The sequence below is a fragment of the Mustela erminea genome, chromosome 8, assembly GCF_009829155.1.
Source record: "Mustela erminea isolate mMusErm1 chromosome 8, mMusErm1.Pri, whole genome shotgun sequence".
Lineage (NCBI taxonomy): Eukaryota > Metazoa > Chordata > Mammalia > Carnivora > Mustelidae > Mustela > Mustela erminea.
Window position 1 is genome coordinate 50,637,570 of NC_045621.1, and position 72,089 is coordinate 50,709,658.

Sequence of the window (72,089 nt, forward strand, 5' to 3'; positions counted from 1 at the left end):
TTTCTTACTTCTGCAGCTAGAGATGGAGAGCCGGAGAGGTGGGGAATGAGAAGCATGAAGGAAAGACAATGACTCTATCCTGCCATTGCTTTATTAGGAGTGTTACTTCATTGGGGATTTTATTTGACAGTTCTAAGGTCTGAGACTTGAATGACTTCATTTGTTAGCACTGAAGTATCCTAGCTAAGTGAAGCCTGACTCATTGGTGGATAAATCCCATTGACATGTTTTCAAGAATTGAAGTGCCTAGTCCCAGAAAGACAGAGCACTCACAGGGGACAAATTGGGACTTGACCACTAGCACAGTACAAGTGCTTTGTTCATCTGTCATATCTTGTATGACATGTGGATTTTTGTGATACGCCATTAAACAATTTGAATGAAATAAGAGCAAAGTATTTTAGCAAGCATTTTCTAAAGGTCTTTGAAGATAAGGGTCAAAAAAGGAATTGTAATGATTTCCTGTACCCTCAGTCTTGAGCTCTGTCCATATGCAAACACACTGTAAAGGTATCAGGCTTTTAGAACAAAGAGAAAGATATAGAGAGGAGGATAACATTATAGGGTACTTTGTACTCATAGTAAAAAAACTGCTAGGGTGTAATGTGAAGAGCATTTAATTAGGGTGAAAACATCAGGATTTAAGTCCTATTTTTGCCCTGTTCTACCCTTTTGATTTTCGTTATATTTTAACTTCCTCACCTTCGGTTTCCCCAACGATATAGCAGATTAATGAAGATCTTTTTAAAATGGTTGCCCATAATAGCGTTGTGAGTGTTACAATGACAGGAAAAGATAAGACGAAGCAATTGATTTACTATTCAGAAGAAATGAGTACAATTTTCTCAATATTTCCAGTGTTCTTGTCAATGACTTGGAATAAAGACTTACTTTTTCTCCCCTACAAGGACATTTCTAATAAAATACATTTTAGGAGGGTAGGTGACTATCTCTTTGTCATTGGTTATTTAGTAGCGACAGTGGGACTTAGAGCTGACTGTTTTCAAAAGGTATTCCTTTATATTGTGGAGTACTTTAAGCCTGCATTATGCCAAATAACTATCACTATCTCTTGCAGAAATAGCAGTGCCGTGTGTAGTCGCCGTTTGAAATATCAGTGGCTATCAGTTAAAACACCTGGGATGTCTTGAGACATATTGCTGTGTGGGGGCAAAAACCCATTTTGATCAGGAAATTACACCTTGAGGAACTATTCGTTATTATAGATATTTCTTAAAGCCAAATTACACTTTGTGGTTGCACACAGGTCAAAAAAATTCCACTATCAATGCGATTCTAATATGTGATGCTCTAGGGTTTATTTTTCCTGAATTTTCAAAATTGTATTTCTATGCTTAGCATCCATTTCTTTGCTCTGTGCTCTGGGGCATCATATTATGTCTCTCTGTCTCACAGATCATTTTTGTGGAAGTGCAGTGATTAATGAGAACAATAATCAATTAAGGACTCATTTATTACACTCTATTAAGCCAGTGATCTATTGACACTCACAAGATATGAACATAAAGTACAATTTAGTGTTTAAAATAGTACAGTGAATTGAATTTATCGTGGAATGTTAGCTTATTGGAAGGGTTGACAAAGAGGATTATTTTTTGTGCAACATAAGAAGAGTGTCTTATATGAACTTTGGCTAGGAGAAATATGCATTGAAGAAAGTGGAATGCCAACAACTTAATATAAGAAACTACATTATAGGGGCATCTGGGTGGCTCCGTGGGTTAAGCCTCTGCCTTTGGCTCAGGTCATGATCTTAGGGTCCTGAGATCAGCCCTGCATTGCGCTCTCTGCTCAGCAGGAGCTTACTTCCCCCTCTCTCTCTGCCTGCCTCTCTGCCTACTTGTGATCTCTGTCTGTGAAATAAATAAATAAAATCTTAAAAAAAAAAGAAACTACACTATAGAACTATTATTCTGCTTCACAAAACTGGAAAACAGGAGAGAAGGAAAACTTATTACATGTGTATTGGTGGAAGACAGTAAATCATTCATTCAGTTGGTATTTGTGACATACCTGTTATGTGCCCTGTACTGAGTGCTAAAGATCCAAAAAGATCAAAACACTCTTTTCATTCCTGATGGGTACTCTGCTTCGCTTTTACAAGTGTATTTGTATAGCTAAATCAGACCCAGTGCTATTGCACAAGCATTATCATCCCTCCTCCTTTAAAAAAAAAAAAAAAAAAAGCTACTCTGTGTGAGTGTTTTCATACTTATACTTTCTCTTAGTGACGAATGTCGCAGATGTCTCCGAATACTTGCTATCAGAAGTCAAGCTGTGATGAACATTTTGTCTGAGTTTCTCTGAGGTTTGTATTCAGGATTGGTCATACGACACAATTTTATGCTTTTTGGAATGTCTGCTCCAGTTTCCATTTCCATGAGCAACGGATGTTAACATTTTTTATAGCCTTGCTAGCACTTGCCATTATTCATGTTCCAATTTTTCCTTTCTGATGACTGTATAATAGTATTTTACGTTAGTTTTTATTTGCTCTCTCTGATCCTTAGAGAGGTTGAACATCTCTTCACATTCTAATTAATCATTTAGGCTTCCCCATTAGTGAATTTCCTTTGACAACTCTTAGACCATTTTTCTATTGTGTCTAATATTTTTTGTTTTTTAAAATAATTTATAATACTTTATTGTGTACTATAGCAATTAATCCTCTGTCCAACCTAGGTATTTCAACTATTTTCTTCTAGTCTGGAATCATTCTGCCACTTGTTCAAATGAAGTCTTTAACTTTTATGTAGAATATATATCCATTAATTTTTCTTATGATTTGTGCAGTGGAGGCCTTCTTTATATATATAAAACAATCCATCCTTAAATCTTCTACATGGGTCTTTTTAAAAAGGTTTTATTTATTTGTTTGTCAGAGAGAGTGCACAAGAGCACAAGCAGGGGGAGCAGCAGAGGGAGAGGGAGACGGAGACTCCCCACTGAGCAAGGAGCCTGATACGGGACTACAGCCCAGGACCCTGGGATCATGACCTGAGTTGAAGGCAGACACTCAACCGACTCAGCCAACCAGGTATTCCTTTACATGGCTTTTTATATTTATTTTATTTTTTAGGTTTTTTATCAATTTAGAGTTCATCTACATACATGGTTTAGGAAGCATCCAAACATATTTTTCTCCATGTAATAAGCCAGTGTTCTCAGTACTATTTACTAAATTATTAGCCCATTTCCTATTGATTAGTGATCCCATTACATTCCTATGCTAACTTTGCATTTATGTTGGGTGGTTCTAGACTTGCATTTCATTAGTCTCCTCATCTGTTCCTGTATCAATATCACCCTGGTTTCATGGTTTTAAAGTGTGTCTTAACATTTTGGACATCATTTGAGAATAGGTATAGAATGAATATGAGACAAGGTTATTATACCCAGGTTATATTTCTTGGCTACAAAATGGGCCAAATTTCTTGATTTTGGTGATTATGTAAAGTGAATGTCCATGACATGGCACCAACTTATTTTTATATGGTGCAGCAGCGGGTGGGAGAGGGAGGATTTGTGAAATGCCTATGTGGAAAGAGCAAATTAGAATAACTGGGACAGAATATTAACAGTTGGTGAATTGAGATAAAGAGAGCATATGGCTTCTTTATTCTATCATTCTCTCTATTGGAAGCATGAAACTTGTCAAAATAAAAATTTTTAGTAACAAAAAAAATAAAGTATGTCTTAAAATCTGGAAAGGTAAATACTCCAAATTTGTTCTTTTAAAAAATTTCATAGCTAGTCACAGATCTTTATTGTTCTATGTAAATTTTCAGTTCGCCATGTCATATTCCAAAATTATTCTTTCTAGGATATTGATATGAGTTTTATTGAATATATACATAAATTTGGGAGAAAACTGACATCTTTAAAATGGTTCGTCATCCTAGAAGGAGCTAGAGGGTATTGTGCTAAGTGAAATAAGTCAGTCAGAGAAAGACAAATACTGTATGATTTGACCTCTATGTAGAATTTAAGAAACAAAACAAATGAGCAAAGGGGAAAACGTGATCTTGGATTTTAAATACAGTAAATTCACTTTACTTGTTAATTTTAACAGTTTAAGAGTTTGTTGATTTTGTTGATTTTCTTTTACTTAGTTGTTATCTGCTAAGACAAATACATTTCCCTTTAAATTCTTTCATGTGGAGTGCCTGGGTGGCTCAGTGGGTTAAAGCCTCTGCCTTCAGCTCAGGTCATGGTCTCAGGCTCCTGGTACTGAACCCCACATCAGGCTCTCTGCTCAGCTTCTCCGCGCCCCCACCCCCCTGCCTGCCTTTCTGCCTCCTTGTGATCTCTCTCTGTCAAATAAAGTCTTTAAAAAAATAAATTCTTTCATGTATTTTATTTTAATAAAGTAATTAATTTATTTACCAAGATGTCTTATACCATATTGAATAATAAATAGCAATAATAGTGGGTATCTTTGCCTTTTTCCTGAATTTGAAGTGTGATAATTAGAAATTATCTCTAATTTTGATGTGGACTTGTTTTATCATATTTAAGAAGTTTTATTTTATTCCCAATACTTAGTAGTATGTTTTAAAATAATACATTTCTATTGAAGCTTATCAAGTAATTTTGGGGACTATAGTGTGAACACTCTGGAGCAACTCGTTAAGAATTTGGGGTATAAATCATGCTGGGTTCTGCAGCCAGACAGCAATCATTAAGAGTCTGGCCACTTAATTAAGGTTAATAGAGATTGTAGATCTAATCTCTTACCCACTTTTGTTCTCAAGAATGCTTGTTTAAAGACCCTAATTTTTGACATGGTGGTATAGTGGGTCATTATGGATCAACAAGGCATGAAAATTTAATACTAAATGTTAATTCTTCTTGGGACAAAGCTATTCATAATTGGGACTGACATAAAATAATTTTAATACTTCTGTCAATATCTTTTGTATATTTTGGCAGAAAAGGTAACCCTTTTAAGTGGAGTTTTGATTGCTCTGGGTTTATACTTAATAAAGTAAAACCAAGTGTGAGGAATATAAACTGTACAGAAGTTTGTGTGACAGAAAAACAAGCTCATTTTAAAATTATGTTATCCTGTTGCTGTTTTAGTTTGATTAACTACGATTTTACAATTACAAATGGTTTATGAGTTGTGATCATTGCTCAGGAGAATGTTGTGAGATTATGAAGAATTCTTCAAGTTTTTTATTTGAAAAAGAGGGAAAGAAACATAGGAATTCTGTGGAAAATTTCATTTGTAATCTAGAATCAATTAGTAATTTTGGTGATGGCCATAAAGACTGCAAGACCATAAGAGGAAGGATTTAAAGTTTAAAACATGCTAGGTACTATGCTCGCTTTGGCAGCACATATACTAAAACATGCTAGGTACTAGCATCTTAGAAATAATGATGTGTATCTCAGAAAGAGAGAATCTTTTTTTTTTTTTTTCACTCAAGGTCATTGACTCTCTGATATCTGAAGCACGAAAAACAGAGGTTCTTTCTGAAAACTCTGATGGCACTTTTTTTAAATCATAAAAATCGAATTTGTGATTCTGGAACCAACTATAAATAACTTCTTTTGGGAATTCAGGATCACTTGTGGGAAATATTTTGTTCAATGGCCTTCTCCTTATTTTTTTTCTCTAAGTGAAGCTACACTTAAAAAAAATTCCAAGTTTTTCTTTTCTTTTCTATTTGACATTGTTCTGTTAAACTCAGGAGCAGTTCAAGTGTGAGAAATAGAAAATACTGGAGTTAAAAAATATGACCTGGTTCTTCTCTTTTTTTTCTTTTGAATAATTGGCATGGCTCAACTGGGACTCAACAAAATTAAGGGGTTTGTACCTTACTCTCCATTTTATGCTTTTCCTTGTAATAGTCTGCCAGGATAAAAGTACAAGTCATGTATGAATGATAAGGTAGGGATAAGAATATCATAAATATTGTACTAACTGCTTAAATTTCTTGCTTACTTTTGTATTTCCCATTTGGTTTGAGGTGGTTATTTAGCCAGAAGAAGTAGTGGTAAATATAAAAATTAATCAGAAAATAACATAGGAAATCCTATAAACAAAATACGAGTGTCAGGAGACTGAACTGTGGGACTGTAATACAATTTTATCAACTTTGTAGTAGTTTTCATATTTTAAAATGTAGTAGAAATGACGATTATTTCCATTCCCAAATCACCAGTGTAGTTCAAGTAAGAGGGTGTTACTTTAAGGATATCTGTAAGAGGAATGGAGACTCAGTCTAAGATGGGCAGTTTGGTAAGGGAAGGCTTTCTCAGCAAGTGTGATTGTGGAGCTTTGCTCCAAGGTGCTCTCCCCATCGGCCAGTGGCGCTCAGCCTTTCCATGCTCTGGCTGCTCAGCTCTTTCAACTAAACCTGCTCCCTGTATTATGGTTCTCCTAAGCATCCTCCACGCACTCCTGTCTCCTTCTTCCTGCCTTAGTCTGGCTTCCTGTCCTCCCCTTTGCCCCATTGCTTCTACGTGAGCATTCTTGTACTTTCTGACCATGTTTCCTTTTTCCAGAGTAAGAGTTTAATGGACTCCATTAAGCGTTTTACAACAAGCCAACTTATGGGTCACTGAACAGCTAACAGATGGTGTCACCTTGGGTCAGATACCACCGGTTTTCCCATTAGGTGCGGTGCAAGGGAGATAGAGGAGGTGGGTTATGTGGTGTAGAATATGGCGTCCATTGAGGAAGGAAAAGCACTAGCATACTGCATCAGCAGGATTTCCTATAAGGGTTGATAGGCCTGATGATTGATGAGTGTAGTGTGGCAGCAAACCACGGACTCTCATGATTTGTAAGGAGGAGCAAAGCCATTATTCTGAACATTATGGGAGGCGATATTCTCAAAAGACTCCCACATAGCAATATAAACATCCTGAGAGCTTTGCTGCTGGAATATGATCCCTAAAGAAAGCAAACCCTTTCATGCAACCTACAGCTGTTAACAGTTGGTGGAAAAGTTCTCTTACAGTGATCTACACTGAGGGGGTGGTTTTATTGTATTTTGAGTTTATCTGTTTTGGGAGACTGTAAAACTAATATTGATTAGTTTTACTACATAAGCAAAGAAAGAGATAGATGCCTTGCAACTTTTCCTGTGCTCCTCAGTTATCATATGTTGTGTGATTTTCTTTCTCATCAGTAGGCATTTGCAGACTGATCTATGATAATTAAATGTAGATTAAAATGTGACAGGATTTAATATAGACGTCGGCACTTCCAAGGAAACTACAATTAGTGAAGCTTACATTCCAGACTCTAAAAAATGTAGCAGAATGCCATTTTCTCATCAATTAGCTCTGAGCTTTGGATTTACTCATGGTTATAGAAGTAAAGAGAATTTTTCTCAGTCCACTGGAAATGTTAACATGGAGTTAAACAAAATATAGAAATCATTAGATGAGTCAGCAGCCTTACTTCAGTTTAAGACGTTATAAATATCTGGAAGATTTTCAAAATTATTTAGGATGGGGCAGTTGGGTGGCTCAGTTGGTTGAGCATCTGATTGCTGGTTTTGGCTCAGGTCGTGATCTCATGGGTCATGGCACTGAGCGAGGCCTCAGGCTCTTCATTCTGCTGGGCTTGAGGATTCTTGTCCTCTGTCCCTCCCTCGAGTCATGATTTTGTTTTCTCTCTCTTTCTCTCTTTAAAAAATTATTTGGGACAAGTTGGGTGATACTCTACCAAATTTTTGGTTTACTAAACTTTAGTCATTTTAAAAATAATGTGCTTTTCAATGATTCATTTGTTTAATATGTAAGAATTTAATATGAAATCTTCTAAAGTATTTCTTTTTTTAAAATAAACTTTCTGTACTATCCATGAAATAGAAATAAAATGAAAATCAGCAATAAATCAGTAATAAATCCAAAACCCTCTTTACTAGCCATTTGCCAAAAATAAATCAGTAATAAGATGGGAAGCTAGTTTTCAGTCTGTTGACCAAATTCATCATAAGTTTACATAAACATTATGCCAATTAATGTTTAAAGTTTTGAAACTTTACCTAGACAGTGTTGTTGTAATATATTTAATACTCTCTAACTTGCTTCTTTCACTGAACATTAGTTTTTTGAGATGTATTTACACAATTTAGTTATAGATAGCTATAATTCATTCATTTTTACTGTTATATAGTATAATATACAATTCCACAATTTATCTGATTTGAAATTGCTTTCAGTTCTTTGCTACAATAAACATTTTTGTGTTTTCCTGTGCATATATGAAAGAGTTTCTCTAGGAATTCCCTTAGAATTCTCTAGTTTCTTGTATATTCTTGGGAGGAGGAATTGCTGGATGGTAAGCTAAGCATATTTTAGTCACCTAGATATTGGGAAATTTCACTGATTTATACTCCCACAGGTACTATAATAAGAATTCACGTTTTCTCACATTTATTAAAACTTGAATAAGTTTTACTGATGTGACTGATATGAAAGGTCAATTTCTTTTCATTTTTTGAAAAAGATCTTATTTATCTATTTGAGAGCAAGACAGTGAGGGAGAGCATGAGATGGGAGAAGGTCAGAGGGAGAAGCAGACTCGCCATGGAGCTGGGAACCTGATATAGGACTTGATCCCAGCTCTACGAGATCATGACCTGAGCCGAAGGCAGTTGCTTAACCAGCTGAGCCACTTAGTGCCCAGTTCCTTTTCATTTTTATTTCTCTAATTGCTAGTCAGAACAGGGAACATTTCTTATGCTTGTTAACCATGTGGATATCTTAGTTTGTAGTTCTATATATCCTTTACCATTTTAATATTGTGATTGTGTTAGTTTAAATTGATCTATAGGAGTTCTTTCTGGATTCTGAATAGTCATCCCATGTCATATATAATATGTATCATAATAATTATAATTTAATATCTATATATTATGTAATATATAATATGTATATTATATAATTTTATGTATTTGCATATGTAATATCTTCTCCCAGACTATCTTCTCCCAAACTCAAAAGAGAAGTCTTATTTGGGAGAGTATTTAATTTTAAATTTGTGAAGTGTTTCCAATTTTATCACAGTTTTTGTTTAATGCATCTTGTTTAGGAACTTATCTCTAACAATGAATTCATTAAAAATATCAACTATGTTTATTTCCAAAAGTATAAAATTTACTTTTCACAATTAGTTCTTTAGCCCACTTGGAAAATTTTTTTCATGTGATCTAAGGAAGGATCTAATTTTATTTTTATTCATATGGAGAGCGTATTTCCCCAGTGTCATTTGCTGAATATTCTATCATTTATCTAGTGTCTTGAAATGCTTCCTCTGTCAGACACCAGGTACCTCAAAGTAGAAGGGGGGCAGTTTCTAAGTTCTCTTTTCTGTCCATTGGTCTTTTTGCTTTCTCTACATGAACACCACACTGTTTCAGTTATACTAGCTTTATAATGTGGGAGTGGGCACTCGGCTCGATCTTCAAAAATATTTTGGCTATTCTTGGTCCTGTGTTTTTCCATTTAACTTTTAGAGCCCACTCATCAAGGTCCATGAAAACCATTGCCGTTATTGGATATGATGTATCTGCCCATTTATTTAGGTCGGTTGTATTTCTCTCACAAAGTTTTAAAATATATCTTCAGAGAAGCTTGGGAATGACCGGAGAAGAAAGGCATGAGGTGTGAAATGGAGGTGCTGAGTGAAAACAGATCCCAAGAAGAACTTGCTGTGGTGGTGACCGGATTGAAGAGACAGGTGGAACCAGGAGGATGGGTAGGAATGCATACGAACAAATAAAAGCAGAAACAAAAACAAAAGCCCTAGTTTTTATGAAGTGAGAAAATTTCCTTAATAACATATTATCATCAATTAAAGACCAAATGTAACTACTTTTTTACTTTGGATACTTCAGACAAGATTCTGAATGGAAAATATATACATAATGGATTATTTTGCTTTGGGAAACTTAACAAAGACCACTTACTTGAAAGCATTTGATAGAATGAGAGCACGGCTCTCTTGCAAGCACAGCTCACCAGGTAAACATATCATGTGTTTGGAGAACCTAATCCTTTTTTTCCAGAGTCCGATTAGAGAAGACAGAGTTGAAGGAATTTAGTGACTGGATTTTTTTTTTTTCTTTTTTTGAGAGAGAGAGAACTGGTACACAGTAGAGAGGGGTAAAGGGAGAGGGGGAGAGAGAATTTTTTTTTTTTTAAGATTTACTTATTTATTTATTTGACACACAGAGAGAGATCACAAGTATGCAGAGAGGCAGGCAGAGAGAGAGGGGGAAGCAGGCTCCCTGCTGAGCAGAGAGCCTGATGTTGGGCTCTATCCCAGAACTCTGAGACCATGACCTAAGGCAGAGGGTTAATCCACTGAGACACCCAGGCACCCTGGGAGAGAGAATTGTAAGCAGGTTCCATGCCCAGCGCAGAGCTGAGTGGGGGCTCGATCTCACAACCCTAAGAGCATGACCTGAGCTGAAATCAAGAGTCAGTCACTTAACTGACAGAGCCATCCAGGTGTTTCTAAATATGTCATTTCTGATTGAATACAAATGCATACCAATAGCGCCTTCAAGTTATAGATTTGTGAATGTCACTGGCTTATCAAGTATCAACAAATTAAATGTTCAGGGGCTGCAAATGAAGTAAGTATTTAAGGATTCTTGAGCCAAGCATTGTAAGTTCCCATCAATCTTTATACTATGATTTGGGGATAGAGATGGCAGATATTGAAACAGCAAAGAATAATGCAGGCAAACAGTTAAAATTCGTAGTTTTGCATAGTGTTTACCTCACTGAAATAAATCTGACATTTGATATATGTATCTGAGATGCCTTTATGGTTAATGAAATTTCCCAGTTTTTGTTCGGAGGTTTTGGCAGTAATACATCTTGTACATAGTGTTGGAGGAAGTTATTGAGAGGGTGTGATTGCTGGTTGACCAGTGAGCTGGACCTGGGCAATCAGAGCCTCCTGACCCCTTCCCCCATGCTTAGAATATACGCTCTCTCCATTATTGCCATGGTGAGGACCATTTTCAAGGACACAGCCTTCAGAGAGCAATGTGTGGCTCAGACCATCTGGATCGTGTATGTGACTAAACCCCATAGACATCTATATAAACCTTTAAGATTCTGGAGGGCGGGTGCCAAGGTCTACACATCTTGCAGCTTCCCAAGACAAGCCTCATAAGTTCCCTTACTTATTAAATCTGCCGCCTACCAGTCTGGAATGGTCTGCCTCTTTTTTTCTGTCTTTTCTGCCCTCCGTGTAAGAGAGCCGGTTTGCAAACCCACACATAGTGGGGCCTTAATGAGTGTTTTTGGATTAAATAAAAGAAGGAATGAAATAGATTCCACCTGTTTATTGATCAGGTAAATGAGGGATGTATAAATGTCTTCCTCCGCAGGCATTAAAACTGAGGTAAATTATTTAGTAATCTTAGGTGATTTAGTGGTAGGACCCAACTCAAGCAGGAAAATGACCAGATGAATGTCTGTGGTCCCTTCTGTTCCCATGCTTCTGAATAGCATCTACTAAACTGTAATATTCAATTATAGCTCAGAACTAAGTTTCACTTGAATATTTTCCCTAAGGAAATCTAACACTTTATTCTACTGTCTTCCCTAAATTTAATAAATGTGTGATGTGATTGCTTTTTCTTTTAAAAAAAAATCTTTTTATACTAGTGGGTTGTTCAACCTGCTCCCACAATGACATTTCTGGGATATTTTCCAATCTTTTCTTCCTCTTAAAATAGACTGAGACCTTATGTTCCATCTTGGAAAGCATTACATTTATCTGCTATTTGGTATCTGAACTATGCATTTTCAATGCTGCCGAAAGGCAATTCTCTGAAAGACATATAGTTGTTTTCCAAGTTTTATCTGGCTTGAATTCTACATAAGCTTGCAAGTTTGTGTTTCTAATGTTTTCTGTTCCGGTGTGTAAAGAAATATGACTTCTTGCAGGAGTAATGGATAGGAATAGATAAGATATAGCTAGTAAATATTGTTGGGGAAAATTCCCAAGGAAATCTCAGGAAATCCTTTCTTTTTCACATAAAGATCCTAAAAATAGGAAAGGTTTGATAATTCCTGAGGCTTCAGAGTCAGTATCTTCATAGACAAAGGAAAAGGTGAAAACATTGCTATTGTAATATCCAGTGATTTTTTTAAATAGCTGCCAGAGCCTCTAATGAAACAAATACATGAATCATATGGGCCCATCATGAAAAATATTGTCAAACTCTGTAAAATATAGGTATTCATAAGGTGTGGTCAAAAACTCAAATTAAGGGAGGATTACTCTTTCCAGAAGTAAATCAATTATGGTATATATGTGAAAATAAATTTGAGTTTCTTTAGATTCTTCACATGATAAAAACAGATAATTTTCCCAAAGTGAATGTACATTTTTGTCTTGACTACAAGTATTCCTCAAAATGAGCATTAAAGAGTACCTGTATTAATGATATCTGGAATGTGGGTGAAAAATGCACACTATTTGGTTTCATAAAGTAAAAGAACCTGTGCATCATGGTGGAATTTCAAGTAACCTGGAAAACAAATAAATACAGAACCCCACTGAAAATCCAAAAAACCATTTTTTTGGTTCTGTTTTAAATGAAAGCAGTTTTATCAAATTGCGTTCTCATAGTTAGTTTACAAATTACATATTAAAATCCTCATGTTATTAATAAATGGCATTTTTTTTTCATTGTGGAAAGACTGTCTTCTAGGGAAAAATAAATCTCAATGAAATTGGTCTGATACTTTATATTTTTATAGGTTTGATTTGAAAAAATATATAATCTGACTCAGTAATATAGACCCTGAACAATTTTCAATGCTCAAAATGCCAAAAAGGATTTAGGAATTATTGTTCCTAATGCTAAAACTCTTCTTCTTTCAGTTTATTGAGATATAATTGACATACAACACTGTATGTTTAAGGTGTATAGCATAATGACTTGACTTACACATATGATTACCACAATAAGCTTAGTTAGTATCCATTAGTTAGTAACTATATTTAACACCTGTCATGTCCTATGAATACAGAAAGAAAAAAATGTTTTATACCTTGTGATGAGAACTTTTATGATTTATTCTCTTAGCAGCTTTCTTTTTTCTTTATTTTTAAAGACATTTACTTATTTGAGAGAGAGAGCAAGCACAAATGAGAAGGGCACAGAGAGAGAGAGAGAAAAAAATCTTAAGCAGACTGTGCTGAATGTGGAGTCTGCTCTGGGGCTCCATCTCATGACCCTGTGATTGTGAACTGAGCTGAAACCAAGAGTCGGATGCTTAAACGGCTTTGCCACTTAGGCACCCCTCTTAGCAACTTTTTTCTTTCCTTTTAAAAAGATTTTATTTATTTATTTATTGAGAGAGAGAGATTGGGAGAGCACAAGCCAGGGGAGGGGCAGAGGGAGAAGCAGACTCCCCACTAAGCAGGGAGCCCTGTGAGGGGCTTGATCCCAGGATCCTGGGATCATTACCTGAGCCAAAGGCAGACACTTAACTGAATGAGCCACCCAGGCATCCCTCACAACTTTCAGACATAACCATACAGCAGTGTTAACTCTCGTCATCATGTTGTACATTACCTCCCTAGTAATTACTTATCCTTTTTTCTTCCAAATTTTAATTTACATTCTAGTTAGTTAACATAGAGTGTAATATTCGTTTCGGGAATAGAATTTAGTAATTCATCACTTACTTGTAACACTCAGTGCTCATCACAGAAAGTGCCCTCCTTAATGCCCATCACCCATTTAGCCCAACTCCCACCCACATCCTTCCACAGAGAACCCTCTGTTCTCTATCCTTAAGAGTCTCTTATGGTTTGCCTCCCCCTCTCCTTCTCTCTTTTTTCATACACACACACACACACACACACACACACACACACACCCCTCATCTTCTTTATCCGTTCATCAGTCTATGGACACTTGGGCTCTTCCCATAGTTTCTATTATTGATAATGCTGCTATAAACATTGGGGTACATGTACCCCTACAAATCTGTACTTTTGTATCATTTGGGTAAATACCTAGTAGTGCAATTTCTGGGTTCTAAGGAAGTTCTTTTTTTAACTTTTTGAGTTACCTCCATACTGTTCACCAGAGTGGCTGAACCAATTTTCATTCCCACCAACAGTGTAAGAGAGTTCCCCTTTCTCTGCATCCTAATCAACATCTGTTGTGACCAGTGTTGTTAAATGTAGCCATTGTGAAAGGTGTGTGGAGGTATCTCATTGTGGTTTTGATTTGTATTTCTGATGATGAATGATGTGGAAAATCTTTATTTAAATAGATTTTATTTATTTATTGAGAGAGAGAGCATGAGAGAAAGAGAGTGAGAGAGAGCACAAGCAGTGAGGAGGGGTACAGAGAGAAGCAGGCTCCCCTCCAAATAGGGAACCCGATGTGGGACTCAATCCCAGGGTCATGGGATCATGACCCAAACTGAAGGCAGATGCTTAACTGACTGAGCCACCCAGGTACCACAAGAATCGTTTCCTGTGCCTATTAGCCATCTGGATTAATTCTTCGGAAAAATACCCATTCATGTCTTCTGCCCATTCGTTAATTGGATTCTTTGTTTTTTTGTGTGTTAAGTTTGGTAAATTCTTTATAGATTTTGGATACTAGCCCTTTATCAGATACGTCATTGGTAATATCTTCTTTCATTCCACAGGCAGCCTTTAGTTTTGTTGATTGTTTCCTTTGCTGTGGAGCTTTTTATCTTCTTGAAGTCCAATAGTTCGTTTAGCTTTCATTTCCCTTGCCTCTGCAGGTGTTTCTAGTAAGAAGTTGCTGTGGCTGAGATCAGACAGGTTGCTGCCTGTGTTCTCCTCTAGGATTTTGATGGTTTCCTGTCTCACATTTAGGTTTTTCATCCATTTTAAATTTATTTTTGTGTATGGTGTGAGAAAGTGGTCCTGTTTCATTTTTCTGCACGTTGCTTTCCAGTTTTTCCAATACAATTTGCTGAAGAGGCTGTCATTTTCCAATGGATATTCTTCCCTGCTTTGTTGCAGATTAGTTGACCATACAGTTGAAGATCAATTTCCGGGTTTTCTCTTCTGTTCCATTGATCTATATTTCTCTTTTTGTGCTGATACCATAATGTATTGATGACTACATCTTTGTACTATAGCTTGAAGTCCATAATTGTGATATCTCCAGCTTTGCTTTGCTTTTTCAAGACTGCTTTTGCTATTCAGGATCTTTTGTAGTTTTGTACAATTTTAGGAATGTTTGTTTAAGCTCTCTGAATGCTGATGGTATTTTGATGGGGATGCATTAAATGTGTAGATTGCTTTAAGTACTATGACATTTGAACAGCATTTGTTCTTCTGATCCACACGCATGGAATGTTTGTCCATTTCTTTGTGTCTTCCTCAATTTTTTTTTCATAAATGTTCTATAGTTTTCAGAGTACAGATTGTTTATCTCTTGGGTTAGATTTATTCCTGTGGTTTTTGGTGTGATGTAAATGCGATTGATTCCTTGATTTCTCTTTCTGTTTCTTCATTATATATATATCATATATATATATATCAGTATAGAAATATATATATGATATATATAATATATATCAGTATAGAAATGCAACAGATTTCTTTCTTTTTCCTTTTTTTTTTTTTAAAGATTTTATTTATTTACTTGACAGACAGACATCACAAATAAGCAGAGAAGCAGGCGGGTGGTGGGGAAGCAGGCTCCCTGCTGAGCAGAGAGCCTGATGCAGGGTTCAGTCCCAGGACCCTGGGATCATGACCTGAGCCGAAGGCAGAGGCTTTAACCCACTGAGCCACCCAGGCACTCCTTCTTTTTCTTTTTTAAAAGATTTTATTTATTATTTGTCAGAGAGCAAGAGAGAGAGAACATGCACACAAGCAGGGGAAGAGCAGGCAGAGGGAGAAGCAGGAGCCCCACTGAGAAAGGAGCCCCATGTAGTTGGAGCAAGGAGTTCCAAGGAGCCTGGGACTCTATCCCAAGACCCTGGGATCATGACCTGAGCTGAAGGCGATGCTTAACTGACTGAACCACCCAGGTGTCCCAAAATGCAACAGATTTCTGTACATTGATTTTATATCCTATGACTTTGCTGAATTCATGTATTAATTCTAGGAGTTTTTTGGTGGAGCCTTTCAGGTTTTCTATGTACAGTATCATGTTGTCTGCAAATAGTGGAAGTTAGACTTCTTTCTTGACAATATGGATGCCTTTTAGTTGTTTTTGTTGTCCAATTGCTGAGATTAAAACTTCCAGTACTATGTTAAATAGTAATGGTGAGAGTGGACATCCCTGTCTTGTTCCTAACCGTAGAGGAAAAGATCTCAGTTTTTCCCCATTGAGGATGATATTAGCTGTAGGTCTTTCATGTATAGTTTTTATGATGTTGAAGTATGTTCCCTCTAACCCTATTTTGCTGAGGGCTTTTATCAAGAATTAATGCTGTATTTGTCAAATGCTTTTCTTGCATCTATGGAAGGGATCATATGGTTCTTACCCTTTCTTTTATTAATGTGGCATATCATGTTGATTGATTTGCAAATATTGAACCTCACCTGCAGCCCAGGAATAAATCTGACTAGGTCATAGTGAGTAATTCTTTTAATGTACTGTTGGATTTGATTTGCTAGTATTTGTTCAGAACTTTTGCATCCATATTCATCAGGGATGAATATGTAATTCTCCTTTTTAGTGGGGTCTTCATCTGATTTTGGAATCAAGGTAATGCTGACCTTGTGAATGAGTTTGGAAAATTTCCTTTCATTTCTGTTTTTTGGAATAGTTTGAGAAGAATAGGTATTAACTTTTCTTTAAATGTTTGGTAGAATTCCCCTAGGAAGCCATCTGGCTGTGGACTTTTGTTTTTTGAGAGATTTTTGATTACTGATTCAGTTTCTTTGCTCCTTATGGGTATGTTCAAATTTTCTTCTTCCTGTTTCAGTTCTGGTGGTTGGTATGTTTCAAGGAATTTGTGCATTTATTTCAGATTGCCCAATTTTTCAGCATATATATTTTTCGTAATAATTCTCTTCTAATTGTCTGTTTTTATGTGGTGTTGTTTGTGATCTCTCCTCCTTCATTCATGATTTTATTTACTTGGGTTCTTTCTTTTTCGATATTGATAAGTCTGACCAGGGGTTTATCAATTTTATTAATTATTTAAAAGAACAAACTCTTAGTTTCATTGATTGGTTCTACTGTTTTTTGTTTATTTATTTCTATATCATTTATTTTCATTCTTATCTTTATTATTTCCCTTCTTCTGCTGACTTTAGACTTTATTTGTTATTCCTTTTCTAGCTCCTTAAGGTTAGGTTGTGTATTTGAGACTTTTCTCTGTATTGCTATATACTTTCCTCTTAGAACTGCCTTTGCTGCATCCCAAATATTCTAGACCTTGTGCTTTCATTTTCATTTGCTTCCATGTATTTTTTTAAATTTCTTCTTTAATTTCTTCTTTAATCCATCCATTTTTTAGTAGGATCTTCTTTGACCTTGATGTGTTTGTGGTCTTCCCAAATTATTTTCTTGTGGTTGGCTTCAAGTTTCATAGTGTGGTCTTAAAATACGCATGGTATAAATTCATCATTCTGTACTTGTAGAGAGCTGAATTTGACCCAGTATTTGATCTATTCTGGAGAATATTCTATGTGCACCAGAAAAGAATATGTATTCTATTGCTTTAGGATGAAATGATCTGAATATATCTGTTAAGTCCATTTGGTCCAGTGTGTCATTCAAAGCCACTGTTTCCTCATTGATTTTCTGCTTAGATGATCTGTCCATTGCTTGGTATAGGGTGTGAAGGTCCTCTACTATTATGGTATTGTTATCAATGAGTTTCTTTGTGTTTGTTATTAAGTATTTTATATATTTGTGTGCTCCCAAGTTGGGGGCATAAATATGTACAATAGTTAGAATTTCTTGATGGATAGACCCCTTAAATTGTGATAAATTTCCCTTCTTCGTCCCTTTTTACAGTCTTTGTTTTAAATTGTAGTTTGTGTGATACATGTATGGTACTCTGGGTTTCTTTTGAAGTCCATTAGCATGATAGATGGTTCTCTATGCCCTAATTTCCATCTGAAGGTTTCTTTAGGTCCAAAATGAGTCTCTGGTAGGCAGTATGTAGATGGGTTTTGTTTTTATTACCCATGCAGATATCCTGTGTCTTTTGTTGCAATATTTAGTCTATTTACATTCAGAGTGATTATTGAAAATATGAATTTAGTGCCATCATATTACCTGTAAAGTTGGTGTTTCTGGTGATCTTCTTTTTTCCTTTTTAGTCTTAGTTGCTTTTGGTTTTTTTTTTTCCCCCACTTAAGGTGTCCCCCTTAATATTTCTTGCAGGGCTGGTTTAGTGATTTAGTCATGAACTCCTTTAGTTTTTGTTTGTCTGGGAAACTTTTTACCTCTCCTTCTGTTCTGAATGACAACCTTGCTAAAGTATTCTTGGCTACATATTTTTCCCATTAAGCATGTTGAATATACCATGCTACCTTTCTGTGGCCTGCTAAATTTCTGTGGATGGATTTGCTGCAAACCCTGATCTGTCTTCACTTGTAGGTTAAGAATTTCTTTTCCATTGCTGCTTTCAGGATTCTTTCCATGTGTATTTTGTGAATTTGACTATGATATGTATTGATGATGACCGGCTTTGGCTGAATTTAATTTTCTCTGTACTTCTTGAATTTCGATGTTTGTTTCCATCCTCAGATTAGGGAAGTTTTAGTTATAATTTGCTCAAGTAAAAATTCTGCTCCTTTTTCTTTCTTTTCTTCTTCTGAGATTCCTATGATACAAATGTTATTACACTTTAAGTTGTTGCTGAGATCCCTAAGTCTATGTTGGTGACCCAATACCTTTCTTTCCCTCTTTTTTTCAACTTTTTTATTTTCCATAATTTTATCCTCTGTATTATTGATTTATTCCTCTGCTTTGTCTGTCCTCACTGTCATTGCATCCATTTGGTTTTTCATCTCAGTTATAGCATTTTTTATTTTGTTCTGACTAGTTCTTAGTTCTTTTATCTTTGCAGTATGGGATTCTCTAGTATCTTCAATGCTTTTCTCAAGCCCAGCTAGTATCCTTATGATTATGCTTTTAAATTCTAGTTCAGACATCTTATTTGCATCTGTTTTGATTAAATACCTAGACATGAATTCTTCTTGTTCTTTCTTTTAGGGTGAATTCCTCCATCTTGTTATTATTTTTGGCTCATTGTATATGTGTATGTATGTGTGTATATTTGATTGTTAGGAAAGCTTATATTCCTACTCCTGAAAGGAATGGCTACATTAAGAAGAAGTCCAAAAAAACCAAACCAAAGCAAACCAAAACCAAACCTAAAAAATATAAATAAATAAATAAATAAATAAATAAATAAATGAATAAATAAATGGAAGCTAGATCCTAGTGTCTTTGGTCTGCTTGTTAAAGGAAGCTAGATCCAACTATATATATTTATAATAAAAAGAAGCAAGCCCTATTTCCCCAGAGCTGAAGTTTTGTAGTGCTCTATGATCAATAGACTTGGTGCATATGAGGGGTTTGTGATGGTCCTCTGGGGGAGGAGCCTGTAGCTCCAGTTTTCAGGCAGACTTACCCTGGTGGAGAGGCACCTGCAGGCACAGGGTGGTAGGGCTTGGTATAAGTGGCTCCAACCTCTGTTTTGCTCACTAAAATCAGTCTGCACTGATGGGTGGGGGTAAAAGTGGCATTGCTCAGCTCTCCTGTCTATGGGGCAAGGAAGTCTTTTTTGCTACTCTTTAGGAAACTCTCACAGAAGAGCAAACAATCATCTCTGTTTTGTCCCTGGCTTCTGCCAGATCCCTGCCTTCACCCTGCCTGAGCTGTCCAGTTGCCAGATGACATAGCACTCCTGTGTTTTATCTCGGGCATGGGGCTGGGTTTCTAAACTACAAATTTTAGAGATACACTGACACAGCCCCTCAGGGATCTTCTGGGAGGGTTTTGCTGTGCTCTGCCCCATGCCAGTGGTTGAGTTTATGATAAAGCCCTGCTAAAAGCTGGGAACAAAGCTTGCTGCCCTCTGGTGGTAGTCCTGTGCTAGGGAACTGGACAGCACAATGATGCCACCATTAGTTTTTGTCTCCAAACTGCCACTCCCCAGTGCTCTCCAAGCTAAGGAACTGCTCCCCCTGTGGGACCCAGGGGATCCCCAGACCAGGTTCTCCCCTCTTGGGTCTCAGCCTTCCTTCCGCACAGGAGTACTGCTAAGCCTCTCAAGCACAATAGTGGAAATGGTATGGACTTCAGAACTTCAGACTCTGTTCCACTATTTATAAAAACTTGTGGTCTTCAGCCCCTCTCCCTTTCCCTGTCATGGTTTTGGGGAATGAGATTTTTTTGTGCAATTCCTTGTGTATGCTTTTGTGAGCTCTCTCTCTCTCTCTCTCCTCTCCTCATGATCAGGGCTCCATCCCCTTCTTAGTACCCACAGCTCTTGTCTCTCTCAAATGAACTCTCAACTCTCTGTAGCTCCTTCCTTCTACCATGTGGTTTTTTTCAGTCTCTAGTTGTACAGTTTTACTCTGTCAGTCCTCAGATCAATTTCTTGGGTATTCAAAATAATTTGATATTTATCTAGCTGTTTTTGAGGGGTGAGGCAAGCCTAGGGTCTCCTTCCTCCTCTACCATCTTAACTCCTCCCTCAGTATTTGCTTATCTTATAAGTAAAGGTTTGCATCTTTTGACCACTTTCATCCAGTTCCTCATCCCCTGTTCTCTGCCTTGGATAACCACAAATCTGATCTCTTTTCCTGAGTTTTTCTTTCTCCTTCTCCTTCTCCTTCTTCTTCTTCTTCTTCCTCTTCTTCTCCTTCTTCTTCCTCTTCCTCTTCTTCTTCTTTTTCTTCTTCTTCTTCTTCTTCTTTTTCTTCTTCTTCTTCTTCTTCTTCTTCTTCTTCTTCTTCTTCTTCTTCTTCTTCTTCTTCTTCTTCTTCTCCTCCTCCTCCTCCTCCTCCTCCTCCTCCTCCTCCTCCTCCTCTTCCTTCTTCTTCTTCTTCTTCTTCTTCTTCTTCTTCTTCTTCTTCTTCTTCTTCTTCTTCTTCTTTTCAAGATTCATCATATAAGCGACATTGAACAGTATTTATCTTTCTGTGACTTATTTCACTTGGCATTATACCTTCAAGGTCCATCTATGTTGTCTCAAATGTCAGGATTTACTTTTTTTTATGGCTCATTCATCTGCTGATGGACACTTAGGTTGTTTCTATTTCTTGGTATTGTAGACAATGCTGCTTTGAACATCAGGATGCAGCTATCTCAACATAGTTATTTTGTTTCCTTTGGGTATACAGCCAGAAGTAGATTTATCAGATCACATGATAGGTCTATTTTTAATTTTTTAAGGAAACTTCATAGTGTTTTCCATAGTGGCTGTACCATTTATAATCCTACCACAAGTACACAAGTGCTCTCTTTTTTCCACATCCTTTCCAGTCTTTGTTCTCTCTCTCTTTTAGATGCTAGCCATTCTTTTTTTTTTTTTTTTTAAAGATTTTATTTATTGATTTGACAGATAGAGAGAACACAAGCAGGGGCAGTGGGAGAGGGAGAAGCAGGCTTCCTGTTGAGCAGGGAGCCTGAGGCAGGGCTCAGTCCCAGGACCCAATGATCATGACCCCAGCTGAAGGCAGATGCTTAACAATTGAGCTACCCAGGTGTCCCAGATGACAGTCATTCTAATAGATGTGAGGAGATATCTCATTTTGGTTTTGACTTGCATTTCCCTGAAAATCACTGATCTTGAGCATATGGGCCTGTAGGCCATTTGTATATCTTCTTTGGAAAAATATCTGGTCAGGTAATTTGCACATTTTTAAATTGGATCATTTGCGTTTTTTTCCCCTAGCAGGTTGTATGTTTTTTTCATATATTTTGGCTATTAACACCTTATCAGATTTGTAACTATTTTCTCCTCTTCAATAAGTTGCCTTTGCATTTTGTTGATCATTTGCTTTGGTGTGCAGAAGCTTTGTAGTTTGATGTACTCTTACTTGTTTATTTTTGATTGTGTTGCTGTGCTTTAGGTGTAATATCCAAAATATCATGGCCAGGACCCATGTCAAAGGGATTTTTCCTACGTTTTCTTCTAGGAGTTTTATGGTTTCATGTCTTACATTTAAGTCTTTAATACATTTTGAGTTAATTTTTGTGATTGGTGTAACATAGGGGTGTAATTTCAATCTTTTACATGGAAATGTCCAATTTCCCCAGTACCATTTCTTTATATTAAATTTTTAAATTTTTTTATAAACATAAAATGTATTTTTATTCCCAGGATAAATCTGGGTCTGTGAATCGCCAGGTTTACACACTTCACAGCACTCACCATAGCACATACCCTCCCCAATGTCCATAACCCCACCCCCCTTCTCCCAAACCCCTCCCCCAGCAACCTTCAGTTTGTTTTGTGAAATTAAGATAAAATTACATTTTATCTCCCGCCCAATCCCATCTTGTTTCATTTATTCTTCTCCTATCCCCCAAACCCCCATGTTGCATCTCTACTTCCTCATATCAGGGAGATCATATGATAGTTGTCTTTCTCCGATTGACTTATTTCGCTAAGCATAATACCCTCTAGTTCCATCCACATCATTGCAAAAGGTAAGATTTCATTTCTTTTGATGGCTGCATAGTATCCCATTGTATATATATACCACCTCTTCTTTATCCATTCATCTGTTGATGGACATCTAGGTTCTTTCCATAGTTTGGCTATTGTGGACATTGCTGCTATAAACATTCGGGTGCACGTGCCTCTCTGGATCACTACATTTGTATCTTTAGGGTAAATACCCAGTAGTGCAATTCCTGGGCCATACGGTAGCTCTATTTTCAATTTCCAGAGTGGTTGCACCAGCTTGCATTCCCACCAACAGTGTAGGAGGGTTCCCCTTTCTCAACATCCTTGCCAGCACTGGTCATTTCCTGCCTTGTTAATTTTAGCCATTCTGACTGGTGTGAGGTGGTATCTCATTGTAGTTTTGAGTTGTATTTCCCTGATGCCAAGTGATGTGGAGCACTTTTTCATGTGTCTGTTGGCCATCTGGATGTCTTCTTTGCAGAAATGTCTGTTCATGTTCTCTGCCCATTTCTTGATTGGATTATTTGTTCTTTGGGTATTGAGTTTGCTAAGTTCTTTATAGATTTTGTATACTAGCCCTTTGATATGTTGTTTGCAAATATCTTCTCCCATTCTGTCAGTTGTCTTTTGGTTTTGTTAACTGTTTTCTTTGCTGTGCAAAAGCTTTTGATCTTGATGAAGTCCCAATAGTTCATTTTTGTCCTTGCTTCCCTTGCCTTTGGTGATGTTCCTAGGAAGAAGTTGCTGCGGCTGAGGTCAAAGAGGTTGCCGCCTGTGTTCTCCTCAAGGATTTTGATGGATTCCTTTCTTACTTTGAGGTCCTTCATCCATTTTGAGTCTATTTTCATGTATGGTGTAAGGAAATAGTCCAATTTCATTTTTCTGCATGCAGCTGTCAAATTTTCCCATTTGTCCCATTGTCCAATTTGTTGAAGAGGCTGTCTTCTTTCCACTGGACATTCTTTCCTGCTTTGTCGAAGATTAGTTGACCATAGAGTTGAGGGTGTATTTCTGGGCTCTCTATTCTGTTCCATTGATCTATGTATCTGTTTTTGTGCCAGTACCATACTGTCTTGATGATGACAGCTTTGAAATAGAGCTTGAAGCCTGGAATTGTGATGCCACCAACTTTGGATTTCTTTTTCAATATTCCTTTGGCTATTCGAGGTCTTTTCTGGTTCCATATAAATTTTAGGATAATTTGTTCCATTTCTTTAAAAAAATGATGGGATTTTGACAGGGATTGCATTAAATATGTAGGTTACTTTAGGTAGCATAGACATTTCCACAATATTTTTTCTTCCAATCCAGGAACATGGAACATTTTTCATTTCTTTATGTCTTCCTCAGATTCTTTCATGAGTACTTCATATTTTCTGAGTATAGATTCTTTGCCTCTTTGGTTAGGTTTATTCCTAGGTATCTTATGGTTTTGGGTGCAATTGTAAATAATGGGATTGACTCCTTAATTTCTCTTTCTTCTGTCTTGTTGTTGGTGTAAAGAAATGCAACTGATTTCTGTACATTGATTTTATATCCTGACACTTTACTGAATTCCTGTACAAGTTCTGGCAGTTTTGGAGTGGAATCTTTTGGGTTTTCCACATATAGTATCATATCATCTGCAAAGAGTGATAGTTTGACTTCTTCTTTGATGATTTGGATGCCTTTAATTTCTTTTTGTTGTCTGGTTGCTGAGGCTAGGACTTCTAGTACTATGTTGAATAGCAGTGGTGATAATGGACATCCCTGGCATTTTCCTGACCTCAGCAGAAAAGCTCTCAGTTTTTCTCCATTGAGAATGATATTTGCAGTGGATTTTTCATATATGGCTTTGATAATATTGAGGTATGTGCCCTCTATCCTTACACTTTGAAGAGTTTTGATCAGGAAGGGATGCTGTACTTTGTCAAATGATTTTTCAGCATTTATTGAGAGTATCATATGGTTCTTGTTCTTTCTTTTATTAATGTGTTGTATCTCATTGATTGATTTGCAGATGTTGAACCAACCTTGCAGCCCTGAAATAAATCCCACTTGGTCGTGGTGAATAATCCTTTTAAAGTACTGTTGGATCCTATTGGCTAGTATTTTGGTGAGAATATTTGCATGTGTGTTCATCAAGGATATTGGTCTGTAGTTCTCTTTTTTGATGGAATCTTTGTCTGGTTTGGGGATCAAGGTGATCCTGGCCTCATAAAGTGAGTCTGGAAGTTTTCCTTCCATTTCTATTTTTTGGAATAGTTTCAGGAGACTAGGAATTAATTCTTCTTTAAATATTTGGTAGAATTCCCCCAGGTAGCCTTCTGGCCCTGGACTTTTGTTTGTTTGGAGATTTTTGATGACTGTTTCAATTTCCTTACTGGTTATGGGTCTATTCAGATTTTTTATTTCTTCCTGGTTCAGTTGTGGTAGTTTATATGTCTCTGGGAATGCATCCATTTCTTCCAGATTGTCAAATTTGTTGGCATAGTGTTGCTCCTCATATGTTCTTATAATTGTTTGTATTTCTTTGGTGTTGGTTGTTATCTCTCCTCTTTCATTCATGATTTTATTTGGGTCCTTTCTTTTTTCTTTTTGATAAGTCTGGCTAGGGGCTTATCAATCTTATTAATTCTTTCAAAGAATCAGCTCCTAGTTTTGTTGATTTGTTCTATTGTTTTATTTGGTTTCTATTTCATTGATTTCTGTTCTGATTCTTATTATTTCTCTTCTACTGCTGGGTTTAGGGTTTCTTTCTTGTTCTTTCTCCAGCTCCTTTAGGTGTAGGGTTAGGTTGTGCCCTTGAGGCCTTTCTTGTGTCTTGAGAAAGGCTTGTACCACTATATATTTTCCTCTCAGGACTGCCTTTGCTGTGTCCCACAGATTTTGAACCGTTGTGTTTTCATTATCATTTGTTTCCATGAATTTTTTCAATTCTTCTTTAATTTCATGGTTCCCATTCATTCTTTAGAAGGATGCTGTTTAGTCTCCATCTATTTGGGTTCTTTCCAAATTTCCTGTTGTGACTGAGTTTTAGCTTCAGATTATTGTGGTCTGAAAATATGCAGGGAACGATCCCAATCTCTTGATACCAGTTGAGACCTGATTTATGACCCAGGATGTGATCTATTCTGGAGAATGTTCCATGTGCACTACAGAAGAATGTGTATTCTGTTGCTTTGGGATGGAATGTTCTGAATATATCTGTGATGTCCATCTGGTCCATTGTGTCATTTAAGGCCTTTTTTTTTCCTTGTTGATCTTTTGCTTAGATGATATGTCCATTTCAGTTAGGGAAGTGTTAAAGTCCCCTACTATTATTGTATTATTGTCAATGTGTTTCTTTGATTTTGTTATTAATTGGTTTATGTAGTTGGCTTCTCCCATGTTGGGGGCATAGATATTTAAGATTGTTAGGTCTTCTTGTTGGACAGACCCTTTGAGTATGATATAGTGTCCTTCCTCATCTCTTATTATATCTTTGGCTTAAAATCTAATTGATCTGATAGAAGGATTACCACCCCTGCTTTCTTCTGATGTCCATTAGCATGTACATTGTTTTCCACCCCCTCACTTTAAATCTGGAGGTGTCTTCAGGTCTAAAATGAGTTTCTTGTAGGCAGCATATTGATGGGTTTTGTTTTTTTATCCATTCTGATACCCTGTGTCTTTCTATTGGGGCATTTAGCCCATTAACATTCAGGGTACCTTTTGAGAGATACGAATTTAGTGCCATTGTATTGCCTGTAAGGTGACTGTTACTGTGTATTGTCTCTGTTCCTTTCTGATCTACTAGTTTTAGGGTGTCTCTTTGTTTAGAGGCCCGCTTTCAATATTTCCTGTAGAGCTGGTTTGGTGTTTGCAAATTCTTTCAGTTTTTGTTTGTCCTGGAAGCTTTTTATCTCTCCTTCTATTTTCAATGATAGCCTAGCTGTATATAGTATTCTTGACTGCATGTTTTTCTCGTTTAGTGCTCTAAATCGATCATGCCAGTTCTTTCTGGTCTGCCAGGTCTCTGTGGATAAGTCTGCTGCCAATCTAATATTTTTACCATTGTATGTTACAGACGTCTTTTCCCAGGATGCTTTCAGATTTTTCTCTTTGTTGCTAAGACTTGTAAATTTTACTATTAGGTGAGGGGGTGTAGACCTATTCTTATTGATTTTGAGGGGGATTTTCTGTACCTCCTGGATTTTGATCCTTGATCCCTTTGCCATATTAGGAAAATTCTCTATAATAATTCTCTCCAATATACCATCTGCTCTCCTCTCTCTCTCTTCTTCTTCTGGAATCCCAATTATTCTAATGTTGTTTCGTCTTATGGTGTCACTTATCTCTCGAATTCTCCCCTTGTGGTCCAGTATTTGTTTGTCTCTCTTTCGCTCAGCTTCTTTATTCTCTGTCATTTGGTCTTTTATATCACTAATTCTTTCTTCTGCCTCATTTATCCTAGCAGTACGAGCCTCCATTTTTGATTGCACCTCATTAATAGCTTTTTAAATTTCAACTTGGTTAGATTTTAGTTCTTTTATTTCTCCAGAAAGTGCTTTTTTCTCTCCAGAGAGGGTTTCTCTAATATCTTCCATGCCTTTTTCGAGCCTGGCTCGAACGTTGAGAATTGTTGTTCTGAACTCTAGATCTGACATATTACCAATGTCTGTATTGATTAGGTCCCTAGCCTTTGGTACTGCCTCTTGTTCTTTTTTTTTTTTTTTTTTTTTTGTGGTGAGTTTCTCTGCCTTTTCATTTTGTCCAGATAAGAATATATGAAGGAGCAAATAAAATACTAAAAGGGAGGCAAAGATCTCAGGAAAATGTGCTTTAACCAAATCAGAAGAGACCAGAAATCATGGGGGAGAGAAAGGGGATAAAAAGAAATTCAGAAAAAAAAATTTAAAAAAGAAAACAAATAAAGAGAAAATATAAAAAAGAAAAAAAAATATATATATTAAACTGGTGACTAGAACAGGGTCACCCACTTTATTTTGGGAGTATTTTGGTCTCTTAGAAGAAATTATCTCCCCAAATTTTAAAGAATGAAAAACATATATAAGGTTAAACACAATGTAGGGATGGAATATGCCTATGAAGATGAAAAATTTTTTTTTAATTTCTAAAAAAGGAGTTGATAAAATAAGTTGGTTGGGAGAATAAAGAAAAAGAAAGTGGAGAGAATTTGCTCTGGCTGGAGACTAGAACAAGCCCAGAGCTAGATTTAGAGTATATTTTGATCTATTAGAAGAAGTTGTACCCCAAGTATTTTAGAAGAAAAAATCCTATGTGTATATAAAAAATAAAGTTAGATACAACGAAGGATAAAATATGTCTATAACAATGAAGTTTCAAAAAAGACTTTTTTTAATGAAAGGTATTGTTAAGATAAACTAGTTGCAAAACGTTAAAAGAGGAAAGGGTAAAAGTTAAAAAAAAATTAGCAGAAGAAAAAAAATTAAATTAAAAAAAATTAAATTACCTGCAAGACTAAAGAATCATGGGGAGAAAGCCATGAATTCCATGCTTTGCTTTCTCCTCCTCTGGAATTCCGCTGTTCTCCTTGGTAAGTGAACTTGGTCTTGGCTGGATTTCTCATTGATCTTCTGGGGGAGGGGCCTGTTGTAGTGATTTTCAAGTGTCTTTGCCTGAGGGAGAATTGCACCGCCCTTACGAGAGGCTGGGCTAAGTAATCTGCTCTGGTTCACTTTCGGGAGCTTTTGTCCCCTGAACTCTTTCTATAGAGTTCCGGAGGATGAGAATGAAAATGGTGGCCTCCCAGTCTCCGGCCCAGAGGTGCCGAGAGTTCGGGGCCCCACTCCTCAGTGTGCCCTCAACAAAAAGTGCTCAAACACTCCTGCCTCCCTGGCCTCTGGCCACGCTCTGAGCTCACCCAGCCTGTGACCGATTCAAGGTAACCCTAAGCTGAGAGCTCATTCCTTGGCTGTGTCTCTGTAGCTGGCTTCCCTGCTCTAATACCTGCGAGCTCTGCAACACTCAGACACCCCTGATCTTTCTGTGACCCCTGGGGCCACGCTGTCCCCGTGTGGGCTTCACACTGGTTTAGCCTGTGGAGCAGACTTTTAAAAGTTCTGATTTTGTGCCTGTTGCTCTGCAGCTTGCTGGGAGCCGGCCCCTCCCCCCACGGTCTATCTTCCCGTTGCTTTGGATTCACTTCTCTGCTGGTCCTACCTTACAGAAAGTGGTCGATTTTCTGTTTCTAGAATTGTTGCTCTTTTTCTCTTCAATCTCCTGTTGGATTTGTGGGTGTTCGCAATGGTTTGGTAAGCTATCTAGCTGATCTCCTGCTACTTGATGTAGTCTCAGCCTGCTACTTCTCTGCCATCTTGACTCTTCCCACTCACCATTTTTTTTTTTTTAAAGATTTTGTTTATTTGACAGAGAGAGAGAGATCGCAAGTAAGTAGAGAGGCAGGCAGAGGGAAAGGGGGAAGCAGGCTCCCTGCTGAGCAGAGAGCCCAATGCAGGGCTCGATCCTAAATCATGACCTGAGTGGAAGGCAGAGGCTTAACACCCTGAGCACTCAGGCACCCCCTGCCCCCTCAAGTACCATCTATTGACAAGATTGTCTTTTCTCCATTGAGTATTCTTTGATCTCTTGTCAAATATTTGCTCTCTTTGCTCTCTTGTCAAAATATGCTTGGATTTATTTTGGGGCTCTTTGTTCTGTTCCATTGGTCTATTTGTTCTTATGCCAGTACATATTATTTTGACTACTGTAGTTTTATAATAGCAGCTTGAAATTAGGAAATGTGATACCTCCTGTTTTGCTTTTTTTCTTAGGATTGCTTTAGGGTCATTTGTGGTTCCATATTTATATTGGGATTTTTTTTTTCACTTCTGTAAAAATGCCCCAGATTCTTAATTATGATTGCATTGAATCTGTAGATGCCTTTGGGTAGTATGGACATTTTAACAATATTAATTCTTACAATTCATAAACATAGGATTTATATTTATTTGTGTCTCTTTTGATTTATTTCATCATTATTTTAGTTTTCATTGTAGGAATCTTTTAGCTCTTTAGTTAAATTTTTTCTTAAGTATTATTATTTATTTTTTTTAAAGATTTTATTTATTTGAGAGAGAGACAGTGAGAGAGAGCATGAGAGCATGAGCGAGGAGAAGGTCAGAGGGAGAAGCAGACTCCCCACGGAGCTGGGAGCCCGATGCGGGACTCGATCCCGGGACTCCGGGATCATGACCTGAGCCGAAGGCAGTCGTCCAACCAACTGAGCCACCCTTAAGTATTATTTTTGATGCTATTGTAAATGGGATCATTTTCTTTATTTCTTTCTCACATAATTCATTGTTGGCATATAGAAACACTACTTATTTTTGTGTGTTAATTTTGCATCTTGCTTAATGGTAACACTTTACCCAGGAAAAAACTCTCAAGTGAGTATTGACCTAAAAATAAAAGACCCTGCAGCTTAGTAAAGCTTATGAACCCTGAAAACTATGAAAACAGAGAAGAAACAAATAGTTTTTAAGACTCTAATATGTATAAAGAGCTTTACATATCTAATCTCATTTAATCCTTTCTACAGCCTTATATTGTAGGTGTTACTATTCCCATGTTATCAGCAAGGGAATTCAAGTTCAGAGGGGTTATGTATATTATAAACACAGCTACTAAATGACAGAAGCAAGGCTCAAACACAAAAATTTCTATCTTAAATAAGCTCTTAACTCTTCTCAGCAACCTGTGTCATACTGAAGGGTCATTCTCCCACTTGTCACAAAAAACATTTTATATCATCTCTCTTTAAAACTCTCCCTGAAGATCTTGCTTCATATTTCTATGACCCACTTGTGGCAGGCATTCTCAGTCATTCTCTTTTTTTGGACCTCAGCACCTGTCAGTCTCTCCAGTCCAGGTAACTCACATCTGAGAGTAATCTACTAGGGTGAGTCAGTGCTAGTCTCTCCTAATTTCTTCCTCTCTGTCCTGTTCCTCTGGGGAGAAAAAATGCACTGGGATGACCTCAGAAAAGCTACAGCATGTTGGAGGAACAGAAATCTTTTTCTCCAACTTAGTGAAGGGCCTTGCATCCTCAGACCTTCTAAGAGAAACTGTCTCAAGTAGATATTCTCTGTCTCCAGGTCTCTCTCTCAATTTCCATTACCCCCTATTTCTTTATTTTCTAGAGCTCTCTCTCTCAAATCATACTCAGATCAAAACATTCTGCTCTGGAAGCCTTCACTTCCCATCCCCTCTTAGGCCATGGAACCTCCTTTTCCCTTTTCTTTTGTCTTCTAAGATAAGAATGTTCGGGCTTTGGTTGGATACTTATGAACTTTCTAGTCTGCTCAGTGAGTCCTGACTCAGGCAATGGAGGTTGTCCCTTAAGTGCAGGTTAGTGTGGGTTCTCCGTTTCTAGGTTAGTCTTCCCACTGACCACGTTGGCTGATTTTCTCATTGTTTAGTTAAGAAACAAGGGTACCTTACCAATGCAAGCTTTTAAGTAACTTAGAGAAAATGCAATCTAATTCATATGAACAGAGACATTTCTCCTATTAGCATGGCTTTCACTTTGGTCCCTGTTAGCCACAGACTTTGTCAAAACTGTGCTCAGGACCTGAGTAACATTATAAGGGCCACCAGAGTAAAAGCTCTCTCCTTTGCTGGCCGAAAATGTGGTTCCTATTTTGATTAGATTTAATAAAAAGTTATTTCAGCTCCTTCTACCTTTGCCATCTACTACGCACATTCTCAAAGGAGATTCCTGTTTACATGATGGGAAGATCCATACCTTCCTACTAATGGGCCAGTAAATATTCTTTCTTCTCTCTCTATCTTTTTTAAAAAATATTTTATTTATTTATTTGACAGAGAGAGACACAGCGAGAGAGGGAACAGAAGCAGGGGGAGTAGGAGAGGGAGAAGCAGGCTTCCCACTGAGCAGGGAGCCCGATGCGAGGCTCAATCCTAGGACTCTGGGATCATGACCTGAGCCGAAGGCAGATGCTTAATGACTGAGCAACCCCTGGGTTGCTCTTTCTTCCCTCTTTCTTCTCTTTATACTCCACTTTTCTTGGTAAAATGGGGGAACTTTTCTCCTATCAAAGAGCAAATCTTCTACATATATTCTGAATTCTATCTCTTCCTGCCATCTTGGAGTACTTGCTTCATAATTTACTGCCTCTCTCTTTGGCATTTTGATTTCTTTTTCTCTATTGGACCAGTCTCACCAATATTCAAATATTATCTAATGCTCTCATGTTATATACATGCTTCTTTGACCCTACATCCCTTTATACCTGTGGGCCTATTTTTCTTCTTCCTTTTTTTGGTAAAATCATCCCTAGTATCATTATCTCTTAGGTCCCTATATATTTCTTTTTAGCACTTATTATAGTCTATCATAATATATTATTTGTTTACTGTCTTACTCCTCTCCATGATAGATTGCAAACTCTATATGGGAAATGGCTATTTCTGTTCCATTTCCAAGACACCCAGCAGAATACTAGACACATAGTAGGTTTTCAATAAATACTTGTTATGTAAACAGAAGGTCCTAAATCCAGTGTTCTTCCCATGGAAGAATGATAGGGATGGGACAATTGTAATGTGTGTCATTTGTTGACTCTTTGTCATCATCTGTTTCATTGCTTTTACTTTTTAAAATGAAATTAGTAATCTTATTTTTTTAAAGCAGTTTTAGCTGCAGAGCAAAACTGAGCAGAAAGTACAGCAAGTTCCCACATATCCACTCTTCATACATACACAAGCTTCCCTCTCCATCAACATCCTGCATCCATGCATCAGTGTGGTACATTTGTTATAATTCATGGGCTAACAGTAATACATCATTATCAGTCAAAGTCCATAGTCAATATTAGGATATTAGGGTTCACTCTTTTTTTTTTTTTTCTTTTTTTTTTTTTTTATTTTCAGCATAACAGTATTCATTAATGCTATATATACATCCTGTGAATTTTGACCAATGTATGATGACGTGTATCTACCATTATAATACATTACAGGATAGTCTCACTTCCCTAAATATCCTTTATGCACCACCTGTTTTTCTGTTCCTCCCCCCAAGCCCTTGCCAACCACTGATCTTTTTCCTGTCTTCATACTTTTGTCTTTTCCGGTATGTCATATAACTGAAATTATACAGTACATATAGCCTCTTCAGACTGGTTTCTTTCACTTTGCAGTGTGCATTCACGGTTCCTCCATGTCTTTTTGTGGACTGATAGCTCATTTACTTTTAGCACTGAATAATATTCCATTGTATGAATGTATGACAGTTGATCTATTCACCTAAGACATCTTAGCTGCTCCCAAATTTTGGCAATTATGAATAAGGCTGCTATAAACATTCATGTGCAGGTTTTTGTGTGGACATGTTTTCAATTCATTTGGATATCAAGGAGTGCAATTGCTGGATTATATGGGGAGAGTATGCTTAATTTTGTAAGAAGTTGTCTTTCAAATTGGCTATACCATTTTGCATTCCCGCTGGCAGTGAATGAGGGTTCCTACTGTCTCATCCTTGCCAGCATTTGGTGGTGTTGGTGTTTTGGATTTGGGCCATTCTAATAGATGTGTAGCGGTATCTTACTTATTTTTGCAATTTCTTAATGACATGTGACATTGAATATCTTTTCATATACTTATTTGATATCTATATGTCTCCTTTGATGAGATGTCTGATCAGATGTTTTGCTCATATTTTAATCAGGTTGTTTTTTTCTTTAAGTTTTAAAAGTGCGTTGTGTATTTTGGGATGTCTTTTGCAAATGTTTTCTCTTGATCTGTGGCTTTTCTTCTTTCTCTTTATCCTTTTACTTTTTACCTGCTTTCTGAAACTTTTGTACCTACTCCTCTTTTGTCCTGGAGAAAAACATTTTTGAGTATTTCACACCAGGATGTAAGTACCTTAATGTCATTAATTTTTCAAAAGAGAAATTCAGGGAAATGGCAAGGCTTACAAAAAGGAAACAAAGCACTGAGGATAGATTTTAAAGCCTCATGATACTGAAGCGAAGTATTGTTTGAAAGATTTTTATCCATGGTCATTCTCCTCAACTATTGGTGATTATAATTGTATGGACATAGTGTGTTTAACTCACAGATTTCCAATTTGTTACCACTATTCAACATTTAAAATGTTTTAGAGACAAATAAAAATGAAATATGACTTCATACATCTTGTGGTTATCATCTTCAAATCCTGGGTTCTTAAATAGAACTATAGTCAAGTTGGAATTAGGTAACTCCACCTCTGAGACAATTGTATCTGTCAAATTTTTTGTTTGCAGTTGAACTCAGATCAAACTAGCTTAGGCAAAAAGAAAGTATGTTGGTTCATGTAACTATAAAGGCCCACAGAAGAGCTGGCTCCAAATGAGACTGTTTTATCACTCAGCTCTACTTCTTCTGTTTATTGATTTTATTTTCAAACAGGATTTCCCCAAATGGTTGGACACACAAGCTGCCAGGAACCACAAGCCTGTATCCTTATAGATCACAACCCTGTAGAGAGACCCCTGCTATAAATATAGTAGCATCACTGAAAAGTATGATTAGACTTCTTGAATAATATGTACAATTGCTGTGGCCAAGGGGATGGAGAACTTCATTTAATTAGGGGCCTTCTGCCCACCTCTGTGGTCTGGGATGTGTTAAGGTCAACTCTGCTTGACCTACAAGGAATGAGTTCCCTCAGGTGAGAGGGCTTTTGTTATTAGACAAAAGGTATGAGAATCTTCAGACAGCAAAACAACAGATGTTCCCTTTGTACATTCCTTATCCTGACTGTAAGTGTTCATTTCTTATCTCCATAGTGCTTATGGAAAGGGGTCCTTGCTGTCAGCAACAGAACACTTTGGATGACTCACTGGTTGGATTCCCTAAGGTATTCTTGTCACTGCAACTAAAGATATATTCATTAGTTATATACCTAGGAGATCAGAAAACCCAATGAAGAATGATGAAATCATTACTTTATGTATTAAATGGCTATTTTAGGCATCTAATAAACTTAACTTGCTCTTTTCTATAATTCAGTATTTAACAGTACAACAGGGAGATAAGAAATGTTTATTATTTTTAGTATAGTTGTGATAATTCTTGTGTAGTTAGTTATGTCTGCCATATGGTAACCAAGCAACAGGAATTGCCACAGGAATGAACTGTGAAGACTAAATTTTAATTAAATTAAAAGAATTACTTTCCCATAATTAACATTTTCTAACTCATCCAATTATTTTTTATCTAAATCCTCAAACATAAACTAAACTTTAAGATAAAATGATGAAATATATTTTAGCTCTTATTTTATTTAGCTGTTATTTAGAAAATTTCAGAAAAATTTGTTTTCTTTATCCTCTTTTGCGTGTTTTTCTAAAGAAACTGGGAAAATAATTTCTTGTAATATTGATTCAGTGTAGCACTAAGACTGTAAATATGAGGGTCACAAATTCTGGGTTTGGATACTATCTTTGCCAATTCCTAGTTTTGTGCCTCATGTAGATTACTTAAACTCTGTGATCTCTATCTTCATTTAAAATGGAACTAGTAAGTGTACTTGAACTTGGGAAGACCCTTGGGAGAATTCAGTAATATAATGCATGCAAACCACTTGTCATATGACTTAGGACTTAGTGTTTAGTCACTGCTAGTTCTTATTAGCTATGTTAATACCTATTAAGAGATGCAGAAAATTTCTGATTTCAGTAGTTACTAGTATTAACTCCCTGTTTACAGGGATTGCTGCATGGGGTCTGGAGCTGTCCTTTAGGATAGCCAATTATAAAGTGAGGGTGAATATTTGATATTCAACTCTCTACAGGAACACAAAGTGTGGAATGAATGGATAATATGCTCCAAAAGCCACTGGTGGATATAATTCAGAATTATTTCATACTTTAAGGTATATATTAGAGTTAAGTAAATATATATTTTAGAATACAATTATGTGGGGCTCCTGGGTGGTGCAGTCATCCAACTCCTGGTTTAGGCTCAGGTTGTGATCTCAGAGTTGTGAGTTAAGCTCCAAGTTGGTCTCCACAGTCAGTTCGGAGTTGGATTAAAAGACTTTCCCTCTCCCTCTGCCCTTCCCCATGCTCTCTCTCTCTCTCTCAAATAAAAATAAATAAATCTTTTAAAAAACAGGACACAATTATGTGAAATCTTTATATGTTGCCACAGAACCCATTCAGGTTTTTTTTTTTTTTCAATAGTTCAATAGTATCTTTTTTTTAAATAGTTTTAGTTTATTCTATTTTTTTTTGTTTATGTGCAAATTGATTTATATTTTACATCAATTGATTATGAAAAGAGTATGCCAATTTTTGTTTTAATTTATAACTTTGATAGCTTAGAGGACAGAATCTGCCTACTAATTTATTGGTACACATGCAATATAACATGAACGGGAGAAATACAAATTTAGAAATTTTTATAATCCATATAGGGGTTTGTTGACAGTTAATTTTGTATTACACGCAACTAACCAGATTGGTGGTATAAACAAGACTGCAACATGTATACTTATTTTGCACAGAGTATATGTTTTCAGATATTTCAGAGCATTTGTATTTTATGCCTTCTGTGTGCAATAAGTTGGGCAACACCTTTTAATACCAAGAACTAAAAAACAAAATGGTCGATGTTAAGTAATGTAACAGACAATGAATTCTCAATAATATTTTTTCATTGAATTTGAAGGTAAGTTATACATATATATATTTTTAATTTTTCTTGATAAAAGCAAAATACTTTTTAAATTTTTTAAAATTTTATTTCTTTTCAGTATTCCAGCATTCATATACCCAGTTCTACACACAATACATGCCCTCCATAATACCCACCATCAGACTCACCCAATTCCCCAACCCCCTCCCCTCCAAAATCCTCAGTTTGTTTCTCAGAGTCCACTGTCTCTCATGGTTTGTCTCCCCTTTCAGTTTCCCTCAACTCACTTCTCCTCTCCATCTCCCAATGTCCTCCATGTTATTCCTTATGCTCCATAAGTAAGTGAAACCATATGATAATGGACTCTCTCTGTTTGACTTTTTCACTCAGCATAATCTCTTCCAGTTCCATCCATGTTGATATAAAAGTTGGGTATTCATCCTTTCTGATGGAGGCATACTACTCCATTGTATATATGGACCATATCTTCTTAACCCATTTGTCCATTGAAGGGCATCTTGGTTCTTTTCACAGTTTGGGACTGTGGCCATTGTTGCTGTGAACATTGGGGCACAGATGGCTCTTCTTTTCACTACCTCTCTATCTTTAGGGTAAATACCCAATAGCACAATTGCGGGGTCATAGAGTAGCTCTATTTTTAATTTCTTAAGGAATCTATCTCCACACTGTTTTCCAAAGTAGCTGCACCAACTTGCATTCCCACCAATAGTTGTAAGATGGTTCTCTTTCTCCACATCCTCTCCAACACATGTTTACTATCTTGTTAATTTTGGCCATTCTAACTGGTGTAAGATGGTATCTCAATGTGGTTTTGATTTGAATCTTCCTAATGGCTAATGATGATGAAAATTTTTTCATGTGTCTGTTAGACATTTGTATGTCTTCTTTGGAGAAGTGTCTATTCATGTCTTCTGCCCATTTTTTGATGTGAGTATCTACTTTGTGTGTGTTGAGTTTGAGGAGTTCTTTATAGATCTTGGATATCAGCCCTTTGTAGTCTCATTTGCAAACATCTTCTCCCATTCCATGGGTTGCCTCTTTGTTTTGTTGATTGTTTCCTTTGCTATGCAGAAGCTTTTGATCTTGATGAAGTCCCAAAAGTTCATTTTCACTTTTATTTCCTTTGCCTTTGGAGACATATCTTGAAAGAAGTTGCTGTGGCCAATGTCAAAGAGGTTACTACATATGTTTGCCTCTAGGATTTTGATAGATTCCTGCCTCACATTGAGTTCTTTTATCCATTTTGAGTTTATCTTTGTGTATGGTGTAAGAGAATGGTTGAATTTCATTCTACACATAGTTGTTCAATTTTCCCAGCACCATTTATTGAAGAGACTGCCTTTTTCCCACTGTATATATTTCCCTGCTTTGTCGAAGATTATTTGACCATAGAGTTGAGGGTCCATATCTGGACTCTCTACTCTGTTCTACTGGTCTACATATCTGTTTTTATGCCAGTACATTGCTATCTTGGTGATCACAGCTTAGTAGTAAACTAAAAGCAAAAATCTTAATATTAAGGGAAAATGTTAAGAGACAGTGATAATGATACTCTGAGGGGCCAGATTCCTATTTTTAAGATGATGATATTCCAGAGGTTTAACTTAATTCTAAGATTTTTTTTTTTTAAGATTTTTCATTTATTTGTTTGAGAGAGAGAGAGACTGAGAAAGATAAGCACAAGGGAGAGGGAGAGAGAGAGGCAGGCTCCCCATTGAGCAGGGAGCCTGATGTGGGGCTCCATCCCAGGACTCTGAGATCAGGACCTAAGCCAAAGGCAGATAGTTAATGCACTGAGCCACCAGGCACCCCCTAAGCTGCTTTAAAGCAATCTATCCACCATATCATTTCTTTTATCTGGGATTTATTTTCGAATTGAGCTTTGTTCAAAGCAAACTGAGTTTATAATCTAGCAAGCTCAATAATACTGGCATTTTATGTTTTGAATTTCTTTCAAATTTGATTGTATTATAAATTTTTTCTCCTGATTTTTATCTGGTTTAGACCAGTCTTATGCACAGTTGGTCTGAATTTGTGAAGGTTGATGATACAGCTTAAATTTTTTCAGGTAGTTTTGTAGAAAGTAATTATTTTCTGTTTGAAAACATGAGCTATGTTATCAAGATATATGAAATTTGACATTTACCAGTAACCACTTCTGATGTGGATTTCATCATTGATTTTGTTTCCTCTTTTCCACTTGCTCTAGTTGTGCTTTCTTCATTACACATGCACAGAAAATAAATATTCTGTTTATCTTTTATGACACATTGTGAACAATGGTGCTGCCAAGGGTGAACTTAGAATATAGTCAGAAGTGTGTTTCAGATGACAGCCAATTCTTGATGTGAAACTAGAAATCCTTCCTCAAATAAAGCAAGGGTTGAAATTCCAATTTAAGGTTTTAGAGAGCAGTTCTCTTTCTTTTTTTCCCCTGGGGAAATCTTATTTATTTATTTACTTGCTTGCTTACTTGTTATTTTTTTATTGATATATAATTGGCATATAACATTGTATAAATTTAGGGTGTATAACATGTTGATTTGATACAACTGTGAATTGCAATGTCTTTACCACTGACTGTAGTGTTAGCTAATGCCTCTATCACCTCACATAGTTATCATTTCTTTTTTGTGGTGGAAACAACTAAGATCTAGTTTCATAGCAGCTTTGAAGTTTATAATACAGTATTGTTGTCTATAATCACTGTGCTATACATTAGCTCTCCAGGACTTACTCATCCATTAGTTGCAAGTCTGTACCTTAAACAACATCTCCTCAATTCTCTCACACCATAGTCTCTGGTATGTGACACATTTTCAATGGAATATCTTTCAGCCATAAGAAAGAAGGAAATCCTGCCATTTATGATAACATTGATATGGATTTTAAGGGCATTATGCTAAGTGAGATAAGTCAGATAGAGAGAGACAAATTTTCTTTGATATTACTTATATGTGGAATCTAAAAAAGCCAAACTCATCTCTCTTCTAGCCATTCTCCTCTGTAAAAGGTCTCTTGACATTACAGAATGCTGAGGGCTGTGGACTTGGCTCTGTTGGCATTTCTGTGCACCAGGATTCTTTAGGGATTAGAATGCTGCCAAACCACAAACAGATAAACAAACACTATTCAACTGTTATCGGTATTGGCAGTTAAATATTGTAATATTTGTTAATTTCTTTTCTTTGACCAAATACTCACAAATTTCACTTATTAATGTGATGTAGTCATACTATTTTATTATTTGAGGAACTTCTGAAAGATTCCTATTGTTTCTCTAGAACCATTTCACTCCTTCAAAAACTTTTTGAATTATAAAGTTAACACGTTTTCTTTGTAAAAAAAAAATTGAAGAACCTCAAATTGTATGTAGAAGTTTTTCCTTGCCAGGTCCTCTCTCCTGATCCCAGTTTCTAAGTTTAGAGGGACAGTCTGCTTTATATCATTTTAGTCTTGTCTATTGGTCTCTTTATTTACGCATACCCATCAGGCTTAGGAAGCTAATCACATCTTTTTGCAATTGTCCCTCCTCTTCCTATGTAAACAGATAATAATATATTATGAAAACGTCCATGGTGTATAAATTTGCCTCATTCCTTTTTAAGGATTGTGCAGAATTCAACTATATTGAATATTTATACCATAAATTATTAATCAGTTATCACTTTCCTGTTGCTATCTGTTTCCATGTTTTCCAATTCAGCATTATATTTGTGTGTGTGTGTGTGTGTGTGTGTGTGTGTTTGAATACTTGAGTAATCAGTAGATCAAAGGGAATGTAATCTCAAGTTTAAGTCTGAAGTTTGGATTTTTTTTATAAATTTGGACTCTTAACATCATGGAAAGTTCCATCCCATTTTTTCATGTTCTTGCTGATAATTGTATATTATCAATATTTTTCACTCTTGCCTATCTGATGAGATTAGAAATGGCATCTCCTTGCTCTAGTTTGAAACACCTAGTGATAAGTGAAATTTAGCATCTTTTCACATGTTGATTGGCCATTTTTTTTTAATATTTAATTTATTTTTTATTTTTTTTTTATTTCCAGCATAACAGTATTCATTATTTTTGCACCACACCCCATGCTCCATGCAATCCGTGCCCTCTATTTCTTTTTCTCCTGTCAGCTTTTTGATAAGGTCTCTTTTTAGTTCCCATTGTAATTGGCTAGTTTAGGCCTGAAAAGACACTATAGTATTGCTTCCTTCCCCAAATTCTCCCAACTGTTCTTAAGGTGGAGATCTCATTTTCTTCAGGACCTCCCAATGGCTCCCTATTCAGCCAAGTAAGTGCACATGACTTAATATGAGACTCATATTCCTTCATGCTCTGGTCCTGATCTAGCTCTCCAGGTTGATTTTCCACTTCAACCTTTCTCTTCCTTCTCTACCTCCATCTCTTAACAAATAGAAGAAATCACCTTTCCCTGATATGCCCTGCACCTGCCTGCCTTCCTGCCATTCTTCTAGCTGTTCCCTCAGTCTGAAATGCCCTTTTCTTCCTCTCTATATAGAAGTCTACCTATCCCACCAAATTTGACTCAAAGGGTCACTTTCTTTAGGGCATTTTGCCTGACCTACTACTTCCTTGGAATTAATTTGTCTTTCCTTTATGTCTCCTTTGGCTTCTGATATTATAGAACTATAGTTCCACATGTTTTTTCTATTAGAGGTTTTAAATTTAATGAAAGGATGACCTTGGGTGGTTTTTGTTTATAGCCTATGTCCCAATGCTCTTAGCAAGGTGTAGTGCTCAAAATTATTTCAAAGTGGACATATGTGGAATCACTCTCATATAGTAGTAGCCAGCTACTTTGACTACCTGACAATCAGTTGGATACTGGGAATATTTTTGACTGTTTATGCCATGTGGCAAAGGAAAACATTTTGTGGGTGTGGGGTTAGTAGAAGATATATATAAATGTGACACCCATATGTCTAAGTACTAAATGATCGCTCCTGTGTGAAATTTCTAAGGCAGTTTTAAGACTGTAGTTACTATAGAATTTTATTTCTGCCACAGTTTTGAAAGAAGATAGTTTGTTTCAAGCAGCTGGGTATGCTTTCAATGGAAGAGGGTATATGTATACATAGTTTATAAAAGACAAATTGAATTCTCTGTTTCTATAGAGATACATTTCACAGATTAAGCAAAACTAGCAGTGTATTTTTTAGTACTGATGGACATTTTCAACGAGAGGTATTCAGTTTGCTGTATTTTAAAGTTCATGTAAGAATTAATTTTCTTTGGGCTTGCTTACTTAGTGAGTCTCTATTAGTTTTTGTTAGCAAAAATTCATTTCTTATGCAATGTCTCTCTTAGTTATATTTGCATTAGGCAATTAACTGTTTGAATTTTGTTATTCTCACTTCTTAGAAAGATACACATATTCTTGGGGGAAATTAAGATAATTTCCATTAAAATTGGAAACACTTCTGTATACAGGAAGTAGTTATGTTCTAAGGGTAGAAGTTTAAAGTTTTTATACAAACTCTTAAATCCCTGTAGAAGTATGTGTAATAATATGCACTGAGGTGTATGTGTAGGGGAGTATCTGCTACATTTCTGGAAAGACTGTCATGTAAGGGCCATGTTATCACAGCACATAAGTACATGTTTTTCTAGAAACATGTTAAACACTTTAATTATATTATAGTGGAAAGAGCACAGGTCTTGGACTTGAGAAAAGGAGAACTACGCTCCAAATACTGGACTGTCCGCATAGTCCTTTGTAATTGTATCTAGTTTTCCACTAAATCCTTGTAAATATAGCATATGGTATTATCAACATTTTAAATATAGTGCTGTTTTTATTAAAATGCAAAATTCTTGTATAGATTTGTTTTTTTTTCCCCTCAAGGTATTTCTTTTAAAAAAAGCAACCTAGGGGTGCCTGAGTGGCTCAGTGGGTTAAAGCCTCTGCCTACGGCTCAGGTCATGATCCTAGGGTCCTGGGATTGAGCCCCACATCGGGCTCTCTGCTCAGCCTGCTTCCCCCTCCCCTCTCTGTCTGCCTCTCTGCCTACTTGTGATCTCTGTCAAATAAATAAATAAATAATCTTAAAAAAAACCTATGGCTAAAATTATTGTTGGTCCTCAGGAAATCCTATTGTAGCAGATCCTGAGGCTGTACCAACCCTGGAGGGAAGACTGTACTGTGAGCTGGATCTGTCTTAGTGTGATTTTATTTAGAATCGTATTTAGGCCTGAACAGTCTGCGTTTTGAGAGGGGCGATGATATATCATAATGGCTTCTCCGGACCTTGGAATTCAGGCCACAATTTGTGAATAGAGGCAGGAGTTTTTTCCAAATACTTGGACATCTCCACCAAGCAGGCCTGGTTGCCATGGTGGGGAGACCTTTTCTTTTTTCAGGGATAAAGAGACAGTTAGGGTCCTGGGCTCAGGGTGTGGAGATGGGTGGATGTTGGAGGAAGTAAGCTTTCTTTGAGAGTCCTAGACAATCCTGAATGGGGAACCGGATAGAAGCATGGATTTCTGAAGAATGGGGGCTCACATATGTTGTCAACTGTTAAAGACAGCATGGCTTTATCACAGACAGGTCAGAGCTGGGGAAGCATTGTTATATATTGATGTTTGTATAACAAAATTGAGATCACAGTGGATGCCTTAATGAAATATTAAGTAAGTCACTTCCTTTATATATTAATATACAGAACTTTTCCATTTTTTTGAAAGATTTTATTTATTTGACAGACAGAGATCTCAAGTAGGCAGAGAGGCAGGCAGAGAGAAAGAGAGGAGGAGGCAGGCTCCCTGCTGAGCAGAGAGCCCGACATGACGCTTGATCCCTGGCCACTGAGATCATGACCTGAGCTGAGGGCAGAGGCTTTAACCCACTGAGCCACCCAGGCACCCCGAGAACTTTTCCATTTTTTTTTTTTTATTCTAACCCCTTATTTATTTATTTATTTATTTTTAATTTTTTATTTTTTATAAACATATGTTTTTATCCCCAGGGGTACAGGTCTATGTTTCCATTTTATTAAGTGTTTCTCTACAGTGTTTTTAAGTTGCGTTATGCTTTGCCATTGCGTGAATTTACTATAATTTCTTTAATCATGACTTAGTGCATATTTTATTATTTCTAAGCAATGTTGTAATGTATATAAAAATAGCTATGTCATCACATATATGCAGTATATGTCCTTGAAATCAATTATTCTAGGGCTGAGGATTCCTGAGAATATGTGTATTTTAACAGCTTTTCTATATCATGGCAAATGTTTAGCTTCTTTTTCTTACTAATTTGATCCTCTCATCTGCAGTGTAACAGGCCATGCCAAGAGTGACTAGTAGTATTCTTTTCATTTTTGCCATCTGATAAGCAAGATTTGGATTTCATTTTAATTAGCATATCTTGAAATAAAAAATTAAAGCTGGAAGAAACCCTAGGGAGTATCTAATTTAACCAACTTATTTTACAAAGTTCACCCAGGCTATATCTTGCTTGTACCCACGATCTCCCAGCTAATGAGCTACAGAACAGGGATTGCAATCCAGCTCTCCTGGATCTCAGCCCAGAGCTCTTTCCACTAAAACAAGCTTTGCAGGGGTCCCTGCTGTGGTTCTTTTTGGAGCCACTAGAACAGAAGACTGTGGGGTGAGAGTGGGTTTCTGTCCAATGAAAGACTATTAGTTGCTGATTGCAGCCGGCAGGAGCAATTAGTAGAAGCAGGTTCCTGGAGATGCTTCATCCCAGGGGGGAAAGGTCTGAAGATGCTTTCGCCTCCAGGAGGAGCTGACTGTCCTAGTACCAGAAGCTCCACAGGAGAGGACGTAGAGCTAAGGCAAACTTATTGGGATGCCATTGAGCTTACTGCCAACCCAGCATGACTCTTACTGTGGTCAGCCTTTCTCATCAATGAACCATAAAGTGTGGATGGAAGGTGTTTAACTTTCTGCATAGAAAGAGTAACATGGTTTGTAAGAATATTGGGCAGATGAGAGTCCTACAAAGTATGGGAAGAAGCTTGAGTCATAGCCCAAGACTCTAAATTATAGTCTGACTTCCAGTTTTAGTTTGTGAGGAATGCTTCTGTGAGAGAAGGTTATGTATGTCTTCAGTTTCCTCTTATCCTTGCACACTGTCAGCAGGGTCACCGTCTTAAAGTCCTGTTTGTATCCCATATCCCACTTACCTTACAACAAGGCTAAACAAATTTCCTTTTCTATACGATATAGTGTTGCATTACACCCAATACATGATATTAATATAAGGGTGGAGAATCATTTCACAGAGTAGAGAAAAATAAAGATGGAAACCAGGCAAAAACAATCAGAACAGACAGCAGTGAATTGGATAAACCATGAGAAATTTTCATCTGCCTGCAAAACAAAACCAGAAATAGGTTTGGCCTCGGGCACTGTGATCTGGTGCCAACCTTCCTTTCCAGACTCATTGACCCACTCATTGTTTCATAGACCCTTTGCTCTGACTAGATCTACAGTTGCCTTGGAATGCCCGTTTATTCCGCCTCTGGGACTTTGCCATTTTCCCTCACTGGCACACTACCTCTTCATCATCTGCTTGAAAGTCATTCCTGTTACCTACTGTCAATCCTAATACCTACTGCCTACACTTCTCTCAACTTCCTCTCAAACCACCCACTTACTATTTATAATATATTGAGTTTCTGATAGTGATCTTTTAATGAACACATATTTTGCTTGTAACTGTACTATAAGTTACTTTGGTAAAGGAACGAGGTACTATGGCTGTGGTGGCTTTTGGTATCTACTTAACTAGGCTGAATTCCATCTCCCAGAATCCCCCTTCCTGAATGTTTTGGGCCAGAGTGAGCCCCAAGGGAGGTAGCAGTGAGGCAGCAGCTGTTCTGTAGCACACACAAGCTATTGGCGATCAGCTGCCTCTCACAGCTGTTGCAACGTGCTCCCTGGACTTGTAACTGCTGACTTCTGACCTTCCTTCTGGTGTATGCATGTGTGTTTAATTTCATGATAAAGAGACCCAGCTTTTGCTGGACACCCATACCGCTAAGGTCAGAAGTAAGAAAACTGATAGATTGAGGCTCATTTTGTGCTTGTGAGTTCTAGCTTTACCTTGCTCTCTCCAACCTTACATCTATCTTCTCTTCTTGACTGCCTGCATATGGTGCAGCATCAGGTGTGTAGATAAAAGCCTTACAGAGACTGTTCCACCAGTCTCCATAATTGTGTGAGGTCAAATCACTATGACACGTCCCTTTTAGGAGAAGGCTGAGGCACACGATTGGCTTCATACACACGCACACGCAAACACAGCACATAAAGCAGACTTTTATGTGTGCACATAGAGTGCTACAAAGTCAACTTTCTTTTCTTTACAATGTAATATTTCAGGGCAATAAATAGATAATAATAATAGGGTGATTTAGAAATTGTTACAGAGAAGTGAAAAAAATTACGATAGAGATCAGGAAAAAAGAATCAGAACCAATGACACTAAGCAGATATATCATGATTACCAAAAAGAAAAAACTGAAAGAAGTCAAAATAAGCAACAACTGGGGGCACCTGGGTGACTCACTTGGTTAAGCGGCTACCTTCCACTCAGGTCATGATTCCAGGGTCCTGGGATCAAGGCCTGCATCAGGCTCCCTGCTTAGCAGAGAGCCTGCTTCTCTCTCTCCCTCTGCCTGCCGCTCTGCTTACTTGTGCTTTCTCTCTCTCTCTCTGTCAAATAAATAATTAAATAAATAATAAACAACAACTGGGTGGGAATATAAATAAAAATAGGACAGGAAGGCAAGGGGAGGTCATATAAAGGAATATTCACAATTGATAAGGACTGAGGCCCCCAAACCTTCTCAGCAACTTTAGTATTCTGGTAGTTTTGCATAGTACTTCTGGGCCAAAAGAAATACTTAATAGTTTTTCTTATTAAATAATTAGGTCCAAACAACTTAAAGAATATTTATGTTCTAATAACTTAGTGCCTGTTGGGTGCTGTACATCTTCTCAAAGTTTAAATCAAATTGGACACTTCTACATTAGTTTCTGTACCATTTTAATTTCCATGTGATCATGGAAATTATCACAGGCATTGATGAAAACTCAGATTTACAAAGATAAGGCTTTTTTTTTTTTTTTAAAGAAATGTGGTTATCTAATGATAAAGCCTCTAACTCCCTCTAGGTACTACTTTGCACAATATCTGAAAGATGTTGCTATGCTTCCATTGACAATTGGAAATATCTCATGGCACCCTCTGAGTTTGCTAAGGCATTCTGGAGTACCTTGGCATACAGACTGACAACCACAGATCTAGTCATTTAATTTAGAAGAATAATGAAAGAGGTTATGGAGGGGAAAAAAAAGGAAGAGCATTTAGCAGGAAGGATATTTTTAAAGGGAAGTGAAAACGAAGACCTAGAACACAAACATTTTGGAATTCATTCATTTATTTATTCATTCAGTAGATATTTATTGAGCACATATCTTATGCCAGACATAGGTATTATGCTGGGTTCAAAGTATACAGCATGGGTGAGGTGAATGTAGTTTCTGGCATCAAATAGTTTGTTGTCTGGCATAGACAACAGACACTAGAAAAAGGCAATGATTGGAGGTGAACATGGAGTGAAGAAAGCATACAGGAATAAAAACCTCATTCTAGTCTGAAGACCAGGCTTGAACTCTTCAATGAAGTGTGTTCTGACTTCGGACATGAAGGAAAATCAGACTTAGCCAGAAGAAACAGTGTGCAGAAAGAATGTTCCAAGATGAGGAATCAACATCCATGAAGGACTGAAGACCAGAAAGGACATGGCATGAAAGGCACAAGAAGAATTACAGGGTGTCTAGACTATTAAAATTCAAGGAGATGGATTGTACAGGCTCGGGGAGACAGACCCCAGAACTTGAAAGGTCTGTAAGACAGCTCAAAAGATTGCATGGTATGCTAATGGTGAAGGGAAAACTTTGACAGGCTTTAAGATACAGAATGAAACTAACAAATTTATGTCCCCAAAGAATCATACTGGGTGCAAGGTGGAGAATTAGTTGCAGGGGGGAAAGACTGAAGTGGAGAGATGAATTAAGAGTCCACTGAAATAACCAGGTATTAGATGAGGTGGTGGGAGTGGGTGGGGGGTGTTGGTGCTATTTCTCGAAACCCAAGAACATGGTGTTAGGTGATATCCAAAATACAGAGAGATGGGCCAGTGTCAGGTAGTTGTTCTCAAACTTGAGCATACATCAGAATCACCTGGAGGACTTCTGAAAATGTAAATCACTGGGTCTCCTCTGAGAATTTCTGATTCAGCAGGCCTACAGCGAGGCCAGAGAATTTCTATTTCTGTCAAGTCCCCTGATGTTGCTTATTTGGAAACTTACCTTTGAGAACCACTGGCCTAAAACATGCAGTAATAAGAGGAGGGGGGAAGAGGGGAAAAAGAAAAGATTAATAGAGAGCCATAGTCTGGGCACTAAAGGAGATGCACTCTATTTCACTTTTGTTATTTCCGTGAAGTTGAAGGAAAGGTCATCTGTTGAGAGCAAGTGGGGAAGCAACAAAGCAATACATCTGATGTGTGGTATTAAATTTTAAATACTGTTTAAATAGGGATAATGTTAAATAGGGCAAAGACTTTTTTTTAAATTTATTTTTCATTTTCAGCATAACAGTATTCATTATTTTTGCACCACACCCAGTGCTCCATGCAATCCGTGCCCTCTATAATACCCACCACCTGGTACCCCGACCTCCCACCCCCCACCCCTTCAAAACCCTCAGATTGTTTTTCAGAGTCCATAGTCTCTCATGGTTCACCTCCCCTTCCCATTTCCCCCAACTCCCTTCTCTCTCTAACTCTTGATTAAGGATACATAATGATATTTTGGGATAATGCTGAACTTCTTCCAGAAGTTGGTGATCTTAAAATTTATAGTGATATAAATCTACCAATCTTTGTGATTTTATACAGCAAATCTCAATTGCCCAAGTACAATGTGCAGATGAGGCAAGACACTGGGGTTCACCTAGGGTTGGTGTTCTCCTGGTCTAGAATTATGGAAGAATAGTGAGGTACGGGAGAAAAGGGAGGTCAATGAAATATATATATATATATATATATATATATATATATATATATGGATATGGATATAATCATATATCTATATCTATATCTATATCATCTATCTATATCTATATCTATCTTATGTAGAGGAGTGAGAGGAAAGAGAAGAGAGAAAGATTGAGAGAAAGAAAAAGTTGAGAACTACAGATCCTAATGTGTTGAGAGCACTAGTGTATTGGGGACAAATGAATGAACAAGCCAGATGGGTGGCCATGGGAGTAAATGGCTAAACTGGAGTGAAGAAGGACATTGGAGAGGGGAAGCCAGGGTACTGAGATTTCAGAGACTGTTCTCCCCATGGTTGTTGAAGATAGCTAGGTTGGTGGGAGAAGTTAAGGCGATGGCATGAGCTAGCTGTGTCCTAGCTATGAGCTTGGTAGTTCCAGTATAAACTGGAATTTATACCGTCAATGACATAAGTGAGCCTTAAAGGAGGATACACTTGCAAAAGAGAGTGTGGAAATTGTATATGAGCAGCAGTGAGGAGCAAGAAGTGCCCTGATTCAGACCCTGAAGTGGATGGGGTGATGGAGAATGAATGTTTTCCTTTGAAAGACCAACGGGGTAGTGGAGTCCTCTAGTGAGAGTTAGTTTTCTCTTAAGAGACAAGGCAACATTTAGTAAAGAAGTTGATGTCATGGGGAAGTGTGTTAATAATTAAGTATGAGTTTTAGAGGACACAGTGGAAACATTTAAATTTATGGAATAGAAGCAGCATATTAGAGAAAATTGTTGGCAAGGAATCAATAAGCTTGTCGTAGCCTCATTTCTTAATTTATAGTTTGCTGAAGATTAGTGAAATTGATTTGTACAGTGGCTGAGATCGTCAATTACCTAAGGAAAGTCATTTACATGCTCCTTCAATTCCAACAGGTTTGGTCATGTTAATGGCGCAGAGGAAATGTCAGGGGAAAAAAAAAAAAAATATATATATATATATATATATATATATAATTAGAATATTGATAATTTAAAAGCAGGAAATGAATTTGTGTTACATTATGCACGTTAAGAATTATATTTATAAACCATATAAAAATCAATCCAGAAATTTGGAGACCAAAGTCACCTATTGATGACTGACTAAAAAGGTTAATGTAATTAAGATTTATTATGCTCATTGTCCCTGCTGCAGTTTCATACCAAGTGGTAGGTGGTTTTATTCAAAAGGAAGAAATTATACTGAATTTATTATATTGCTAAACTAGCTGTCTTAAACTACATTTCAGAACATTTAGAACATTTTAGAACATCTGAGTCTTGTAAGGTAAAAAAGTCTATATATATCTGTAAAAAAGATTTAAAATCATACTTATGTTTATTTTTAAGATTGTATTTTGGTATAGGTGAGACTTGTAGCTCCACACTTCCAGAAAACTATCTCCTGAGATTACATGTAATTATCATCAGGGAAGGAACCAAATGCAAGTTCGATTCACATGCACAGAGCTCACTATTGATTAGAAGTGGCTTGGTTTCTCCATGGAAAGAGGAGGGGAAGGTAATGCTGTGCTGGTGCTTACTCTAAGATTCCTTCCCCAGCTTGGCCTTCTCTCTATCTGGTGAGGGAGCTAACTTCTGCGTGATGCTTTCCCTGGGCTTCTGTCCTAGGGTAAGTCAAAGGGAAGCACTGGCAGATTGAGGCAAAGGAGGAAGGGGGATACCTGAGTATTTCTCCTCCTCTTTCTCTACCTTGCTGGTGTATCTGGCACTGTTTGTTTCTTTTCTGAATGCACGATGCCTGGACAGCCCTGCCCTGAGTCCAGCTTTTGCCAGGATAGTTAAGACCCCAGATTTCTGTAATCCACTCCTTTCTTCCCTCTGGCTCTTAGCCGGTCCCAGTTTCTGCACTTTCTAAACTGAGGGCTGCCTCCCTGATCCCTCTCCCCATCCTCATCCTTGTATTAAAATTACCTTTGTTTTAAATTCTTAGAAAGCTTTCTGTTTTCTTGGTTGGAACTTGACTGATAGACATGTCTAGCTTATAAAGTTGTGGTAAGACTCTGTAAGTATATATCAAGAAAACAGGGCAGTGACTGATGGGGCCTAACAAATTTGCCAGTGGGAAAAGCGCCATCACAAAGCGGTTATGTATCATCCTTCTAAATGGCACCGAAAACCAGTCATAGACATCTCAGAAACAATGTAGGGGTGCATTCAATAGCGGCAATCACTTTCCCGACTCCTGATGGATCATGTTGGCAAGGATGCGGTTAGAAAAGGATGGAGCTAAAGATGTGGTGATTTGAATCACTTTGATACTAGTTTGAGGAAAATAACAGTCATCAGAATAATTCGCAACTTTGAAGTACTCATTCCCACAGTTATGAGTAGCTCAAGTACTAGGCATTTGCATTTTATGCAAAGGATGCTGTTCAGAAGGCCACCGGTAATTCAAAACTCATATAATTCAAGACTAAATTTTCCATAAGACTGAATAAATCTACAGTTTCTTTTGTCAGTACAGGGTGTCATGCAAATCGGTTGGTCTTTTTCATGGTCTTTGACCACATCTTCTTTCCAAAATTCTTGATTTTGGTGTATTCCTGCACGAATACCAGCCCCATCACTTTGATCAATAATATACAGCATATTTTACATATTAGGAAAAAATTAAGTGTGATAAAAGTGAATGAAAATAGTGGCACAATTTCCTGTACATTCCCATGCAAGGAAACAAAGGTGACCTAGGTGCTACGGAAGAAAGACTGGGTAGGTATTTATAGTTTACATGAAAGGGTCATCTATTTGGCAATAGAATCCACCTCGTTAACAGCAAAGTTGACTTGCCAGCTCTCAGATCCCAGGACTTTTGGTGAACTTTCCAAGTTGGGGAGGTTTTGCCAAATTTTGCACCTGAGGCAACAATTTTATTGTGCGTCATATCAAATTTGCATAGTTTAACATTGAATGAAAACCCAAGTCACTGCAAAAAATTTTAATGCTTTACTAATCAATGGGCCTAGAGGTACTCAAAGGTTTTTAAAAAAATTATTATGGATTTTTTCAAGGGAAGTTTAAAGTATAAGCACTGAAGGGAAGTTTAAAAGAATTCTTCCATTCAATCTTTGAACGAAAATAGGATTTGATTAAGCAGTATTTTGTAACCACAACCCCCGTGTGAAAGTATCATACATATACACACACATCTTTGAATTTTTCCTTAACTATTATTCTATTTGATAATAGGAATAGCATTGAAATATTACTTGAAATGTTACTCATGTCTGGTAATTCCTCTTTACCCCACAGCCTGTTTCCTATTAAAGCTAAAACATATGACTCAGGTGTCCATTGCCATAGAGAAAGGTTGTTATAGCAGAAGAATGGAAAAATCTGTCAATTCTTAGCTTTTAGTTTTAAAAATAGTCTTATAAATGAGGGGGAGAAACAACAGTTTTGAGAGAAAAATGCTTTTGAGTTTGAGAAACCTGGGCATTCATATTGGCTTAAAAAGCAAGAGCATTGAAACACTTGGGGCATGCAATTATACTATGAACGACAGCTGTGAAAAAATACCACCAAAGACAGTTTTTCTTCACCTAGACTAGATAAAAATCTCACCAACTGGGAGGCAAAGAGAGTCTGAGAGCCTGCAGGCAGAATGAATTCTCAGGGTATCTCTCTGATAAGTGGGCCTGCTTTCTGGGGTTGGAAAGGAGGGGGGGGGAAATTAAAGCCCCCAGATAGGTTTGGGCGTTCAAGTTCAGTGGCAGCTGAAGCCTTAACTTCAGGAGTGAAGCCCAGGGAGACAGCAGGTTATAAAGGGGAGTACTCCTGAATACCGAAGAACCCGGGGCATGTGGAACAGAAATACCTCTGTGGCGTGTCTAAGCAGAGAGGGCTTCCTAGTGCCTCAGAAAGCTCCCTGCTGTTCTCAAGGAGCATGGGAGAGTGGCCACAAGATTCTGTGTGCCTCTCCGTACGAGGCCTGAAAGTGAGAAAAAGCTGGCACTGCAGAGACCTTGTGGATCGATTATGGAAGATGCCGGCAATGTCTGGACCTCATGTGTGGAGACAGAGGTCACGTCGATGTCCTACACAGCGTTTTCCAACAGGTTTGGCCCATGGCCAGTTTTGGTCTACAGTAAGAAAGACGTTTTACGTTGTCTTCCAGGGCACACAAAATGTTGATAAAGCAGCATGGGTGATGCTAGCTAATGTTTTCTTTAAATTCTATTCTGGTGTGATCTACTAAATTGATGTCATAGACTAAAACATACAGTTGGAAAAACATTCATTAATGGACGCTCTCTAACTCCTCTCCCCCCACAGGACATAAACAAAGAGGGAGTGGAGACCTCCAAACTGACTGAGATTGGGGCCAAATGAGATTAGATAAAATTATAGAAATACAGTCCTATTTCATGCATAGCTAGGTATATGGAAGAGAAATTCCCATCCATTATAATATTCAGTGCTTATACTTAATAAAGAAGTATATTTGAAAATCAAAATTGAATGGTGGAGGATGCTAATATCTTGCTTTACATAAACTGCTCATGAGCTTTTTGAACTATTTGGCAAAACTGATGCAATACCCACCTGCCTAATGGCAACTACCTGCTAGGACCCTCGGGTCTCAGATCCACTTCCTGTGGACTAGACTTGAAATAGACACTAACTGATAGCAAGGGATGGGGAGACTATTTCTGGTGGGGGGGGGATGGGTGGGACGGCGGGTGTTAAAGGAAAGATAGCTTCACGTGGAAGCTTTATAAAAATGCACACATCTATTAATTTCTCTTCCTGCCCCTAGATTGGGATGTGAACACCCAACGAGAGCTAGATCACCCTCCCAAAATAAGAAGTGTTGCTATAATGAGCTATTGTTACTGCTGATGATAGGTTTGGGTATTGCTTTGATGTGATGGGGATGTTAACAAGATTGAAAACCATTTTCTTTAAAGGTCACCTATTCCAATAAGATTTTGATTGTTTTGCATTAATTCCTTTTCTCTCTAACTCCAATATAAAGTTCCAATAGTCAGAAGGAAATCTGATCTCCTTTTATAAAAACACTATTTCTTTTCCCTTGAATTGTTGTTTCCTCATTATCTCAGATACAGTGCTTTAGACAACTCTGCAAAACATAAATCTGAAAAATTTCTGTACAGTGGGGTCCCCCTCCATGCTTTCCACCCCCCACCAATACTAGGTGAAAAGAAACACTTTTATTATTTTCTTGGGTTCTACAGATGAACATCATCTATCTTATTTTATTTATTTATTTTTGAACATCATATATAGGAAAGAGAAGTATATATTTTTTAAGTCCACAAAATTTGCCAGAAACTGAAGAAAAGGTTTAAAACAACTTTTAGTAGTTATATCTAGAAAGGATAAATGCAGGTATAGGTGTAATGAAATGGAGAAGATCTTATTCTCCAGAATTCCAAGGACTAGAGAAGGCAGACTGGCTTGATCCGGCTGCTTACCAAGAAATCAATACTTGAGATGGGGAGGGAGCACCGGTATTGCATTCTGCTGGGGTGTGTGTGGGCAGAGAGAAGTTTCTAGAGGAGCATGAAGTGGGAAAGCAGTGAGATAGAAACATATAAAGCCTCAGTAAAGCTACAAAGCTCCTGTGTGTGCTTTTTCTTAAAAAGATTTTATTTACTTATTTGACAGAGAAAGCGAGAGACACAAGCAGGCAGAGCAGCAGAGGGAGAGGGAAAAGTTGGTTCCCCACTGAGCAGGGAGCCTGATGTGGGGCTCGATCCCAGGACCCTGGGATCATGACCTGAGCTGAAGGTAGTTGCTTAACCCACTGAGCCACCCAGGCACCCCCAAACCTCCTGTATTATCACTAGTATGACTGGACTTTTTTTTTTTAAGATTTTATTTATTTATTTGACACAGAGAGATCACAAGTAGGCAGAGAGGCAGGCAGAGACAGAGGAAGGGAAGCAGCCCCCCCGCCGAGTAGAGAGCCTGATGCAGGACTCGATCCCAGGACCCTGAGATCATGACCCTGAGATCAGGACCCGAGCCGAAGGCAGCGGCTTAACCCACCAAGCAAATGGAAAACTTAAGTGTCCATGTAATGATTCTCGAAGTCTATTTCACAGTGCAAGTTCCTTTTCTCTCACTTAGATTATTGCAGTTGGGTCTTAAGACATTGGTATTCTTTATCCAACCAAATTTTCTGACACATTTTTGCTCATTCAACAAACTGATGCTTACAAAGCATTTAAAAAATTGTGCTCTATTTGAAAAATGACATTTGGTGACTTCTGGTTGCATTACAAGAGAATGCCAAACTTATCACAACATCTGACCCTTCACGGTCTTGTCCCAGTGTAGCTTTCTAGGTTTATCTCCTCTCATTCTTTCCCCCAGCCTTGCCATGAAACTTTATCCAGTGTGGAAGAACTTGCTGACATTTCCTGGAGGGGCCATCCTCTGTCACATTTTTATTTCTCTTTGTTCACACTAACGAACCCAGTGTTTAATGACTCTAAGGTCAGAAGTAATCCCTAGAGAAGCTTGAGTTACATTAAGGAGGAGAAAGTAACATTGCATTGGGAAGCAAAGACTGTGACACAGGTGACACTGATACCTCTAATTTTTTAATGATTTAGTTGTAAAGATTCACACATTATTTAAGAAAAACTATAAAAAAGAGGATTTGTCTTTAGTGCCTTGGATTCAAGTTGAGTGCTGCCCTGGCTTCATTAATTCATACGATCAAAAATCTAGTGTTATGAATCCAGGTTGGAAATCAGATTTTTCAACATTCCTATTAGCAATAGTGTCTTGTTTTTTTCTCCTGAATAGCCATGGCAACCAGTTCTCTGTGAGTTATTTGGGTATAGTTCAATAGGGTGTCTTTTGTAGAAAAGCTGCAAGCAATTCGTTTCCCTTAAAAATGAACTGAGTGAAATGAAATTATACAATATGAGACTATCAAATTGTATTAGGTAAATGCAAATAAAATAAAATATATTCTCTCTAAAGTGCCAGTGGGTATTAAGAAGAGCCTAATGGGATTTACATGAATTCTCATAAATAAACCTCTTCAGGTTACCGAGTCCTCAGATAGGAGGCAAAGACAGTACGCTGCAGTCTTTGACATCTTATGAGATTATGGGTTTTTTTTTGTTGTTGTTGTTGTTTTGTTTTGTTTTTACTATTTTATACAGAAATGATTTAATATCATTCTTTACAAAATGATAAAAGATTGTTGCTTCAGTCATCGGTGTTCAGCATACAAATTTTATTTGACCCACTTGGATTTCACTGGTCTGTAGATGAGGAGGGTCACTCTGAGGGCAACATTATGTAGTCAGATTCATGCCAGGTTGTTGTCATTGAAAAATGATAGTAATATTGTCTCTCATTTAGTGGGAAACTATGGAAAAATTGTAATCCCACTCAAATTAGAGGTTCCATATGGTAAAAAATTGCAACGTGTAACATTCTGCATTTTATTAAGCAGTCAAGGTAAGAAGGTCATTTAGACATTGGAATACTGAAATTTGAATGCTGAGAACTCAAGTAACCTTTCCTTCCCCCTGAATAATTTGGGTAAAATAAATCTTTTATATATATACATATATATATACACACTAAATACATGTATTTACATACATGTGTGTATATATATGTAAGAGCTTTTCAATTTGTTTTAAGGTCAGTGTTAAGATTTTGCTTTTTCATTTTATCATCTCTGCTGCCTAGGCTTTCTACAATCCATGCTCCGCTGCTATCTTCTGTATATGTATAAATTGATGTGTAATATGTATAACACGTAGCTAGAGTTTCCATCTTAGAGCCAAACTTTTTTGTTATTGCACTAGTGGTGTGCTGGTGAATGTTGAATAATAGGCAATCTGGGAGGGACAAAGCCCTGATTTGTAATATTTGCTGATTTCCATGGTGTAACACTCCCTCCTTTGGCTGATCTCAAGCTACCACTGTGACATCAGCTGGAAAGAGATGTGACATCACAGAATGCACAGCTGGAAAGAGATGTGACATCACAGAATGCACAGCTGGAAAGAGATGTGACATCATGGAATGCACAGCTGGAGAGATGTGCTGTGAATCACTACTACGCAGTATTTCAGCCGTTCAGATACATTAACCATAAATAATCTCAAGAGCATAGGTAATAGTAAAGTGTAGCAAAATGATTACGAGGTGATGCGTTTTGAGCATTACCCTGGTTCTTAATAGAATATATTTAATTCGAGGAAACATGATTTTCTTTTTACTAGTTGGCTGTAACAACCAAATCCCATGAGTCTTGACAATTTAACAACCTGCTTGCCTATTCTGGCTTGAGCCTGGCTGTAGCACATCACTGCTCAGAGGCAATATTCCAGGGTCTGGAGCCTGAATCTCCCTTTCTTTGGCTAGTCTTTGAGTGGTTAAGCTTTGAATATGTTTTTAAACTTGACAGTTCCTTTCAAAAATAAGAATGCAGAAAATTAATGAAATGAACAAGAACTGCCCCCAGTCTGTGGCTGAACCATCCAAACTCTGCATACTTTGTTTCTCAGATACACTCCACAGCCCTTCACTGAACCTTTCGGAAATGGGTGTGCATCTTATAATTGAGATGTGCACTTTCTTATAGTTTACTTTGCAGTATTTTTCCATGATTCTGAAGTAATGATGGATCTTAACAAGTGACAGCATCTTTGATTTGATTAAATGTGGCACTTTAAAATGTGAGAAATTGCTGATTTGATTAAGACACGGTAAGATTATTTTTTCCTTACTGGCAAATACAAGAAAGTCCCTTCATGTTCTAGGATGTGAGTTTCTTAACATTAATTCAAAATATCTAAGTATGAATTCACAAGAACAAGAAAGGCCTGATCATCAAATGAAAGGAGTTGACATTAAAATGTTCTACCTCTTAAATTAAAGTCAAAGCGATCATGTTCTGAGAAGAAAACATCCCTATTTTTCTCTTCATCAAAGCTTCAATGTTAACATCCATTGTGTGAAGAATGAAGTATGTGCGAATCTATTTCTTGCAGTAATTGGCTCTATCCATTATGTGATTTAGCAGTGGTAAGTAAGGGGTTGTTAATGCAGAAAATGCCTATAGGTGACATCTGAAAAGTAACTGAGTACTAAGATCCAGAGAGATAGAAAATTGCCTTTGGTTCACTTCTGCCGCCAAGTCATTCTATTCTTTAGTTTTTAGATTTTAGAGAAAAACCCTGTTGATTCTATGTCAAGGCGGTGAAACAAATAGGGAATTCTATTTTCTCTCTGCATGTGGCCTGCTGTGACAAATTAGTTCGCTCACATCCTTCTTGTACGCTTTAATGGCTTGAAAGTAGGAAAAGCAAAAAGGTGGTGCCTCTCTTGTGGAATTTAATTGTTGGTTCATGTTTTATCTTTTAAAGTAGAAAATAATTTTCACTTTGTTTTCCTGCTTCTCTGTGGCTCTACATAGTTAGTGGAAATATTTGAAAACTACAGAAAACTATGAAAATGAAAATAAAAATCGCACATAAAAATCCCATCACTTAGAAATAACACTTCTGTGCAGAAATTCTGGTGAGTATCTCTGCTTTTCCCAGAGGAAAATTCTTTTGGGGAGTATCACCCATGTTAAGAAATTGAACATTTATAAAGTTTTGTAAAATGCCTCCAGGAATTAGGATCAGTTTTTATTCCTAACAATAGTGTACGCCTGCTGCTAACATAGGATATTATCATGTAAATTTGCCAATGGCACCTCATTGTAATTTTTGTCTATTTGATTAATGATGCTCTAAGGTTGAACTGCCTTGCACATGTTCACTAACATCTATATTTCCTTTGTTCTTAGCTTGTTCATGTCCTTTGTCCATTTTTATCTTAGAACGTCTGCCTTTGACATGGTGATATATAAAAACGTCTATATGTAAAGGATAAAAGTGCTTGCCACATATATTTCAAATATTCTTCCCAATTAAAAAATAGTTTAAAAATTGTAAAAGTAATAATGCTCATGATGGAAAGTTTAGAAACCATGAAAAGTGGAGAGACAAAAATAAAAGCCCTCTTCCTAAATATAATCATCATTTACATTTTGGGGATTTTTCCTTATGGCCTTATTTGCTTTCACATGTTCACAAACACTGTTTACGAATACAAATTCATATAGTATGATGAATTTATATCCAGGTTTTTAAAAAAAGATCATATGACCAATGATAAAAGTGATATATGCCTATCTTAATTTCAGTTCCTCCCTGTGCAGACCCCGAGACAAGGACTTGGGGATGGGTGTCCAGCTCACACATAAAAAAGAGGGCAAAGCCAAGGTGTGATCATTCAAATGGTAAAGATAGACTGAGCCACTTTTAGATTACACATTTGATTACTTACAACAAAATGAAAAATACGTTAAAGGGGCCAGCCATCCTTGACCCTTGTCACACACACAGAACCAAAAGGACCCAGAAGTTTAGATCAACAGGAGTTTAGATCAAGACAGAATGCTACACCAGGGGTTTCATATTCTGTGGCTCTGTGCTGATGTGGCCAAGGCAGAAGGTCCTAGACCTCATCAGAATGTGGGAGGTGGTGAGAAATCATCCTGTAATGGTGAATGGGGAAGCCAGTGGAAGATGGCCTCATGTCAGCTCCTGGCAGACCTCCTGTCCTCCCATGTTTCAGACGGAATAGGAAGGGTTTTGCCAAGCATTTGGTAAGGCGGTTTAAGCCTTTGCTTATGCAGATACGTGCAAGATTGCCAGGTGTTACAGCTGAGCTATTTTCCTACAGCTGGTGGTTTATACAGAAAGTGATCCCAGGAAGCAAAAGTAATGAAACGGAGCAAGGGAGACAGGGAGGAGTGAAAGGGTTGCCATTGAGGACAACTGGGGTTCAATCCCAGTGGGGTCCTTTTTGGGAATTGTGTAGATTGTGCCTCACACAGGCTAGGGGGCAGGGAAGGGGCAATTTATCCCCAACTCTTATCCCTCATTAGTTGTGAGTTGCTCATCACTGATTCCCTTTCCTTTTTAGGAGGTTTTCTGTGTAGGTTAAGCAAGCTCCAAGGAAGACTGAGAAGACCCCCTGGGCAGAGAATTTGAGAGTCACCCACCTTGAGGTTGGGATGTATCAGAAGTTTGGAAATTGTCCTCGACAGCTGCAGGTGAACTCAGAGGTGGGCAAAAGGGATATGGGGCACATTTGTCACAGTGCAGAACATAGAAAGAACAAGCATTTTAAAAAGAGATGAACACCTCAATTATATTACTGTATGATAATTTCCATGTTCCTATCTTATTTCCTTACATTTCCTTCAATGATTAGATGATACCGTATTTCAGTTTTGCTTTCTGTTTTTTTAAAGCTTCATAGCGTTTTATAACTACTCATATGAATGCTTTATAAACAATTTTTTTCCCCATAGAGATGAAAGCTTTTGATGGGGTAAAAATACACATGAAACAGAACTATAAAAGTAACACAGTAAATTAAGGAATTATTGTTCCAGAAACTCTGTGAATAGTTTTGGTCTAGATCATAGTTCGAGGGGGAGATAGGACTGTGGAGGTAGCAGAAAAGGTTTCATAGTGAAGAAGAATTTTAAGCTGGATGTTTAAGAACTAAGTAAAAGATGGCTCAGAAGCAACTGGGTGGCTCACTAGGTTAAGGGTCAGCCTTTGGCTCAGGTCATGATCCCAATACCACAGGATCAAGGCCCACTTGGTCTTGGGTTCTCTGCTCAGTGGGGAGTCTGCATCTCCCGCTTCCTCTGCCCTCCCCCCACAGCTCTACTCTTTCTCTCAAATCAATAAATAAAATCTTAAAAAAATAAACAAGTTAACTTAAAAAATGGCTCAGATGTTTAGGAGAGCACCAGCTAAATTAGATGGTATGGCATCCTTACAGATTCCAAAACACAATTAAGCAAACTCTATTAGGAGACTAAATTAGGTAGACAAAATAATCTCCCCACCCCCAAGCTGTCTACTTCCTAATCCCTGGAACCTGGTACTATGTTCCTTTGCATGGCAAAGGGCATTTATGTTGCGGACGATTCAGGTGGATCCAATATTATCACAAGTGTTCTTAAAAGAGGAAGGCAGAGGAGGAAGAAGAGTGAAGAAGAGTCAGAGTGGTGTGCTAGGGCCTGAGAACTTAGTCTGCACCCCCTTGGCTTTGGGAATGAAGGAAGGGTGGAAAGGAGCGCAAACCAGGAAGGCAGGCAGTCTCTAGAAGCTGAAAGAGGCAAGGAAACAGATTCTCCCCTAGAGTTCCAGAAGGGAACACAGCTTGCAGACACCTTAATTTTGGCCCAGGGAGACCCAGATTGATTTTGTCTGAAAAACGGTGAGTCCTTCTAATTTGCATACTCGATTTCATTTTTTTTTTTTTTCAACCAAGAAAGTTTTCTTTGAGCATTCCTCTGTTCCCATGTTTAAGGCCCCTTCGCATAGTTGTTCTGTTGTCCCTCTGTAATCTGGGTGTTTTTAAAAAATCTTTTCTTGCACATTATAGGAAAGGCTCTCAATTTAGACTTCCTCAGCTCTAATTTTATTTTCCATGGAACCGGTTATGTTCGGCTGTTACATTTTTATATTTCCTTGTAAGAGTTTTTACTGCCTCCCTCCCCCACCTCTTACAAATCCATATTCTGTCGTCTTCTTTCCCAGTTTACACTCTTTTTTTTCCCCCCTTACTGGGTCTCTTAGTAAGTTATTTTTAAGAGACCTGCGTTTTTCTTTCATCTGTTGGGATATTGTTCCCTGGCCTTTGTTAGGAGCCACCATCCTCCCCCACTTTAACTCCCTTCCCCCCTTATTTTTCCTTTCTACCTAGTGGAACTTGTGAAATGAGAGGCCTGTTCAGCGGTCCTATTTCCCAACAAGATGAATTCATGACGTATTCTGGGGCCAGCTCTCTAAGAGAGAGCAAAAAAGTAGAGAATGTGCAACAAATAATGTAATTCCTGGGTCCGGACAATTGCTCTAACGGGAGACAGATGAGATGGGTGCAAAAGCAAGGCTTTATAGGCAAGAAATTTAAGCTGTTTGTGGAAGGGCTCAGTAGAAAATGGCCCAAAGGTTCACAGGTAAATCCGATAATACAGACCTCTGCTCCTGTGAGTGAAGGTCCTGAATGTCCTTCCAAACTTGAATTAAAACTTTTCCTCCTATCCTGCTTATTTCTTAATTTTCCTTCCCTATTTCCCATCGACTTTTTTTCCAAGCCACATAGGGGTCGTTTCTTCAAATTTGTTCTCTAATTCATGAATTCTGCTGTATAGATCATTCATTGTGTTTTTGGTTTAAACAACAAAGTAAAACTAGTTTCTTGAACATTTTACTGGGTTCTTTTTCGAATCTTCCTAGTCACTTTTGACATTGATAGTTCATTTTTGTGGCTACATCTTTTATTTTGTAAATATTTCAAACAGGTATTGTAATTTTTACTCTGATCATGTAAATACATAAAGTATTTGGGGATTGTTTTTTATTTTTGCTGACACTTTACCATGGGATTTGTTTTCTTCTGGGTTTGACAAACTCTAATTGTGAATTCATATTTATTTGAAATTAATCTGTGAGCCCCCTGGGGCCCAACTTGAGAATGCTTTCCTGACGTGGGAATGTGTGTTCCTTCCTGCTGGGATACAGGGTTACACAACCAATCTGGGACTACCTTAGTCCCCTTCCCATATCCCTGGGTGAAAGGGATAGTGTCAGATTAACTCCCCATTGACGTTAGTGTGAGGCTAATCTTTGGAGTTCTAGGGTTGGAGGGTAATTCCTCTATTTTATATAACTTAGGATAGTTTATTATTATATGTCCTTTCCTCTGTAGGTAAACTACGCCTTTTGCATAGGTTGCTTGTAGCTTTTCTCTTTTGCCTTAGTATCCTGCAATTCCACTGTGGTGTGTCTAGATGCGGTTTTACTTTTCCCTGGGAAGGTTCTTGAAGCACAGTTTTGAGTGACAAACTCTGATTCAGGTACTTTCTCCTTTACTCTCTCTTTGGAGATTGCCTCTCCACCACAGTTTCGTTCTCTTTCTCTGAAATTTCTAATTTGGAGTGTGGTATCTCTTGAGTGCGCTTTCATGCTGCATTCCGGTAAATCACTCACTTTCGTCCTGTAACTCTCCAAGTGTCTGTCTCCTCTATCACAGGCCCTTCTTAACATTATCATGTCTATTGCTATTTTCTACCAACCATACTTTTCTTTTCAAAAAATATTTTTTCATTTCCTTCTGTACTTTGTTTTCTGCTATTATAATTTCTGTTTTCTAAATGGGAATTTTTTTCTTTATCTTTTTGAACATCCCGAGGATATTAAGTTTAAAGCAGTCATCAGACTAATCTGTAAAATTGATTGTGCAGTGAGTTCATGTTCCTGTGTTTCGATGTTGTGTCTGGTTCTACTTCGTCTGGGCGGTTTTGTTTACCTTCCTCCACTTTTCCTTTTCCCCCAAGTCTCCAGGGTAGGTCAGATTTTGATTGTTCTGATTGCTCTTGCCCTCGGATAGGCTGTTTCAGATCTACTGGCAGAACCATTGGGTGGCCTCATTCATTTCCGGATCTTTAGATGCTGTCTGTGACTCCTCGCCTTCCTTGTCCCACAGCTTGTTTGAACCTACAGCCACAGGTGGCAGTTGTGAACAGTTTGATTGAGCTACCTTTCTGAGGACTGGGTTTCTATGCACCTCCGACTCCACTTTTCAAACCATCCGGGCCGCAGGTCCCCTTTGCACAGGGAGTGCTTTTAACTTTCAAATGATGGGGGCCGAACCTCCTATAGTTTCTGCCTGCCAGAGCTCAGTAGGTTCAAGGCCTTGGTTCTTTTTATTGCTTTGTGGTTTTGTTCAATTTCCACTAGAAAGAGATGCTTATCTAGGTTTTATGTATTTGACTTTTCTGTGTCTGTAAGGCTCACATCATTTCTGTGTTTGGAATGCAGATGACTTATGCAAGTGTGAACTCCTAACATTGGGACTAGAGCTCCTACCTCTGTTTTAGAAGCCACTTGGAGACTGCCCATGTTGACATTCAGTATTTGGTTTGGTTACACAGGCATTTGAAGATGATGTTACCTGTTTTGGGTGCCAATTTATACCAAGATGAGGCGTACTGCTTCACTCTGGTATGCTTGAAGCCTCTTGGGCTCTTTCCTGAATTTGAGGTTTTGATTTGTCCATAACTGTCTTGGATTATGAAAGCCCGTTTCACTTAGGGAGAGTTGTGCTTGGAAGAGTTGTGTCTCTGTTCAGCCGGTTAGGGTAGTGCAATTCTGCAGCTAGAGCTGCAGGAAGAAATCTGGTTTCATCATACGTCAGTTTTCAGCCAGGGTGTCCCCCTTTCTGCAGTGAAAGTGTCCTGTAGACTTTGAGGTTGTGCCACCTCTGTGCTTTTTAGGCACCGGAAGGTGTGTTCTGCCTTTCAGGCTGATCTGCTACCTCGGAAGCCTAGTGGTTCACCCCTGGTTTGTACCTTGCAACCACAACACTTTTCCTCTTAGAAAGGTTTTGACACTTCCTTTTTAGAGGCGTAACTAATTGTCCTTTCCTACAAGAGTTACTTTCTGGTTTACAGGGTCTCTTGTTTTCCTACTTAAGCAGGTTCCTTTATGATTCCTCCCTGACACCATCATATCTGGGATGAGTGTCCAGGGGTAGGAGAGGAGTAGGGGTGGTTAAGGGGTTGGGGTGGGGAGGTGATCGAATAACATCATTAGCGTTATTATCACCATGGCAACAGAGTAAACGTTTTAGAGGTTTGGCAGTGTTTCCCCAAGCATCACCTTCATCTGCTCTACTCCTCTCCATCTCCTTTGATCTTCACAATAGCTTGGAGGTGTGAGGGCAGCACAATTTTCTCCGTGCTACGGATGAAGGTCCAGAAGCGCACAGAGGAAAAGTGACTTATTGAAATCAGAGCTAGAAAGGGTCAGAAGAGGGACTAGTGTCTTTTGCTCGTTCCACCATTATTTGCTGAGATACAAGCTGTACAAAGTGGAGCTCTTTTATAAGAAGATAGGCGCCCTACAATGGCACAGACTTAATTGAAAAATGGATTATTTTCCCATTTCCTGAGCCTAATTGTACCTATTTGCAAATGAATACCTTTCTGAAGATAGGAAGGTACAATTATCTCCTTTATCTCTCTCTATTCTGGTGGCACCTGACTTGGATGTTAATCTGGAGTGAGAGGCAATGTGTAGTAAGTATATTTCTGCCACTTTAAAATTTTTCAATCCCATTATATTTGGAAATTCTGTCTAGCACAATTGTGTAGCAGTATGTTGTACGAAGAACCTGTGAAAGCAATTTTTGGCAGGACAATGTTTACCCTACTGGTAAGTTCGCCTATTTACTCAGAACTATTTAACATCCTTCAATAAATGTCTTTTGGTAAGGCCTTAGGTTTTTTGAGAATTCCTTCTTTCTGTCTTAAAGAGCTGGTGATAAAAAGAGATAAGCTATCAATCACAAAGAGGCATGGAGGAAACTTAAGTGCATATTGCTAAGTGAAAGAAGCCAGACTGAAAAAGCTACATACTGTGGGATTCCAACTACACAGCATTCTGGAAAACGCAAAACTATAGAGACTGTAAAAAGATCAATGGTTGTCCGGGATCTGTGGGGAGGAAGAGACAGGATGAATCAGTGGAGCACAGGGCATTTTTAGGTCCGTGGAACTATTCTGTATTATATGGAAAGGGTGGATACATTATCTTGCAAAACCCAGAGAACTATATAACACAGAGTGAGCACTAATGTAAGCCATGGATTTTGGTTACAAATTATCAATGGTCATCAGTTGTGACAAATGTCCCACATTAATGCAAGATATTAATAATAGAGGAAGCTCTTTTCGGGGAGGAGAGGAGGTATAAGGGAATTCTGTACACTTAATTTTCCTATAAACCTAAAATTGCTATAAAATAGTTCATTAATTAAAAGCAAAATGTGTTCTTTGTGCCCTGTAATACATGTGGAGTCACTGGAAGTTCGAAGGAGTTTTCTCAGCAAAGCTGTTTGCATCCTCTAGAGAAACTACACACATGCATCTCTATACAAAAGATTACAAAAGCTTTGTGTTAGAAACCTCCTTTGTTCATTCCTCCCGACCTTCGCAACGCTTTGCTTTCTTCAGTTTGAAATAGCTCTGATCTTGGTCTTAGCTCAAGGGTAAATTTTAAAGGGAATGTGAAATTCAATTTCTTCAAATATGAGGTGAAGATTAAAAACATGGAAATTATTTTCTTGTATTTAGCTCATAGGTATTTTGACACTCATAAATCATAAATAACTGGAGTTAAACATCCAATTTTGGGGGTGCAAGTCCCTTAGAAAGACTGCAGTTAAAAAAAAATCCCTCCCTCTGGGACATGTTTGCCTTGGTTCTTTGGTATCTCAGACTTTTTACTGGTGCCCTATCTATAGTGGTACAGAACAGAGACTACTTTTGTAGTTTATGTGAATGCAAATATAAGGGGTGGAAGGTTCCATATCCAGCTTGATATAATACAGTTTTATCTGAATTAAGGACATTGTTGGCAGAATGATTAATCCTATAAGTTTATGCCTTTCTGCATCCTCATTTCTTCTGTAGCATTTAGTCTTTTTACTTTTAATTTGTACCAACAGTTACTACTAAGGTTCTCTTGTAGCATAATACCACAGAAGGTGATGGTTAGTGTTAGTGAGAACAGTAAAGCTTTCCTAGTAGAGCACTTACACAGATGCAACCTCCAAAATTACTGTATATGTTCATGAATAACCAATGTGGTTGTGTGGCAGTGGGGTGTGTGTGTGTGTGTGTATGATGTAGAGGACCCTCTTAAGCAACATCTGAAAGCCTGATTCTATTATTAAGTGTGCCCCAGAGCCCCAGAGTAGTTCTAACTAATCTACTTCATTGATTGACAGAAATTAGGTCTTTGTTGACTGGAATTTAGTTAAGTTTTGCAAGGACCTAAGCCCTTTTTCCAAGGAATTACCCACTGACTAAAGTTGAACAAACCATGGCTCACAGGCCACATCCAGCTCACAGTCAGTTTTTTATATAGTCCACAGCCTTTTTTTTTTTTTTTTTTGTACAGCCCAGAAGCCAAGACTAGCTTTTACCGTTTAAAGGGTTAAAGTTAACATACAACAAACACCAGATGTAGTCCAGAAAGCCTAAAATATTTTTATCTGGCCTTTTACAGAAAGTTTGCTGGCCTCTGTCTTAGGAGATGGAAACACGTACTTCCAGTCCTTGTTTCCTCTAACTAGATTAATTAGCTCTTATCTCTGCTTTTTCCCCACAAAATGGCTGAGATAATTTACTCACCGCCTTTTTATCTCCTCTGTTGAAGGACCGTTAGTGTGTTTCTATTGCTTATATTATTAATGAAGTCTTTGAGTTTGTTCAATAACTAGCATCCTCCTCTGAACCCAAGTCCTGACCAAAATGTTAAATAAGACAAAGTGGGGGAACCTGGGTGGCTCAGTGGGTTAAAGCCTCTACCTTCGGCTCAGGTCATGATCTCAGGGTCCTGGGATCGAGTCCTCTCTCTCTGCCTGCCTGCTTGTGATCTCTGTCAAATAAATACATTAAAAAAAAAACAATAAGACAAAGGGATGGTAGATGAAGGCCCAACGTCACTGTCCTAAAGGCTAATTTTAGAGGCGTGCCTTTGTGTGAATGCCAAGTGGGCCCTACCGTCCCCTGAGGAGTGTGGGACCAGGGCAGACCCTCTCTGAGGAATATGAGATTGTATGTTCCTCTGAAGGTGGGTTACCAGGAGGAGGGGGAAATAAGGGAAGAACCGTGCAGGGCATTCTGAATTCTTAAAGTTACCAACCATACAAGCCAGTCTTCCTCCAAAAGGAAGAAATAAGAGAAACCCAGGGTCAAATGCTATGCATGCTTGATTCACATTGAAGAATAACTCAGAAGTAGGGAAGAAGCCCATCTCTCTAAAATATTAATCTTCAAATTCTGAATGTGTCCTGCAAGGCATGTCCCCCTTCCCTGCCCCCCCGGCCCCAGCCCACCTCTCCAGTTTCATCTCTTCTTTATTGCAGCGTATAACTACATTAAGTATGGTTTGCTGTAACTGGTCTCTGTACCTCATCTCTTGTAATATCCCTGGTCAGTGAGGCCTTCTCCTGCAGTCCTTATCTACCCTTCGGATAAAACCCCAGTTTAGAGTTCACTTCCAGGTTCTCTGCTGCTTAAACAGCACATTGGTTTTCTCTATTTTCTTTTATTGTGCCTCCCTCTATTTCCTACATTTTCATTTTAACATGGTAGAATGTTTTAGTAACAAGATTCCTGGACTAAGTGTTGGTGGTTTAATAGACACCATTTACTGAGCAGTTCTTACATGCGAGGCACGAAGCTGAGTGCTTTGTACACATTCTCATTTAATTCACACTACTCCTATATAATATATAGATCATACGTGGGTCACACTTTTTGAAATACAGTGTGCTGTGCAAAAATGCAAACTTATTTTGTAAGGTCATGGATCAATTTCCCAAGATGTTTATATATTTTTTTCTTAATAAGTTTCAACATTCTCAAGGAAAGGAGTAGTGGCTTCTACCCATTGGTGGTTTCCACTGCATTTAGCACATTGTTTTGAAGAAAAATAGATGTTCAATATATATATTTTTTATTTGCATGACAATAAAATTAATAATAAAAGGAATAAAAATATTAATTATTTTTAACATTCTACAAACCAGCTGGGAGTTAATGGTGCAGCAGAGGAAAAGAAGAAATCTTGAAAATAAAACCAGTGAAAGCTGTGTACATCTTTCTTCTTCAGCTCATTAATATGCAAAATGTCAAACTTACCAATATAGAAAGAATAATAAAATGAGCATCCATGATCTGCCACTAAGCTTCACTCTCACCAACGCATGGTCAATTTTGTTTGCTCTATAACCCACCCACCCTACAAGAAGAAAATTATAAAGCTCCTATTGGTTTCTGTGAATATTTCAGTATGTCTTTTACAAAGATGAATGCTTATTTTATAAATTTATTTTTTTATTAACATATATTGTATTTAATATTAAGGGGTACAGATCTGTGAATCACCAGGTTTTCATAGCACTCACCATAGCACATACCTTCCCCAATGTCCATAACCCAACCACCCTCCTCCTCCTTCTCTCCCCCTGGCAACCTTCAGTTTATTTTGTGAGATTAAGAGTCTCCTATGGTTTGTCTCCCTCCCAATCCCATTTCATTTCATTTTTTCCTTCCCTACCCCCCAAACCTCCACGTTGCCTCTCAACTTCCTCATATCAGGGAGATCATATGATAATTGTCTTTCTCTGGTAGACTTATTTCACTAAGTGAAATAAGTTCCATCCATATCATTGCAAATGGCAAGATTTCATTTCTTTTGATGGCTGCATAGTATTCCCTTGTATATATATACCATATCTTCTTCATCCATTAGATAAATGCTTATTTTAAAAACAAAATAATTGTATTATTGTCCAAAAATTTAACAGTTCCTTAATTTTTTTTTTAAAGATTTTATTTATTTATCAGAGAGAGAGGGGAGAGAGAGCGAGCACAGGCAGACAGAATGGCAGGCAGAGGCAGAGGAGAAGCAGGCTCCCTGCTGAGCAAGGAGCCCGACGTGGGACTCGATCCCAGGACGCTGGGATCATGACCTGAGCCAAAGGCAGCTGCTTAACCAACTGAGCCACCCTGGCATCCCAACAGTTCCTTAATATTAATTATCCAGTTAATGATTGAATTTCCCCAGTTGTGTACAATTTAAGGTTAGTTTGCTAAGGATCTGAAGAGGACCAGTGCAGTGTAATCAACTGACATGTTGCTTAAATCTCTTTTAATCCATAGGTATTTCCTTCTAATTCCCACCGCCCCCCATTTAATTTTTTTTTTTAAAGAAGCTGGGTCTTAAGACTTTGGATTTTCATAGTATGGACTTAACTGATTTTATCCCATAGTATATCCTTTACCATTTCCCCCACCCATATTCCCACAAATTGATGATTATATCTAGAGCCTTGATCAGATTCAGGTTTAAATATTTTATCTAGAATTTTTTGTGGTATTAAGTACTTATATTAGAAATTTTTGCTTCTTTTGTGATGTCAGAAGTTGTTGGCAATCATTGTCTAAATCCATTTACTCATTATGGATTATAAATTGGTGGTATTCTGTTTTGCCATTTCTTTATTTGCTGGAATACTTCTGTAAAAATAAATGGCACTGCAATAATAATAGGCTACTCTGAACTGTACTTATCTACTCTGAAGTAAATGATGCATTCTTTCAGCTTATTAGTTTTCAGAATTGTTCAAAATAATTTTTCAAAGTAATTCAAAATAGGAATAATCTCTTTCCTAACATCTTTTGAAGGTGACTAACAAGTTCTTTTTGAGAATCACTATGAATTTACGAATTTAAACATTTTAGTTTGCTACAATCTTCTTCTTACTGATCAAATTCTCAAATTCTCTTGTTTTTGGCCAGTGGGAGCTTCATCAGGTTGGTTCCTAAGTCATTTTAGTCATGAACATTTTCTTGCTAAGACCGGAACTCAGCCTTTTCTCCAAAGAGCTCTGTTTTTTTTTGTTGTTGTTGTTGGTGGTGGTGGTGGGTTTTTGTTGTTTGTTTTGTTTTGGAAAATATTAAAAGATTATGTTTTGGGTGGTATGGTGTTAATGACTACAGGGTTGGTCATCGTGTATAGGCTTCTTCAGATAGTATTGTTAGGAAATGTGTTTCTTTAAATCTGTATCTCTCCTTTCCCATGTCAAAAACATGATTCTATGGACACATTTGCATACTCATTTTCTTTATGATTCACAGAAACAGTCCTAGGATAGTATTATCACTGCCACCTATATTATGATTATTAGAAATAATTTAAAGGTTCTTTTTTGTTTTAAGATTTTATTTATTTATTTGACAGGAAGGGAGAGAGAGAGAATGAGCAAAAGCAGGGGGGAGCAGCAGAGGGAGAGGGAGAAGCAGACTCCCTGCTGAGCAAAGAAACCAGTGTGGAGCTCAATCCCAGGACCCTGGGATCATGACCTGAGCCGAAGGCAGACGCTTACCTGAGCCACCCAGGCACCCCTAAATGTTTCTTTTTAAAAAACCATTCTTAAAGCAAATATCTCTAGGAATATATAACTAAATAATTGTTTTCTGTGTAGTTATACCATGAATTCAGGAGTTAAGTTTATTTATTTTAAACTTTAAAGGAATTACCTTACAATAAAATTGATTTAGTTTTACATGGTTCCAAATATTTACATGGTTCCAAAGTCAATTGTATAAAAACAAGATAACTTTAGGAAAATATAGCCTCTTTTCCAGTGTCTTTCACTGTTTTTTTTTTTTTCCTCGTCTCTTATAAGTAATTACCAATATTCTTGTGGTTTATACTTCTGCTTTTGAATCTTTCTATTTTTAGTGTGTGTGTGTGTGTGTGTGTGTGTGTGTGTGTGTGTGTGTGTTTATTGCCCCTTTACTTAGATAAATAGAATGACTTACTTTATCTGCCTTGTTTTTTTAATTGCAATGTAGTATAAACTGGGCATCACTGCATGGACCTGAGGAGAGATTCCTTCTTCATTTTCACAGCTGCATAGGGCTTCAGTGTGTGACCATTCCCTAGGGCATTCATTCGGTCTGTTATGGATGGACATTTCCACCTTATTTGCTATTACAAACCATACTGCCATAGATAACCTCATAAAAAGTCCTTTTTTGTTTTTGTCAGGGCATCTTTGGTATAGATTCCTGGAAAAGGGGTGCTGGGTCAAAGGTTAAAGACAATTGTAATATGATGAATAGTGTCCAATTCTTCTTCAGATGGACTGATAAATTTTGCATTCCTATCAGCAATATGTGAAAATGCCTGTTTCCCCATAGTCTTTGTCAACAGTATTATGTGCTCACTTTCGGATTTTTTTTTTCCTGAAACTATCTTATTTACTCTTACATTGTTATTATCTACTATGAGAGAAAACAACCATCTTTTCAAATGAGTAAGAGCCATCTTAATTCCTCCTTGGGTGAATTCTTTCCATATCCTAGCCTATTTTTCCACGTTTAGACTTTTTTTCCTCCTTTAGGAGACAAAACTTTTGTGATCTAATTAGCAAAAGTATTTTTATAATATATCATTTGTCTTTTTACCTAGGTTAGGTTGTTGAATATTTTGTGCCATAAAAATATTCTCATGAAGTCTGTCTGTTCATTACATTACTATATTTTATGTCCTGGTTAGGGAAAATTTCCCGTTTCAGGTAATAAAGCCATTCACCTGTACTCCCTTGAATACTTTTATGCTACAGCCTTTTACATTTCAAATATGATGGGATTTATGCTGTTGTGTAGTTGAGGAATGGATCAAATTTTATATAGAGCTCTACTTATTACAATGTACTTTATCTAAAAGTCTATCTCCTTATTGCTCTCTTGGCCACTTTTCCGTATCCTCTAAAATTCCATAAGCAATTGGACTTATGTTTGGATTTTATGTTCTATTTCACTGGTTTGCGTATTTGTTCAAACATGGCACACCAATGTAAGTATTAAAGCTTTATCATATGTTCTAATATCTGGTTGTGTAGTTCTTTTTTCATTGTCCCTTTCAAGGATTGTTCTGACTTTCTTACTTTTATTTTTTCTAAATGCTCTTTTAAAAACAACCATCTAGGGGCACCTGGGTGGCTCAGTTGTTAAGTGTCTGC

At 37.5% G+C, this 72,089-nt stretch overlaps 1 long non-coding RNA gene across 1 annotated transcript; it reads left to right on the forward strand.

The window, feature by feature from the left end:
- Positions 1–3,025: 3,025 nt before the first annotated feature.
- LOC116596909 lies at positions 3,026–34,495 on the forward strand. Its single transcript, XR_004288359.1, has 3 exons — positions 3,026–3,058; positions 9,613–9,742; positions 34,425–34,495. It is a non-coding gene; the product is annotated as an uncharacterized LOC116596909 (long non-coding RNA).
- Positions 34,496–72,089: the final 37,594 nt, after the last annotated feature.